Source organism: Apus apus, chromosome 3 (genome assembly GCF_020740795.1).
Source record: "Apus apus isolate bApuApu2 chromosome 3, bApuApu2.pri.cur, whole genome shotgun sequence".
Taxonomy (NCBI): domain Eukaryota; kingdom Metazoa; phylum Chordata; class Aves; order Apodiformes; family Apodidae; genus Apus; species Apus apus.
The window spans coordinates 37,452,807-37,513,754 of NC_067284.1; the positions used below are offsets into that span (position 1 = coordinate 37,452,807).

At 41.2% G+C, this 60,948-nt stretch overlaps 2 protein-coding genes and 1 long non-coding RNA gene across 15 annotated transcripts; 1 reads left to right on the forward strand and 2 right to left on the reverse strand.

Moving 5' to 3' along the window:
- Window positions 1-3,767: 3,767 nt before the first annotated feature.
- On the reverse strand, window positions 3,768-4,758 carry LOC127382014 (uncharacterized). Its single transcript, XR_007888846.1, has 2 exons — window positions 4,499-4,758; window positions 3,768-4,387 (listed from the first exon to the last, which is right to left on the reverse strand). It is a non-coding gene; the product is annotated as an uncharacterized LOC127382014 (long non-coding RNA).
- Window positions 4,759-4,839: 81 nt separating this feature from the next.
- ECHDC1 (ethylmalonyl-CoA decarboxylase 1) lies at window positions 4,840-44,183 on the forward strand. 5 transcript variants are annotated; one of them, XM_051613050.1, is made up of 6 exons: window positions 4,840-4,911; window positions 12,146-12,367; window positions 16,970-17,112; window positions 21,747-21,799; window positions 23,735-23,815; window positions 40,963-44,183. In XM_051613050.1, the coding sequence occupies exons 2-6, from the start codon at window positions 12,148-12,150 to the stop codon at window positions 41,366-41,368; spliced, it is 903 nt and encodes a 300-aa protein (XP_051469010.1). In that variant the 5' UTR covers window positions 4,840-4,911; window positions 12,146-12,147; the 3' UTR covers window positions 41,369-44,183. The 5 variants fall into 5 exon arrangements, with proteins under 5 accessions (XP_051469010.1, XP_051469008.1, XP_051469011.1 ...); XM_051613048.1 differs by lacking the exon at window positions 4,840-4,911 and adding an exon at window positions 7,625-7,835; XM_051613051.1 differs by lacking the exon at window positions 4,840-4,911 and adding an exon at window positions 10,005-10,087.
- Window positions 44,184-46,269: 2,086 nt separating this feature from the next.
- RNF146 (ring finger protein 146) lies at window positions 46,270-60,628 on the reverse strand. Of its 9 annotated transcripts, none has more exons than XM_051613040.1 (5): window positions 60,479-60,628; window positions 59,213-59,319; window positions 56,212-56,276; window positions 54,620-54,776; window positions 46,270-48,032 (listed from the first exon to the last, which is right to left on the reverse strand). In XM_051613040.1, exon 5 carries the CDS (start codon window positions 48,029-48,031, stop codon window positions 46,973-46,975), a length of 1,059 nt encoding a protein of 352 aa, XP_051469000.1. In that variant the 5' UTR covers window position 48,032; window positions 54,620-54,776; window positions 56,212-56,276; window positions 59,213-59,319; window positions 60,479-60,628; the 3' UTR covers window positions 46,270-46,972. The 9 variants fall into 9 exon arrangements, with proteins under 9 accessions (XP_051469000.1, XP_051469006.1, XP_051468998.1 ...); XM_051613046.1 differs by lacking the exon at window positions 60,479-60,628 and adding an exon at window positions 49,322-49,408 and having other exon boundaries at window positions 59,213-59,379; XM_051613038.1 differs by lacking the exon at window positions 59,213-59,319.
- Between the last annotated feature and the right edge of the window lie 320 nt (window positions 60,629-60,948).

Here is a 60,948-nt window from a genome sequence, read left to right on the forward strand (position 1 = left end):
CAATGCCAGTCTAGGGTTTCCCCTATGCAGGACTTGTGGGTTTATCCAGCTTGCTCAGTTGTCCAACTGTGCACACCCACCTGCAATGGATCTATAATTAATGGGACTATTTAGGGGCTTAATTGCTTTGCTGAATCCAGGCCAAAGAAACAAAAAGCAAGCTGGTTAAGCTGCAAGGCCTGGTTATATATATCTTTACTCTGGAACACTTATATCCTTTATCAATATTATGATTTTCCCTGATAACTAATCATTATTTAGAAAAGTTTCCATGGAAGCACATGTCTAAATTTCCAGCCCCAGTTTAGCAAACATCTTGGTGTCTGTGTAACGTTACTCATGCAGATAGTGCCTTTTTCTTAAGAACAGAAAGACATGACTGAAGTGCCACAACAGGCTGTTTTTGCATGACAGAGCCATATTTTAGTATCTAAGTGTTCCTACCAAGGTTATACAACTGCTAGAGACATCTGGACCTAATACTGAAATGTTGCCTTTTGCAATCTGTGTGCGTGTGACTGTTCTTGTGCCAGAATATTTATTTTAAACTCTCTTTAAAAGAAAGAACAATAAGTTCAGGGAGTTATAATCTTTTTCAGCTGTTTTTCTTTAAATAGTAAGCACACCTCAGACAAATAAAAATGAACAATTCCAGTACCAATGTTGAAATACTGGATTTCCTCACTGGTTAGTCAGAAGCCATAAAGAATGGCTGTATTTGCCCTAATTAACGGCCTGTTGTCAGCAGAGACTTTAATTAATAGATGACATTGAAGCAGCACTACAATGTGCTGTGCAATTATCACCTGGCCTACTTCTGTGTGATTCAAACGCTCTTGGAGAAAAGGCACGATGCCTTTTTTTTTCCTGAAAGTTTTATACAACAAAGTGATGAGAGTGAACTGAGGAAGAGGGAGGAAACAGACCAATCTTCAAAGGGATTTAGGATGGAGTTTTCAAGTCTAATTAGCCTGACCCAGTGACTGGCTGCCCCCCTAAAAGAAGAGCACCCCCTCATGTATTTCTCAGCTTTGTTCTGGGCCACATATTTCTTACCCACTCTTTCTCCCCAAACTGGCAATGCCCTGTGTGTCACACTGAGAGTCAGGAACAATAATACAACTGAGCCCCTTTGATAGCTCAGTGCTGCAAAAATTGAATGGTCTTCCTCCTACAGTTTCCTCCACCTTCTTTCCTCTGCTTTCTGTCCCTAAGGCTTAGCGGGTAGCAAGCCAGGCCAGCTCAGTTCCTTAGTCCTGGCTTAAAAAAAAACTAGTGTTGTTGTGCTACAGCAGTTTCCTGCCAGTTTGGTGAGTTTGACAAGCACACTGTGATGTCACTCTTGGTTCTTACACCGGGAAGAAGGAGCAAGAAGTGTGGGACCACTACCCCTCAGAGATGAGCTGGTATTGTAAGCTGTATTGTAAACTGGGTAGTTGTGTGAAATCAGATCTTATATTGTGTAGGAAGGCAAAGCACACAAAAGCATATTTTTGTAGTGTATTTTTTCCTGCCAGAAAATTAATGGCTAATCAAATGAGAGTGCTGATACAGTGGAAGGTGGGAACTGGGGCCTGCAGGGGGCCTGCTAGCCCTGTTGCCTGAACTGAGCCCAGTCCTCCAGTGGTGAGCCGTAACCAGACAGAGGACTTGGCAGAGCAAGAACATGATTTACCCTACCTGTTTAAACTGCTTTATACCACATACAATAACTTAAGAAGCTATTAATGTTTAAATACATCAATATTTGCTGGGCCACCAAGAGACTAAGTGATCACCAGCTGTGGCCATGCTGAATCTCTCTCTTGATCTCTGGCTCGATGGGTATTTCATTATGCTACACCAAGTGAAACAGCTTTCTGCATGGGGGCTTGGGCACCTTTCCCTCAGCTTCCCCACAACATGGCCAAGCCTGCCTTCCTCAGAGAAATGAGCCACTCTGCTTGGGCAGAAGAGGGCATTCAGCCTGGCTGGGTCACATTTCTCATACTATGCTACGAGAGGCGGGTGTTTCTTTGCCTTTTCTTCCAGTCATGTGTTGGTGGAACCTGGAGGCCAGCTACCTAAGAAGAGCTGAACCCTTTGCAGACATGTCCGCTGACTGAATCTTGTGTGGGAAATAACTCCAAACTTGTGTGCTGATGGCTTTGATTCATGAGATGGAAGGGCTGACAAAGGAGTGCCTGTTAAGGTTACAGTCCTGAGGTGTCCCTGGTGACTGCCCTGTCCCCAGCCAGCCCTTGCCTAATGAAATCAAACCAAATTTAACCTGGCATGCAGGGCTGTGTTTAGAAAGCTGCAGCAACTCTGGAGTATTTCAGATATCTGCAGTGGTGACAGGAGAGATAGTTGGGGTGGTAGTCTTGTTAGCTAGTCTGATATAAATTGTCTCTTCCCATGAATCACAACTGCTGGGCACCAAAGGGATTCGGGACCCTCCAGGGTTAGGCTATGAGGAGAAACTGAGTATCCTTATTTGGATCCAGAAATCAAAATTTTAGAAAGATTTCAGAAACTTAGAAATAGAATGCAGCTATCCACATCTTTTCTGTAGATCTAGTCTTTGGAGCATGCATTAGGCCATCCTTTAGCTTGCTGCACTTCCATACAGAATTGATATTATTTGCCTCCTAAAAAATTACAGTCAAGGGACCCTTTATGAACTGACTGCGGGGTTATGTGTTAGTTAGTATCCAATAATTCCTGAGATCTAAGCCTGGAGCTGTCATTGGTTTGTTCTATGGCTCTGAAAGGAGTTTGTAAAAATAGCACCACGGAGCCCTGTATCTATTGGAATTCAATATTTCAGTCTGGCAGCCTTGGATCCGAGAGTGAGGCATTGCCAGCTTCTGGCTCAGTGACCCGGAGGGGAACATACTAAATAATTCAGGTGGTGACCTGACTCTCGTAGGGCAGTTACTGCTTTAGCAATGCAGGGAGAAAGTGTTATTCAGATCAGTGGGATTATTTGCATTACTAAGAGTAAGAAGCTTTGTGGGATTCTGCATTTGTTTCTTTTTCCTTTTTTCTCTTTTGTTTTCCTTCTTATTATACAGTCAAAAATGTGAGGACTATTGTCACCATCCTGCTGGAAGTTGCAATATGTAGGGGGTCTCTAGCGTCTGTTTTTGAAGAGGATTCCGTTTGTCAGTTTATGTCCCTCCAGTCCTTATTCTGCACTCTGAGTATATGCTATTCCAATAATCAACACAACAAAAACAAAAGTTCAAGGCAAACTGTGCTACTTTCCCTAAGTGCTGCTAGGTGGCAATGTGTTACCTAGAAAACCTCGAGCTTCCAACTACCATCCGTCGTGTCTGGGCATTGCTCCACTCACTCCACAAGGGACAAGGTTTGAAGCAGGACCTGATGGATAGCTGCTTCTCTCACAGAGCTTTCTAACTCGGTACTGAGGTTTTCCAGAAACAATTGCAAGACTGAATCCTACTGGAAAAACCTCTGTGAACCTAAGAGGAAAAATAAGGGGCAAACTTGCCTGGTGCAATATTTCTGTTTATCCTGCTAGTGTTGTAATAAGGGAATGAACCCTTCAGTTGTGTAAAGATATTGCCACCTGGAACTAGAATATTTCATATTCTCATAGGATTCTCCTAGCAACACAAAACTATCTGCTCCTGCTGCAAATATTTTGTTTTTCCAAATGTATCATTAATTTAAATCCTCTAGATATTTGATCATAATATTTAATCAAATAGACCAACTTCAGGACATTTGTATTGACAGTTGGGTTGAAAAACAGCTTTAACAAAGGTGGAGAAAATGTATTTCCAGATACATCTTTCAGCCATGCTACAAATACTTAAAACTGAGTCATCTTAGGTTAGTGTGTTAACAAAGATGTAGTAATACAGACTGGCTCACATTTGCATATTGCTTTGAAAACACAAAGTGATCTGCATTGAAACAAGCATTTATTTCCTTTGATCTGGCTCTTGGCATTGCAGCTCATTTCCCAAGGGGGGAAACCAGGGCCCATAGGAAGGGCAGAGAGGGCAGCAGGACTGTGCGTGTTGGTGCCATTTCGTGCCAGCTGTAAATTTACACAAAATGAACAGCTTAAAAATTCCTCTCTTCTGATGCTGCGGGGAGGGTGTGGCGTGCAGCTGGCCCAGCTGCCAGGGCGTGGGTGCAGGTGAGCAGCACCTGGAGCTGGGGAGGCAGCAGCGGGTCTGCTGGGAAGGGACGACACTAGTGCTGGCAGGTGACACAGATGTGTGTGAGTTACGGAGTCCAGGTCTTTCCTTAGGGCGGAATGGACAGGGCGTTCATGCCTCTCTTCCTCCCACCGGTTAGGTCACGCAGGGCTGGAGGCCAGCGAGCAGCCGCCTTGCTCCAGGCAGAGGTGCACGTCCTGAGCTGAGGTGTTCTGGGATGGTGGAGAAAATAGCATCTTTAACTGCACTAGCTTGGACAGAAATCTCGGGCTTTCTCTTTAGCGACGCAAGCTAGCCGCGCAGGAAACATGAATACTTCCGACCTGCTTACGTGGTGCTTGGCAACCCTGGAGGTAACAAGCGCCTTCTGTGGCAAAACTGCTTCCCTTCAGACGCGAGTTTTCAGTGCCGGGGGAGGTGATGTCGCTTCCCCGCCGCGGCTCAGGCCACCCAGATGCCGGCCCCAAGTCAGCCTCGGGCTCGCAGGGCCTCCAAACCGCCTTTCGTCACCCTCGCCTCGCCGCGGGGCTGCCGGGGCACCCGCCGCTCCCCGGGGCAGCCCGGCTGCAGGCCCAGGGGCGCCGGCCGGGCCCTCCCGCCGCGCGGGGCCGGAGCCCTCGGCCCGGCCGCGGTTGCCGGAGGAGCCGCTTTCCCCGCAGCACCGCCCGCCCCTGCCCGGCCGGCGACGGGAAGGGGAGCGCGGCTGGGCCAGGCCGGGGAGCGGCGGAAGGGCCAGGTCAGTGCCCGGCCGTGCTCCGCTGCCCCCCGCGGGCTCGGGGGCTGCCCTTGGCGGGGCGGGGCGGGGGTGGAGCCGCAGAGACGGCCCGGGGTTCCTGCGAGGCCCTGCGGCTGGCGGTGGCGAAGGGGCGCGGGGCCCGCCGGGCCCGGTAGCTGCGGCGGGGGGGAGGGAGGGCGGGAGGGCCGGTGCAGGCCGGTCCCCGCCGGGCGCTGAGTACCTGGAGCAAAGGCGAGGCCGCTTCGCCGGGGTTGGAGCGACCTGTGGTGTTCCTGCCCGGAATTGTTAACGTTGTTTGTCTTCAAGCCCAGAGACCTCGGGTCTTACGCTGGGAGCAGGCGGTTACTGCCCTCTTTGTCCCGTCTGGGCTCGGAGCTCTCCCTTGGCTGTTGACTTACAATACATGCATAAATAAAAATTAGGCCATACCAGAAATGCTTGCCTAGGTCAGACCACATGCTACAGTTCCCTTGTCGGGATTTTGGTATTGTGGAAGGTCAGCAGCAAGAAACCTTGGCTGGGGAAGGAATTTCCCCTCGAATCTTCTCTTCCCTCGCAGGGCCATACCATGCCTTTGCTTCCCAGAGTTGAGTGTGTAGTGCCAGGGAGACAGGAGGCGTGCTGTCCTGGGGTGCTTCAGCTAGTTCCCAGGGCCCTTGCAGGGGAGCAGGAGATACACCCCTGGGAGTCGAGCTGTGTGGCTGGATGTCAGGATGCAGCTTAGCTGGTGGTGCTAAGGAGAGCAATAATAGTGTACTAAGTGGAATTCAGCGCACTTGTTGACTACACAACTTTTTACAGTTTTCAAAGCAAATTAATCCTTGGGAAAGCATCAGTGTTTACAGTTGCAGCTCTATTGGATTCATCCTGATGCTTTTTTTATGGATTTGGTGACTAAAATGTGAGTGGTGAGTTGACTGTGGTCGTTTCAGTTCCTGTGAAGTAGCACATCTGTTTGTTTTAAAGGTGTCCAAAATGTACCTAGCAGGCGGTGAGCTTTATGTGGACTTAGAAAGTGTTTTCTCTCACTTTTATAGAGGGTCCTTTGCTGACAGAGGCAAAGAAAACCTTTTCAGATCAAAGCATTAAAAATAAAGGGCCTCTGTGCTTTTCGCAGAAGATAACGGGTTCTTTCTGTCACCACCTGCTGTGAAATTCAAGATCTTGTACTCCCCACGTGACCAAAATCCAATGTCTTTATGTAGTGTCGTGTGTATTTACGGAAAGACTTTTTTTGTCAGATGTTTTGCATCCTTAAATGTCTTTGCTTTTCACTGGACTTGGGTTTATTTCTGTGTGATTTGTTTACTAGGTCTTCAAAATCATTAAAATGTAATTAAAAGATAATATAATTGGTTAGGAACAGAGAAATATTTAATGTTTGAACTTTAGCCTGCAGGGACCATTAAAAAATACAGAACTAAATGAAGAACAAATAATTTGGAGAACACATAGCTTGCTATACTCAGAATTGAGCTGCTCAGAAGCAATGAAAAACAAGGAAAAAAAAAAAAAAGAAGCAGAAACGAGGTGGAAAGGTTAAGCCAGCTTAAAATTGGAGCCACAGACAAGAGGATTTTATACTTACAATTCTAAAAGGTGGTTTTTTTTCCTACAATTTGTTTTATTTCACACATGTGATCTGAAGCCATTTCACTTAGTTAATTTGGACATCTTTTAACTTCTTGGTCTCTCAGCTTCTGAACTAGTAAACATTATTTCTAATGTAGGCACCTAGAAGCTAGAAGGCCCCGACTTTTTGTTTGCTTCTCAACAGTAATGTAAAAGCTAAAAACCTGTCCTTTGCAATACCAGTTACTTCTAAAGCCTGCTTTTGGAGGAGTCACAAGTGCTTTAAGTATCTTCACACTGAACCAGAGACACTATTGATCTGACCTAATTTGTCTACGATGTGGGCATGAGAGACAATGTACTAAAAATCTGAACAGGGGTCAACAAATTTGAGAGTCACAGCATCTTGAGAATGACATGAGTTTGACATGGCTCCTGTTGTACTTAGTAGGAGTGCCTGCTTTATGTAAAGAAGGTGCAATACCCCATCTTGGGGAGGCAGAATTTTCCAAGCTTTGTTTAGTTTCTGTATTTGCAAGTTGTGTTTTGTCAGTAGGTTTTCTGCTCCCTTAGTGTGCTTAAGATCTGCTCACTGCTTTCTTCCAGCTGAAGGAAGGCCAGCTGGAGAAGTGACTGCCCTCTGCTGCTGCCTCAGCTGGTAATTATTGGAGCAGGAAGAACCTGTCAGGCAAGGTGTTTAAATTAACCTAACCCACATCACTGAAGGAAAGAGAGGAGATGCATAAGCATACCAGGTAGATGGAGGGCTCTGTAACCTTCAGGTGAGGGGTGGTGACAAACAGAACTGGCAACAGTGGCTTGTTCAGCCAGTGCTGGGGAGGAACCCTGCGGGTGAGACCTCCCTCCTACCCCTTTCCTGTGTCTGAAGGCAGGGTTCAGTGACTCCTTTTCACTATGAGACTCATTTGCATCCAGTCAGGGCCTCTTTGGTCTTAGTGTTTCTGAATTCCTTCTCTTTGTCCAACACTCTCTCCAACACTGGAATTTCTTTTCTTATTCTCCTTCCCCTCCCCGCCAACCCCCCCCAAAAAAAAAAAAAATCGCCCACCAGCCTGCTGTTCCAGGTTCCAGTCAGTTTGTGTTAATGATTTTCACTCATTTTGAACCTACCTTTTTTTTTTTCCAGATAGGATATTTTAATGCATTGGTCATATTTCTCTTTCACTCTCTCCTTTTTCATCTGCTTTCATGTTGTAAGGTCAGTTGTGCCAGTCCTCAGCATTGTGTCACCACTTTCTTTTCATTTGTTAGTCACTGCAGCAACCCAGTGAAGCATCCAACAGTCATGATCACTGCTCTCTAGTACAGATAAATGCCTTCTACAGTGACTGGTAAGACACACAGGCAGGGTTGAGCTGTGGATCATCTCATCATCATCTTCGGTTCACATCTTCTATCCCTTTCTCTGTGCCCTGTCTGTGCACGTCTGTGCTTGTCATTTAAACTGCAACTGCTGAAGGTCTTCGTATCAAGTTGTCCTGTGCTTCTTGACCAATCAGCTGCCTTGGATGCCTTTGCCAGTGTCACAAAAGTGCCTTTTTAATTGTTGTTTATTATGTCATTTAAATATTTTCTTCTGCCTGAGATTTCTCTTGTGGATTTTTTTTTCCAGGCTTTATCTCAGGATACCTTTATGCAAACCCAGAAATTCAGCTGTTGAGGGTCACCTGTAAAAAAAACAAGTCTGTTTGCACACTATACCTGTCAAATGTGCCCTTTCATGTGGGGAAGGAAGTATTTCCCTGACATATTGAAAACACATCCCTGCATGTTTGCTCCCCATTTTCTTTTTCCTTGACATGTTTCAATAATTCAGACACTATCTTTGAGTTGGGATTTTCCCTGCTCATACATTTTAACTTGCTGGTTATTTCTGTGCAGCTGTTCTGCAGTGCAGCATTTCTTGCTTGTGCATGCAGCTCAGATGCTTGTTTGGCCTCTCAACAGCCAGTTCTTTGGTTTGTCTTAGTTCTACCCACCCATGAGGTAGCTCCCTGCATCCCTTACCCAGTGCTTTGCCTGGCTTTCTCTAGGCTCCCCAGCAATTGCAACTGGCAACAGTTGCTGGAGATTACTGTTTGATACAGTGTGTTTTAAGAGAAAAAGTGATGTTGCAACAGGGTAGTGGTGAATGGCAAAGACAAATATGCTTGTTCAAGAGTTGGGGTTTATTAGTTTCCCAAAGAACCTGCTCAGCTAGGGAATATTGGTACTGGTGTTATTCCTATTATTATTATTATTTATTTTCTAAAATTAACATTATGAGAACTGAATTTTAACTAAGAAGTTACCAGAAGCTCTCAGAAGACCTCTGATACATATGTATACACAAAATACATACTGGGTGTGTGTGTATGTGTCTGTCTGCATGTACATATATATATTGCTCTTGCATAATATGTATCATGCCTTTGATACTGAACTGGTGGCATTCATTATATGTTCATATTAACCCACAGTCTGCTAGCCCACAGGCAAGGGTGTTACAAAATCACTTGCATGTCAAATGGAATGTAAACTGTTGGTTTATGTAAGAGGTACAATAACTGCAAAATTAACAGCTATTGATATCAATACTGTCAGCTTATCTCTTGGTTGTCGTGAGTGATACATAAAGCTGTAGCACTTCTTAAAGAATTTGAAGGTTGCTAATTGCCCGCAGCGTTCGTTATTCCTGTACTGTCAGATTTTTTTAACTATAAAAACTGTGCATGAACTGTGTGCTGCAGATGTTAATGGGCATCATGTCTGACTTTCTAAAATTAGACTTTCGTTTCTGTAAATGTATCTAAATAGGTGTATTTATGTTAAACGGAAAATTTGATCATTTTTGTGTAATAAATATCTCTTGGCTTGTCCTAGTACACTGTGTGGGTTACTGCAAAGTCTCTCTCTTGCACTGCTTTCACTTACAGTACAGAAAATCAATCTCTGTCATGCATGGATTGCGCGTGCTCCATACTGATTGAAATTTTGCATGTTTGTCAGAGATCAGCAGAAATCCCTTTAGTATGAGAGAGCTTAAAAACCATGCTTTTCCTGAGTGGTTTGCTTTCCCAGACTGATTATTAAAATTATCTTGTTTTTATTAAAAACGTACTAAGAACTGACCAGTACTGTAAGAGATGGTTTTAAAGAAAATAATTCAACGATAATACCTTGCATGAGTCATTAATCGTGAGTCATGATCAGTAGGCAGTGATGTCCAATTTGTTTTCTAATCCTGCACTTGCTGAGGCTCTTTATTACCATAGTAATAATATTAAAGAGCTGCTAATGCATATAACCACGCAGTTGAAAATGACAGACTTTTTTTGGTAGAATAAAATTTCCATATCTTAAGTCTGTTTTGCTCTGTACATTTTTTTGACATGCAAAATCTAGGTAGTATAAAAGTAATAAAGCATGTATAATTTGGCAGGGAGTCAGGTTAACAGAACAGATTTATCTTTTTTTTTTTTTTTTTTTTCCTTTGCTTTCAAGCTGATCATTGTGGCTTCCTAGAGAATTAAATCTAGTCAAGCTTCTTTTGAGGACTGGGGAGGCTTTGTATTCACTAAAAGCTGGGAGCTAATTGTTCAAGGTACACTTTGCCATGATAGCCTGCACTGTCCATGTTTTTAATACTTATTCTCTCCTGACCAAAAACCAGCAGCTGGATGGGAAGTTTTATTGCATGAATGTATGTTGGGGAATGACTACTGAAGTATTAGAGAAAACGGAAGGCTGTTTCTCTTCTGAGAGACTGAATATGAAAAGAATAATTTAGCTGAGAAATGAACTTTGGAAACTTGTTTTCTCTGTTAAATAAATTTTTACCAGGAGAAGCCATCTTGAAGCTCTGAAAGGTGATGGCTGAAATGTCGCAGATGATATTAGAATGTGTATTGATAGTTTTGGGTTGCAGCAGCAGCAGTTGGGTGATATTATTTATGAAGTAATGAATCTGGTATTCAATCAGTTTTTTAACTTGATTGAATTTTAATTAGTTTACACTGAAGTGTGGAAAAGCTGATGGTGGCAGATTTAAAACTTGAATTTATTAAGGAACTCTGAAGACTCTTCAAAATGTCTCACCAGATGTTAAAAAATGATCCCTTTACCATTCCAGTGTATATCACCTTATAATGCATAGGTTCATATAGGTCTTACTAGCTTATTTATGTTGAACATGTGAAATAGTGCTGTATTGGTGGCTGTGATGTGGCAGGACAGGTATGAATCTACTGGGCTAGGCAGCTCTCTTTGAAATTGCTTAGTATGATGCATACTCCTTTGCATCCCATAGTGGCTGCTATGCAAACTCCTCCTCCATTTTGGTGAGGATTATATCTGCCCTGACAGAAACATTTTCCACTTTAGTGTGAGATGGTGCAACTAGAGACAAGCGAACATGTGACAGGATTGTTTGCTTCTTTTATTATGAATTAACTGTGTGTATTTTTTAATGTTTGCTTGTTCATAAATATATAATAAATATTAATTAAAATATATTTGTTCTGTAAACTGTAAGATGCCCTGAACACAGCACAGTATACAGTCATCAAATTCAGTGTCAGTGAATATGTTTGTGTACTGGGTTCACCTTAGAAAAACTTTCCAGGAGCTTCTTGCCAATTTTGAAAGAATCTTGTTTCTGCCAGATACGATCAAGAAACAGTCTTTCTCTGGCTCTCCAAAAAATGAGCATCTACTGTGTCTTCTGAACAGCTGTATCCACTATAAGAAGGTTGGGGCAAAGCTTAGGAGTAGTATAGCAAATTGCAAGATTTGAATATAACAAGCCTTTTTCCATGTCCTGTGGAGGTTCTTTTGTTTCCTACTCTGAGTAGCTTCTAAGATGATTTCTTTTTTCAGATCAGCTGTCTTGATTTCAGGCTTCACTCTGTTTCTTTCACCACTTTCCCCAGTAGGCCCTTTTCCAAAGTAAACAAAATAAAGGAGAGCCACAGATCAAGGATACTATTTGATGATTACTTTCTTGTTATTTCCTGATATACAGTCATGCACTATAGAGTGGAAATAGGCTAAGGAAGGACTAAGCCATGGGTATACTGGTATATAGAAACAGTTCACCAGTGTTATATGCCTGTGTAAAAGGCAAGTGTAATGCTCAATATATAATACAGTTGTACGCTTTTCCTCCTTTGGAGGACTTCACAGATTCTGATGCTCTGTGTCCAAGTGAGATCAATTCAAAGTGCTATTGGAATAACTGGGAAAAGTGTATAGCTACTGGGGGCTGGGCAGACTAACTAGTTTTAAGATAAAGCATGATAAATGTGTTCATGGCATTGGGTGATAGGGAATGGACCTCAATATAGGAATGGTCTTCAGTTCTTAATTTTTGTGTTTAAGTAGCTCTCTCAGGAAGGTCTTGCTGTGATAGTTGTCTGCAGAAAAGCAGGTGATCTGGATCCTGAAAACTAGGGATTTTGATAGGATTTCTCCTAGGACAAGATTCAAACTAAGAATTTTACAGCTACAGTCTGCAGTGATTTCTATAGAGTTCTTTGGTTGTATCACCTTTATACTTGTTTCTGCTCTCCTGCTTCCCTCTCTGTCAGAAGACTGAGGTGGATTTCAAAGGACATTTCCCAACTTTTATTTTTCCACCTCCCCCCACTCTGTTTATTTCCAGAAATGGCCATTTCTCTGTGGAAGAGCTTGCTTCAGACTACAAAGAAGAGGATGCTACAACCGGGAAGAACATTACTGTATAATGGTGCTCATGGCTATGAGGAAGAATTGATAAAGAAGAAACTTGCACAGTTTGCTGGTGGATCCATCAACCTTTCCAAAGATGACAGCGGCATTGGAATACTTACTTTGAACAACCCAAAGCTAATGAATGCATTTACAGGTATTAATTAGTTGATGGGGTTGTTGTTGTGTTGTTTTGCTCCTTCAGTTACCCATTGTAGCATTTTGCCTTAACAAAATTAACAGCTATGCCTTACCATTCCTTGGTTAAAAGAAGAAATTAAGTTTTATTTGGATGTGCAGCAGATGTTTACTGTGCTGTGTAGCAGCTTTGCTATAAATGTCATAATATAAAAAATTTTCAGTGACACAGGGACTGTCTGGCAGAACAGGCCTCTCCCCTTTTTATGTTTTCTTTTCAGTTAGCACAATTCTGCTACTGTGCTCTTTCTTGAATCTCCTTTCATTTTGTCTCTGCTGCTTTGGAAACATGTAGAATATTTTTGTGAGGGGTAGGAAGATACTGTCTTTGTTTTGTAAGCAGTGTAGAAAGGATGAGTTTACTTCTTTGTTCTTTACCTAAAGCCTTCCCTGTAATTTAAACATCTGTAATTCAGTCTTTTCCAGGCACCCAAACTGGCTTCATTTTCTTCTTCATTTGCCTTGTGTCTTAAATACCAATAACTGGTTAATTAAAGATCAGATGAGCTGGATATTCTTTGCTGTTGCAGATCAGGAATCTATTTACTATGCTTTTACACTGGGTAGTACTTAGCTATCAAAACCAAGCACCCTATTTGATTAACCTTTTATTACTCTCCAGGATAGGTTACTGTCTCTCCTTAGATGTCTAGAATATTCCCATTTATACCTTTCTTCAGACGTAAGTGGCACAGGCTCAGGGTCTGCAATTGCCAATGCTTGAGCTGTGCATAAACCTTTAGGGTAAGAATGCCTTTATCTCTTAGTATTTTGAAATGGATACATTTGTGTCATCTGGTTAATTTCTGTTTTGCTGTCCTCTTTTCCTGCCCAGTTCCCACTGTTCCTTTGCTGTCAGCAAGTATGTTTGCAACCTGCTAGCAAAGCTTAGAGCTGTTTATGTGTAGAATGTCCATCTACTCCTTCTGCTAATGATTGTTAGCTGAAAGAAAGGGGACCTAACAGAACAATATAATTAGTGGTAATGCACCTAAAATGTCTCGTTTCACTTTAAAAGCTCGTGTATATGATCATTACCTAACTTGAGAAGTTATAGCTAGCTATAAGATGTTAGCATGGAGATTGTCCTTTTGAATGCCTCCCTGTCAGCATACTTGTTATTACACAATAATAATTTCGTCACTGTTTCCTCTTTTTCAGCACACTGATGTTTATTTTTGACTCAAAATAGAGCTTTACAAGGTACAATTTTTAAGGTACTGTGTTATTAGCTTATTTGTTGTGGAAGCTAAAAAAGGCATGAGAACTGAGAGGTAATAGCAGAAGAACAAAGGACAGATAAGGCCCAGTCTGCTGTAGAGATCAGATGCAATACAAGTAAAATTGGTTAAACTAAACTTTCATAGAAACATACAACGTATGCTCCCTGTTTTCTGTGTGCTTTGCAGAAGGGCCTCAGAACTGGTGTCAAGCAGTCACAGCTGCTATTCAGGCCACTAGTAGCTGTACTTTGGCTATATGTATCTGTTAATGTACTGAAAGAATATCACACATCTCAAGTTGAGCACCCAAAATTAGGATATATTTTTTATCTGACTCAGTTAGTGGTCTGTAAAATGATATATTCTTTCCCTATAGGACTGCTGAGAAAATAAATTATTGGTGTATGTTAATTAGATGCTTTAGTAGCAAAGAGGAGTTACAGAACCTGTGAGGAAATTAATTGTTCTTTGTTGCAAGCCCTTATTAGCATAGAGCAAATTAGCCATGGGATCAGGCAGTTCTGTTTTACAAGAGTGTGTAGAGCCCTGTAGGAAGCTACCATTTTAATAGGTAATAGCCACAAAAATTTGCTCTGGAGAATCTTACTGTAGCAGTTCAAGAGATTACTGCTTCTTTCTACTGTGCACTTCTGCCAGGGGCTTTTGTGGTTACAGGAGGGAGAGTAGAAGCAAAATCATGCTGGCCTCTTGGCTGCTGCAGTGGATGGTATGGCATATTTGTACTGCTCTTCTTTTCATTTTAACATTACTGTCTGTAAACCATAGTTGCTGAAGAACTAACAAGCACTTGATCTTTTTCCTTTTGTTGTGTATCAACTAATGCCCTCAGTAGAAGTATGAAGAAGGATGGCATGCGCAACCCGTGGATTGTCCCGTCAAGACCTCATTGACTTAGTCAGCCAAAGCTTGTAGATATTCCCTCTCAAATAAATTCTGTTTATTCTGTGTCTCAGAGCTTCTGAATAGTGGCAGATGTGAATTTATATGTACATGTACACTTCCTTTAGAAAGTTGCAAAATAACATTAAACTGGTGAGAGAAATAATATTTGCCAGGCATTTACTCAATACAGCAGCTTTTTATCTCAAAAGAATTATGTTTATTCTAAGCTTGAGCAAATCATGGAACCAAATGCAGAACAAAGTTGTTGGCAAATTGCTCATGGGCATTGTGGAGGGTGTTATGCCTTTTTTTTCTCTTCCTGATTGGAATCTGATAACCACCTGTTTGAAATGGTCTGTTTGGAAACAAATGCTAACAATGTCAGTTTAAGCCTCGTAGAGCCAATTTCAGCAGCCCAACCTCTCCCACAACTAAAATTGGACTTAGTTTGAGAAGGAAGCCAGCCTGCAGGAATTGGATAATAATGGTAATAATTTCATTTTCTAGAAGTGACTTCAAAGCATTTATTCTCAGATTCTAATTAAGATGCAAACAAATAATTATTCCAAATAGATTTAATTCTATGAAGAGTACAAACTTACTGATATCAAATACTGAAGGTCCAAACTGGCAGAATGAGGATTTGCTTTAGTACTGTGTTCTCATCACTATATCAAATGTCATGGACTATGTCTGTTGTTAAAATTATAGTTCAGTTTTGTCAGTAATTGAAGGAATCCTTTCCTAAGAGGGAGGTTCTGGTCACTGTCTCTTGTCCCCTGTTGCTGCATGCAACTGGCTCATATGGTTCCTTTTTGTAAACTCAATTTTTTGGTTAAGTAGATTTTTGACTCATGATACTCTGTGGAAAGCCTCTTCAGTACCTTGCTGCTTTGATTATTAAAACCACCACAAACAGTGGTTATGCTGTATCTTGACTCTGGCAAAGCTCAGATGGCAGCCCAAGTACCTTTTTTTTGTTGTTGTTGTAAGAAAACTTGGGAATTTTCATTCATGGCTTTGGTGATGGAATAGAAGGTGAAATGCTGAAGTTGTTATGACTGCAAATTGAGAGAACTTGCAAGATTATTATTTGGAGCAGAGGAGTGGAATTGAAAGTGATCTTGATTAGCTGCTACAAAGAGCTCAAGATCAACAAAGTGAAATTCAATAAAAGCAAATGTAATGTGTGAAACACAAAAAGTATGATAAAATTGTAAGTACAGAAGGGAAAGAAACTGGTGAAGAGTGCTGGGATTTGTTAAAGGATCTTAGTCTGGACCTGTGGAAAAAACCAACCCAGTGTCATTCTGGTATATAATAGGTAATGTCAACTTAATTCTTGCCGTCCTCAGGAACATCATCACTGAAATAGCACATTTTGATAGAGACCAAGCCTTAGGTGAAAGCTCTTGACTGAGAATTTGCTCTTAACCTGGTCCTGGGAAGATTGATTCATAAGGAATTGCAAGGAAAAAAAAGGCAGGAAAGCAAAAAAAAAAGTCTTCATGTGAGGATGGCTGCTAACAGGCAACTTCAGAACAGGATGACTTCTGTGCATGCAGGCGAAGGGTCAAAAAGTCAACACTCATGACAGAAAAGGAGGGAGTCCTTGAGGGTATTTATCTAAAGCACATTTCTGTCTGAAGAAGTAAGGCCTGTCCATCTCAATTCTTGTCAAAGAAGGATAAGGCTGAGAGTGTCATCAGCCTGTATGTAGACTACTTTCTGAAATTAGAAGGCTGCTACTGTGCAATCCATACATTTGGAGCCTAGGATATACCTTATAAGGAGAGCCTTTCCAGAAAGGTACCAGGGAGGGAATCCAAGATGTTTTACAATGTTTTGGTTTTGGTTTTTTTTCATGTCCTTTTAAAAGGTGAGCAGTACTTTGCTCCTATTTTCAAATATATATTTTTGTTTTGGATGAGTACTTCTAAATATCCTTGGCCTCCAACATAGTTTGATCTTTAACCTTTTTTTAGGAATCTTTACTAACATTCACTGGTTGTACCCTGAACCCAGTTTGCACATGATTCTTTTCTGTACTGTTCTTTGGGCAGGGTGAAATGACAGCAGCATCAGAATGACTAGATGGGCAGATCTGGATAGGTACATGTGTACGTTCATGTGTCCAGAATATATGCAAACAAAAATAAGTACTATAGACTTTATACTTGCCTCCTTGCATTTTTAATTTGTGTGTGAGTGTAACACAAATTGCAGAATGTGCATCAGCATTTTAAGGAAGTGCATCTTTGAGGAAAAAGCATGTCAGTTCTTGTGTGTTGAATTTAATGTGCTACTTTCCTTGGTGTTTTTAAGCCCAACACTTACTAATGATAACTTGATTTTGGTGGTGAAAAATGTAATGTAAATCATAGTGATGATGATAAACTGTTGTGAGAAAAATTGCTTCTTCCTTTTTGTTACAGGCACTATGATGCTAGAACTCCAGGAGAGGGTCACTGAGCTGGAAAACTGGAATGATGGCAAAGGCCTTATCATCTATGGTGCAGGAAACACCTTTTGCTCAGGATCTGATCTGAATGCTGTCAGGGCAATATCCAACTCCCAGGCAAGTAGTGATGCAAATTTTTTGAAGAAAAATCTGCCATCTTATAATCTGATATCCCCTTCAGACACAAGTCTTGTGCTATGCTCCTGCTCCAATTTTACATGCAAGTCACAGAACAAAGCTTTTAATGGTTTGAAAAATGCAGTCAGACCCTTTAAGCCATGGCTTAAGTGATACTGTAATTGATTACTAACACTGAATTCTTACATTACATATTCTTTTTAACCTTTTATTTTAAAAATGTAATTTCATTTTTGCAGAGCATTTTATGGTGAATTTACACATCAAATAACCTGTGTTTCAGTAGTGTGACCTTTAAAAGTAGATGCAAGTGACTATCTCTCATATATTATAAAGCCAAATACAAATTTAAGCAGCATGGCTGCTGTTACAGAAAGGATTCAATTGGACCTGCATAACATGGAAGGACAGGTACAGTTCTTGTGCTGTAGTCCGTTGGCATTGATCTTGGAGTGCAATCATGTGGAGTCATGTGTGTAACTATGGGGCTGAAGAGATCAAGATTTGATGGTGTGTTTTCGCTTGTGCCAGCCTGTCTTGGCTTCACATGTGCTGTCATTCTTTTTAGGAGTTAATTTGTGGTTCTTGGAAATGTGTGGAGTAGGTCAGGGAAAGGAGGCTTTCCTGTGCTGCTCATACATCCTGGTTTGCAATAGTGGGTAACTGGCATCCTGGTGCTTTTTTGTTTCAGTATCAAGTTTCAGGATTTGCCTTTGCAAATTTATTTTAATTGAACATTCCAGTAAGAGTATCAACTCAAAACTAATTAGTCTGGTATTTGTCTTCAGTGATAATTTTTATCTGTTGATGAAACTTAAGTATCATGTAAACCACAATGCCTTAAATATTTCTGGCCTGATAAAAAAAATAGGATAGTCCAGTTTTTTAAAAGTAGAGGAGGCTTTGTTTCTTTTGTGTAACACTCTGAAAGGTATGCTTTTCTTAATATGGAGATGCCATGATTTATAGCTATAAATGTTCTTTGGGGAGTTTTCATTTGGGCACTTTATAAGTAGTGGTATAGACGTATCTGTGATTTTTTTAAATACTTTTTTTAAAATCTAATTTTTTCCAGCTTATTTTAGCATTATAGTATCAGAAAGGGAGCTGAAACCAAAGACAGACTGTTTCTTTTCTTATCTGCAGTCTAGGCTTTACTTCAGTTCTACATTCAGTAATTCTCAGTGATTCTGCTTCTGAATTCTCATGAACATTTAGTGTTTGGTCTATTTGTGACTTGGAGTCATTGCAGTGACCTAGAGGACTCTTTTAAGGATTAGGGTCCATAATAGATATATACTGGGCAGAATTAAATGTGTAGGTATTAGTTAAAACTTTTTTGCAAATTCTCTGAAAAGAATCTAGATGTCTTGGTAGTGCTGAAATATGTCTTAAGAGTCACCAGAAATAATCCAGGAATAGTTAAACATAATTGCTTTGTATTTCATTGGGAGAATCAAAATTATTAATCCAGAACTGAGAGTTTCTTGACAATAGCCAACTCCTAAACCATCTGTTTGATGGGATTTAGTAATCTTTATTAAATAAAACTTGACTAGAATAAGGAACAGCTTTAGCTGTTCTCTAGTCTTGTAGAACTCTGCTTTCTATAACTCACTGCAGATGACAAAAGTTTTGTCCGGTTTCAGGTAAAAGAGCATTAGGATAAGCTTTCTGTCCACAGGCATCCCCCAGGGAAAATAAATAAATAAATAAGTAAATAAAGGGAATAGCTTTGTGCCTGAACTGGTATGTTTTTCCTTTAAATTTTTGCAAGGGGGTTTAACCCATAGCTTTTAGTAATTACAGAAAACACTCTAATTCAACCTGTTGGTTGAGGAGAGATTGTGTTTTTCATAATCTACGATTTAGTTTTCCTTTCCCTGTAGTGCAGGAGAGACAGAATATTGGCCAAGAATGCTCAAGGATTTTCGTGCCCCCTAGTGGCTCCTCCTCCTTCTCCCTTCCTCTTTGTCCTATTTCTCCCACGGTCAGTTGTTCCTACCCCTGAAACAAACCCTGCCTGTTAGTCTTTGGTGAGTGCTAACATTAGGCGACCAAACCACAGAAGGCAAATTAATAGTGCAATTTAAAAAAACAAAAGATTACTTTTAAAAAAAATTTTCTGTCCTTGTAAGCCTGGTTCCTAAGAGCAATAACTTAATTCTGGAGGGAGACTTGAAAAGCTGACTAGCTGAAAAGCAAGAGAAGCTCTGGAAAGGACAGCTGAGAGGAACAAGGCATGAAGGAGAATTTCACTTTCCTTGGTCCCTGTCTAGAAGCTCTAGGACAGAGTTTCCCAAACAGTAGGCTGTGGAAGGAGGACTTTCAAGCATTTAGAGATGAATAGTATTTCCAAACTATCTGTGGTGAAAGTGGACTCTAAGCTCTTGCAGCAAAAAGAGCCAGGAGTAGTTTTCTACTTTACAAAGGTTGCTGCCTCCCCTATTCCCACTGCAAATTAATTCTTTTCTTCCACAAATCCATACTGTATTTTACCTGAAATTCTGCTTGTTAGTTTTCTTCTTATTCCAAGGACAGCGCTGAAAATGTGATTATTCCACTAGGCTTCAGTGAACACCTCTCTTATGCAGATAAAATCTTCTTGACTAGTAACCTTATTTTTCTTGTTAGGAAGGTTTGAAGGGTATGTTGGCCAGGACTCAAATAATTGTGATTTTTTTTTTTCAGGGTGCTTTCTGTGCAATAATTTTTTCCATGTGATACACAGTAATCTCTCTACCACCTGAGAATATGAAGACCTTTTTTTTTCGTCTGCTCAGTCATAACTGTGTTTATCAAACTGGTTTCTTCTGGTATTAATCTTTAATTACCATTTTGGCATGGATTCAGGTGGCCGATTTGAATGCAAGGACTTCTGTGATGAAGTGAAAAATTGCTTTTTCTGAAAAGCTTTTTTGCAGCTTCATCCTGATGTTTGTAGTATGGGAATAGTGCAAGTCCATGTCTTGAGAACAAGTACCTTTTAAGTTAGTGTGGGTTTTGAACTTTTCTTCCTGATTAAGTGTGAAGATGGTGATCATGGAGGATTTGTTACTTAATTTGCAATGGAAATGTTTCTAGAAGTCTTAATGGATGTAGGAGGTTGCTACAGTGATAAATAAAAGCCTGTTTGTAAATCAATATGCGCTGAAATTTTCAAGTAGGCCTTTAATGCAATGAAACTGAATTCACTGGTTTCTGTGTGGTGATTGTTGTGGCAACTTCTGTCTACCAGAGGTCTGTCCCTGTACACCATCATGCTGGTTGGCATTCGGCAGAATAGGTCTTAGGAACACAAGAGTAAATGGACAATTAGTCAACTGAAGTTGACCAACTCATTTGTCTCAAGGTGTATTCCAAGCAGTACTGAAGATTTACTTCATATCTTTTCTTTCCCGGAGGTATGAGTCAGAAGCTTTTAACTAAGACATATTATTTAACTTGCCAACCCCTGTAAAACTGTATTTTAGAAATTAGTAAATGTCAATGAAGACTTGTTTTTGTTCTTCTTCTCCCTGCCATTTGCATTTCAGTTTGATTGTTTTTGTTTGTTTTTTTTTTTTTAAGATATGCTGGTCTTTTACTAGATATGGTGTCCAAACATTTATTTTTTTTTTAAAATCTGGATTCAATCTCACATGTATAGTTCAGTGTATCCAGTATTCAGTACATATATGAATGTGTTCATACTGTCTGATTTAGCCCAGTCATTTTTCGAGTTCCTGGTCAATACTGGATGCCTGGCAAGGAATGTAAGGACAAGCAAGGAAAGATAGGTAATGATTTGTGATTTTGCTTCTAAATAGTTCCTAGCAATTTGTGACTAAGACTTCTAAAGCTAGAGGTGTTACCTTGTACTCAAAAACCATTGTCAATTTTTCTGTTGTGAATTTATCTAGTTGTTCTTGAACTCATGTAGTGTTTTAGAGGTTGCTGTGCTCTGCTGCAAAGTGTTCCACAGTTTAACTACATGCTGTAGGAAGAAATCTTTATTTTGAACATAACAGCAACTGATTTTATTTGGAGCCCTTTAGTTCTTGTACTAGAAGAGAATTTGCAAACTGATCTAAAACATAAAGGAGAAGAGAAATAGGAGGAATCTTCTTTCCAGGCTTGGATTCTGGATGGGGTTTTTGTGGTTTTGTCTGAAATGCTTTTTGACCCAAACAAAAAAAATTGTAGGTGGTAAATTGTATCTTGTCTAAAACTTTATGGATTTGGAGCAGTAAAAAATATGCAGTGCTCTGTGGTCCTATACAGACTTTTAAAACTCAGCTTTATGGGTTTTTAACTGGGAGTGAGAAAAGGAAATTAAGAGGAAAGGATGTAAAATTTCACTTAGAAATTTAGTATTGCAATTACTTCAACAGTGGCTTAACTAATAATTTCATATAACTTGATTGAGTTCTGGTTTGGTTTTGTTTTGTTTTAACTTGATCTGTACTAGGTTTTGTGTTTGTGTGTAGTGAGGTTGGGCTGAAATTCAGGCAAGATTAACCAAAGAGAAAAAAACCCAACAGCTAGAGTAAATATAATGAATATTCCTGTCTATTCCATCTGTGTGTTTAATTGCTTCACTTAACATGTTTTTAATTTCCTACTCTTTGTAGGATGGAATGAATATGTGCATGTTTATGCAAAACACCTTAACCAGACTTATGAGGTAAGATATTTTATTTACTCTTCATGATGAAGTAATTATAAGGATTGGGATATGTTTTGGGTGACTCTTTTAACAAGACATGTATGGTTAAATACATAGTTTTAAGTATATAATTTTGGATCCCAGACCTTGTATTCTCACATGTTAATGAGACAGGTATTTATGGATTTAAATTAGACCTTGACATTTTGCAACCATTAGACTTCCCAGAAACTGGAACAGAAAAATAAACAGACCTGTAGGCTTTTATGTGGAGGGCCAGGAGATACCTAGATTTAATGAAATCTAGGCCTTCAAAGTTTCTGAAGCTGCCTTCTGTAACTCAGTGGAAATCAGTAGCTCTTAAAAAAACAAGCAGGGCCAGCTTATGCAGCCTACACAGGTAACATTTTAAAAAATATATTTATTTAATCTTCCCACTTCATAAAGGGAATGTATTCACTTCTACCATCTGGTACTTCTGAAAAACATTTTTTTTTCTTTCCTTCGGATTTAGCTTCCCTTAAAAAAATCACATTTCTATTAAATCCATGTGTGGTAGAGTCTGTCTTTTTATGTGCTCAGAGCACTTTGAAGATAAATATTCTTTGTTTTCAAATAATCTATATGAGAAAGTGTTATGAGTTAACATTATTCTGTAGAACTATCGAAGAGATTGGAGACTTAGTAGTAATGGTACTGTACAGAATCCTCAGGATTGGAATTAGAATTTGTGTAAGTTGGTTTCTGTATAATCAAAATCGATGGGGCAAAGCAAAGAGGAGAAAGGTGTATGAAGATTAAGCCCTGCCCTCCTGTGTCTTGAGTTAGAGTATGTTGAAGCTGTGGTTCAGGGGGAGCACTGAACTGCTCTCTGGGGACATCCATTGTAAATGGGATCAATCTCCCTCTGAAAGAGCTGAGGCTAACTGTGATCTTGAAGGAGGCGCTTCAGATGGATCAGTGTGGCTATAGGGGACTTGGACTCATATATTCTGGTTCTCCATAGACTGTAGGAATAATGAGGTTACCCTCTTCCAGTGGGTTCACTTGTGTATGAAGTGTTCTGCAGCTGGTAAGTGAACTTGGACCATAACAAATCACTGGTGCTTCTGTTTCAGTAGACCTGAAACCAAAAGTGTGGTCACAATTGGGAAGCTGCCTTCTGAATGTGGTTTCAGAAATGCTCAATGAGTTAAATGTTTTTTTGCAGTAAAAGATGAAATGGTTGTATCAGCATGCAGTCTGGGACTAACCAGTTGTCTTCCTTTCATAGGGAGCTTGGCTTGTCCTAAGTCATTGTTCTTCAGTATTCATTTCACAAAGGCAGTGGGGAAAGAGGTTGTCCCTACATACTCTTCCTTCCCTCTGTCCTTTGAATTACCTTGAACAAAATTAAATACTGTGAGTGTGATTAAATACACCACCATCAAAGGTAACAGATTGTTGCTATCCTCAAAGGATAGTTTTGTTCACCATGAAAATAAATTTGTTGGTGACTGAGGTGATAGCACTCTGAAGAAGCTGCTGAAAGTGTCATGCTGAATCTCATTATTTTTGGATAACCCAGCCATGCAGTTCTTGTCCTTTTCTGTAGTGTACTGGCTTAATGTGGGGTCTTGTGTCCCTGTCCTGTCACTCCTTGCACATAATCTTTTAGGTGTAATCTGTAGCATGTATTTTTCCTAGCATTGTACATTATCTTCTTTACTTTGAGTCATTTTTATATACCTGTCTTGGTATATTATTTTGAGATTCCATAATAATTATGGAATAATTATTTTACCATAAGTGGAATTGGTATTGTGCTACTTACCCACAAAGATGTAGTTATTTGAATTAGTTGGAACAGTATATTTTTCTGATCCTTTACTATGGAGATGGTTTGCTTTAATCCTTTTGTAATTTCTGGAAGACTAAAAGCATTAATTTTGTTTGCAAAACTCTCTTATGCAGATTGCCTTTCATCATTGTTGCACTAGTCCAAGGAAGAGCTCTTGGAGGAGGAGCAGAACTTACCACAGCATGTGATTTCAGGTAAGATAATTTAAGTAGCTGTCATGTTGGGTCCATAATTTAATGTACCCATGAAATATGGGAAGCTTGAGGTACCACTTATATCGGGAGTTAGGTCCCTGAGTTACAAGGCATTAGGAACTGGGCTTTGTAAGCAGACGTTACAGGAAAAAGGTTTGGGTTTTCTGATAGCACAGGAGAAACGTTATTTACTATCAGATCATACAGTTTGAATCACTGTATAAAACAAGAGCAGTGAGGAGCTTTAGCAAATTACTGTGTCATAGACCAAGTGGATCCAACTTCTAACCCCTGAGTGAGAGGTAGAACTGCAAAATTGTGTATCTCCTTATGTTTCTTTAAGTGGCTGTCATAAGTAACAATAAATAAATAAAACTCTCCGTTAGTCTGGTATTTTCTGTTCTGGGATTATTATTTGTAACATAATTTTGTCCTGTATGGTTTTTTAAAAGAGGTTTTGAGGGGCAGAGGAAAGCACATGATGTTCTGTCACTGTTATTTTTTCCATGCAGGTGTAGGGATTTGCCAGCATGAAACAACTAGTGAAATACAGAGGGTTTTAATTAAAGAGGCTGAAGGCAGAACAGGAACTGGAAGAAACTAAAATAATAAAATGTCACTTTATTTAAACAGTTGCTAATGTGCAAACAGCCTTCAGATGTAACAGGATAAGCACCGTGTGCAGCCCCTCACAAAATGAGAAGGTTTTAGTGAAGTTTTTGTCCAGGAGAAGAGCATGTGCTCTTTAAGAGGGCCTTGGCACCTGAAGTGGGAGAGGAATTATCCAGAACAAGCAGAAAGTACTTAGATTCAAGCCCAAACTTAGATTCAAACCAAAGCAAATGTGTATTACAGTGCTGTTCCAGGTATCAGGAACAGGCTTTGGGTAGAGATGGCATCTGCATTGTCCAAGCTACTCAGAAGCAATCCTCCTTTGCTTTGAAACCAGATGCAACCAGATCTTCCTTCATCTCCACAAAGCAGCTGGTGAACTGGAACCCCAGCTCCGACTGTGACGTCTGAGTACAGGCTGTATTGTAAATGCCTGGTAAACATGCAGAGAGGTACCGTGTTTGACAGCTGGAGTGCTGACAGGAGAATGCACCTGGGAGACTTAGTAGGCCTTTTTGTATCTGTGAGTCAATTCACAGAAAGTGAATCCTGTTATCCCTAAATAGGAGTTCAGGGAATGGGAACGTAATTAAATGGAAATAATTTGGCTTTCTAAAATATGTACTCTCTACTTTTACTCCAGCTATGTTGTTTGACATGCTGTGTAATTATAGTCATTGTCAAGTAGCTCTTATTTGCATGAATTGAGCAGCTGCAATTCCTCTGATGTGCTGCCATAATTTTCATAGTAACTACAGCTGTTGATCCATCTTCCATTACTTTCTAACACACCCATCCAGTGCAACTAAGTAATAGCAATTCAGGAGCAGCAAATAGTACTTCATTAATAACAACAGCAATATCGGGAAACATAGTTGGTGCTGCTCTTGCTCCTGAACTTGAGACTTTTAATACGAGAGTACAAAATCTGGGGCTTTTTTGAGGACTGTGAATAGGCATTAGTGGAATAGGTATTCTCTCCTTAGTCACTAGATGCCAAAAGATGAACTGGAGTACAGAGGGCTTTGTTTTCTTGCTTGAATAAACTGTTTGGATATTTTATTTTTAAGAACAAAGTGAGTGAGCTGTGGCTGCTTTCAGTTCTAAATTTTCAAATCCACTTCTGTTTTTCACAGTTGCAAACTGCGTGATATTGGCCTGGAATATTTTCTTATTTGTAACTCTGCCAGTTTGTACTACATTAACCATACTTATTCTTGAAGTGATTCACTTGAACCAAAATGGTTTTAAGTACCTTCTCTGAAATATGCTCTGGCAGCATGATGCACACCTCTACGGAAGTAGAAGTGTGGACAAGTCCAATTTTAAAATAGCTGAGGTTTTTTAAGATATTACTGATGCATTCCTGCACTGGCAGTTCTTGTGGCTCATTGTCTCTTACTCTGTTTTAAGCCAGCTCATTTAAAATTGGATTAGGGAAGGCTGCATGAACTCTGAAACATTTATTGCTGACACAAGGGCAGTGATGAAAAGTGAAAGCATCTTAGGTTGCTCCACCTTTGATCTGGAAGAAGAGGTCTTCTCAAAACATCTTCAGTCTTAGCTGCTTTATGAATCATTGCAGTATGACTGCAACATCCTTATAAAGATCATAAACATGGTTGGAAAAAACCCACACCAAAACAGACAAGTGCAAGGTAATTAAAATCCTTTCAGACTTTTTCTGATACGAAAATTGGGAAGATAAGGCTTCTGACACTGTAATTATTTATCTTGACTGTTTCTGTAAAACTGAGTAATGTAAAAACAGGCAGGTATGAAACTTGTTTGGACAGCTGAGGTTTTTAGAACAGTTTCAAGAAACCTAAACTTTTTTTAGTGTGCTAGAACTGAACATTCTCTCTGAGCCTGTGAAGATGGCATGTGGGTTCTGCTGCCAAATGCCAGTGTAGGTTTGTGATGCTGCATGACGCTGCAACCATTCTGTGGTATTGGATTCAGGAATGCAATTTTACAAATAATTGCAATAAAGTACCTGTTCTGAGTTCTCTGTATGCAGAAACTTGTAGTGTATCTTGTACTTGCACAATGAATTAAGTTAAGGAGAACTGTTTTATCAGGGTTGGTTAAGGAATTTTTACAAGAATTGTACTGGGATCTTGGCCAATAAGCTGACAGGTAGATATAGGGCAGAGAAAGTTTGGTAATTTATGTATTTTTGCAATTGTTAGATGACTGAGCACAGGAGCTGCAGTGCACTTCCAGCCAATAGCCAGAATAATTAACTTTGAATTCTGAGCTGTCTTGCCTTCTGTTTCATGTTGATGCCTTTGAGAAATCTCATTGGGGTGATGTCTTTGTAAGTCTTTTAGACACATCTACGGCTTTGCAAATTTGGTCCTGCATCACTTTGCGTATGGACTTCCGTTGTACCTGAGTGTTTCTGAAAAATATAGTCATTTCCTCCCTACCCCCTTTTTCTTAATGCCACTGCATTCAAAATAGAAATGTGTTGCTGTCATGTGAATCCAATTTAAAAGGTGGTGTCTCCATGTGCAAAAACACAAATTGACCTCAAAATGGACTCATAAGTAGAGGGAACAGTATTCTCCTTTCCTTTTTTTTAGAAAACAGAATAATCAACTATAATTTCTTCAGCTGTAGTTGATGTTGCACAGTTAAATTGCAAAGGGCCAGTTTCATTACACTTGTTAGTACTGAGCAGTATCCTACTTCATAAAAAGCACCATTGATTTTAAAGAAGTACCTGCTTTCTGAGCAGACTTCTCCCCTGTATCTGTAGGAAGGGCAGAACCAAGCTTTTAACAAGGGAAGAAGCTTATGCTAATAATACTGCATTTATCAAATTGGCCTTGCTGCCTTTTAATTGGATGTTTTGTTTATTTTTGTGAAATATATAGGCATGCTTAGTATTACATTTTAAGGTGTTAGGTGTGTTCCATAAAATGCCTAAAAAGACATACAATGAAATGCACTGTTATTGAATAGCTTTTGTTGTATGTGTTTTGGTGATGAATTGTCTTATTTACTTTTACAAGCATTTGTTTCTGGCATTAAATGAAATTTATTTGAAATGAAAGGAACAGAAGATAATATAATCTCTACATAGAGGTAGGCCCACTATGACTGACTTCTCAGTTTTTGCTCCTTTAAAAAAAAAAAAAAGTGGGAGGTGGATGGGGGGAAAGCTGTAAAGACATTAGTATTCTACAATAAGCTTTTCCAAGAATAGGTTTCAGAACATCAGAGCACAACCCCCTAGCTTCTTTGGAAATATTTCTCTGTGTGCAAGATTTTGGCATTTAATTTTATCAGGAGGAGCTTTTAGGTACACAATATGCTGCCGTTTGAAATAAGGGTGCCTAAGTGTATAGTAGCTCTTTTCACTGGGCAGAACATTGTGTTAATGTAATGGGATAGAGATCACATATTCATGAGGTCTTACAAAGTCCAGGCTGACAAAGCACTCCATAATGTTGCTGCACACCATCAGGAGAACAATCAGTAGCCAAATCTGAGTATGTGTGTGTATGTAGATATAGATATATGTAAAACCTTCATGCTTTTAGAGCCTTGGGAGGTTTGTTAGTAGGAATTTCTGATAAATTTTCAGAGGGATGGATAATGGTTTTAAAAGCTTAATTTTGCCTGCCTTTAAGAAGACTATTCTTATTTTTGACTTGGCACACTTGACATTTTTGGGCTTGTATTTATGGACTAGTGTTAGTTTTTCACTTTATTTCCAGTTTTCATTTGGGTTTGAATTTCATGTATTTACAATCTTCCAGTCAGAGGGTTTTTTACGTAATCTACAGTTCAAATTTATCACTTCGATTTTATTGGAAATGTAAATAACAGCAACAAAGCATGAATTTGAGTTGACATTTTCTTTCTGAAGTTGTCTTTTTGTGGGGATTTACTTCATCCAAGTTTTTTGTTTGTGGGTTTTTCTTTTTCTTCAGGAGGCCAAATCATCTTTTCCTTGGTGAATGAGATTTTTATCAGTATGTGTCTACATTTTAGACCATTTCTACCATGCAATCTTAACATCCTTTCTGTTAAACAATCCCGTCTGTAGATGATTCTGTGCTGCACAATGATAATAAACAGAGATAGGCCAGGTAATGGAAAACTTAGGTTAGGGAATGCAGAGCTAGACCCATGCTGATATTTGCTGAGGCAGTGGACTGTTGATACACTGTAGGGAAGCATTCAAGGTTCTAGGAGAATTAGTTTAGGAAGAATCTGTTATGCTTGCATCTATAAAGTGACTAATCCCCAGTTTAAATAAACTGCCTGCAGGTATTTTAGTTTGACACCCTATAGCTGATCTTCACTACCAAAATAAGCTTTTTAAAATGCATATGTAATAGCTTCACAAGTTGGTTAATTTGAAGTCTGAGAAGCACTTGGGCATTCCAGTCTGCTGAACCTGTTGTGGGGTTATGTTGAGCTGTGACTTTATGAGAAGGACAGACTGTCTGAACAGCTCACCTTGATGTGGGAGGATGGAGTCTCTGCTGCCCATTCCCAACTCACTAGTCTTCTCCTCACTCCCCCATTTCTTTTTCCTCCCAATCCAAAGAAACCCATTGTCTTTGTAAATGTTTGGAGCCCGTCAGGCTGGACCTCTGTGTTCCTGTTCCTTCCAGACTTATCCGAAATTCTGTGAAACAAGACTGCAGACTGTTTGAAACTGTAAACCTGTGTGATTTCAGCTTCCTACTTCTTCCGGGCTTCTGTAGTCAGTAAGAAATTAATTGCTACTGCTGTAACTCAGCAGTCACAGAAATAATAAATCAATTTATAAGTTCTTCTTCTGTTAAATAAATTCCTATTGTGCCTTAACTGTTGTATCCTTTGGTAGGATCCAAGTAGGTTACTGTATATACTCATGCTGCATCCATGGTCTGTTATTAGGTGTTTTACTCCAGTTCTGTTTTGTGTGCTGATGTTCGTATTCATAAACACAAAGCAAAAATATAGACTGAGGAAAAAGCAGTAATTTCAGGTAGTGTGGATTTGTGTATATGTGTGTGAAAGAGAGAGAAAGCTGTAAATAAAATACTTTTGGTGATAAGAGAATTAATCACACTTTTAGGCATATTTGTGGAGGTTGTTATAGTTGGCTGAAAATACGTCTGTTTCTGGTCCAGCCAGTCTGAACATATCATCAGTTAGCAATCTGAGGCTGGCTTTAGTTCCCCCACATATAACTAATGCACTGTATTAAAAAGTAAAGAGGTGAAGAAACTAAGTTACTGTTTTAATGTAGAATTTTACTGTCATATTCTCTATCCCTTTTATGCCTTTTTTGAGATATGTGATTGTTGTGTGTGTGTCCCCCAAAAAAAACAACCAACAAAAACCAAAACCTCTGAAATGTGAAATCATATCTGGAAATATTAAAACTTAGGTCACAGCCACTGTGCTCACTTGAAAAAAAAAAAAAAAAAAAAAAAAAAGCCTAAACACCACAACCTTTGACATTCTTTGTTTGAGATTATTAACCTGGTATCCTGATGACATGGCAACATTTCATTATAATTTCATCACCAGTGATTCCAAATAAGTGTATGATCTCTCTTTTCTTTAGTCAGAAATTGCTGTGTAGGATGTGCAAATGCAGCCTGAGTAGCATTGCATGCAGATACAAGTGAATTTCAAAGTGTTTCTTGTTACCCTAGATCTTCTGACAGGTTGTTTGTATGATGTTACGATGTCTTTTAAATCCTTTAATGCTTCTGGTTGCAGAAATACAGTATATCAAATCCATCATAAAGCATTGGAGCAACTCGAACCTTACATCTCTTAGGGCTGATGTCGAGAAATGCTGTTCCCTTCCAGTCAGCTGAGCTCAGGCGAGTGAGGTGATCTTTGCCTTTTTGACATTTTAGATGCCAAGCTCTAAACCAAAGTGTTGGGAACCTTCCCCTCCCCTTTTTGTAATAGCAGCAGACATGAGCAGATAATATGACTGAAGTGCTCCTATTTTAAGAGACTCTTGAATTTGGTCTAGGAGAATTTTGTTCTGTTTTCTTTGGTATTGATAAAAATATGATGGAAACAAAGATGTGGGAAACTGAAGTTAGAAACATGGGTGTATATTCTGCATGAAAGTGTGCACATAATTAAAAAAAATACAATCTTTTACATTTGAAAACAAATTCCAATGTGCTTTTTTGCTTTCTAGATGAATATCAGCATTCAGATTTGACTACAAATTTCAATTATCTTAACACTTTTACCTCCAAGTGGTTGTTTTTCAGCAAAGAGTCTGTAATATATCACTGCATCTTTTCCTAATGGAAATTTTTGCTTTAGTGTAAAAGGCATATCTGTTGTTGAAAGTGTTTGCTTGAATGAAATCCAAATAGCTGTAGTTCTCTTTTTTTTTTGGAAGGAAAGACTCATGTAACATTTTAGATTTCCAGCATGAGTAATTTTTATGTAAGCATTATTTTGGCACCGACTTGTCTGTTGAGACTTAGGCAGCCTGCAAAGAATAGCCAAGACCTGTTTCATGGGTGAGACCAGAGTGCTATGTCAAGATGAGAACTACTCTGAAAAGAATTGCAGTGTGCCCATGGCTGGGACCCACTGACACCAAGGGCAATAAAAATGAAGTAATAGCTGGAAAAGCAAAGAGGAGGAGAGTGTTAGTAAGACATCAGTTATTAGCAGGGGAGGGGAAATGGAATGGAGCCCAGTGGATTGCTGTCATACAACTGCAGGGAGAAAGGACACTACATTTAGAACAATGGGGCTGCAGTCCCATGTGATGGCCCTGGTGATTTGTGCTGTTTCAGAGTTTATACTCCACACTTACGGGGAATTATAACTCCCCTGGTGTAACAGTTTTATTCTTTCTGTTCTGTGTGCTCTTAAACTGTGGTATGAGCCTTGTGCGCTTTTTGTAAGCCTTTGTAAAGCCACACTGCTCCTTCCTCATGTGTGTACTGAGGTTGTTGTCAGGCAGATCCAAGACACCACTGACAGACAGAGGAGCTGATATTGCTACCTGTATAATCGTGGAAAGCCTCTACTCTCCCCACTTGGGGAAAAAGTCTTTTAATTTACTTGTTCTGCCATTTTCTGGGTCTCCTCAGCTCATTTGAATGCTCAGGTGTGAGAGTGGTGACAGGGCAGTGGGGTATGGCTCACACAGCTTTTATGACACCATGCAGCTTGTGTGGGTGCAGCATGTGCTGCCTTGCCTGGCAGTGGCAGGGGGGCTGCAGAAGTCCCCTGACCAGCCCCTTCCCCATCTCTGCAGCCCTCCTAGCAGTCACAGCCCCGCATAGGGGGATAGTACCCTGGGCTGCAGGAAACCCCTGTGGGCATTGCATGTGGACCTCAACAAGTATCAGCCTGGGAAATGTGGCAGATTTGCTTTGTGGTTTGGCCAAATAGTTTTATTTCCTGTCCATTTATTGAAAAATGCCTGGAAAAAAAATAAAAAGTTTATCTTCCTTTAATACTGCTTGTGGAGTTTTAATCAGTCATGCTTTTTTGGGCCTCTTATTTCTTGCCCTGTGATCTGACATCTAATTCAATATTTCATTCACGCTGCAGAAAAAGTCTTTCTGTAACTTCTAATATTCAGCTTAATTTATCCCTTTTAGAAACAACATAGCTTTTTATAGCATGCTTTTTTCTCTCTGGCTCCTCTGAGGTGAGAATGTGTCAGCCTGAGGTAAAGAATTGGATTTAAGACCCTTAATCCAGGTCTGCTGGGTGAACCTCCATCTGTAGCTGACTTCTGCGAGATTCTGGTCTGGAATGAGATTGGAAGTGCCACCTGTGTGGATGGCAGCCAGTATGACAGGGAGTCTGCAGGAGACTTGGGGGGGTCCTACCTGCCTGGTTGTGTTTGAGTCTGCCCAGCTCCCTTGCAGGGTATTAACAACAGGTTCTTCCCCTGTGTTTCTTTCCTTCCTTCCATAATCCCTCTCAAATTAACAGTCTTTCTGGCTCTCTTTTAGCCACCTCCTTTTGATTAGGGAAGTGCTTAAGAAATAAGTCACATCTGGACCAGTTTTTAGTCTGGGTCTTGCCAGATCACAGAGAGTGTGCTCTGCTGCTTTACCATCCTCCTTTTTGCTGCTGTTAGGCCTTTTCCTAGCAGTGCTTAACTTTGCTAGTGATGAGATGCTGGTTTGGGGGGAATGCAGATTTCTGTATCTGCCTATTATAATTTAACTCCTGTTATTCACAGGAACTTTTTCTAGTAGTAATACTACTTTTGTGCCTCTTCCCTGGAGTGGCTTCCTTTGTAACTCTGATCTTGCAGCCTCTTTGAGTTGACTGTTTCTTTTGGAGACTCATCTTCCATTCAGTGCCTCAGTGTCTGGGCAATAAATAGTCATCTATGCCTTAAGCTCCTGTTTATTCTGGGAGACAGTATTCCTCTTGAAACACCTCATGTCTATTTATCAGTTTCTGCTCTGATGTTCCTGTGTTCTGTTTCTGCCTCCAACTCTTGTTATTCCATCTTCCTTTCTTTTTTTTTCCCTATCTAAGACTCTACTTTTCAGAATTTTAGCATCTTGTTTTGTGTTTTTAGATGAAAACATGAATTGGTCATCTTATCTTCTGCATTCCATTTGATTCTTGGTGATGTGAGAAAGCATATTATAAATGGTTAATTTGAAGTTTACCTTGAGGAGTGCATCTTACATTGTTTAGGTCTATCTGCTCCCCTCTGAGAAGCTGCTTGGGTTTTCCCAGCCAACCCAGAAGAACATCGACTCTTACTCAAGCAAATACATCAGTAATTAGGGTCTATTTTCAGATTGGATTTTTACCCTGATTCTTAGGGGTCCATAAAATGCATTGGAAACTGGCTGGAAGGCAGCAAAAAAAGGTGGTAAAGGCAACACAAGCTGGGGAGATGCAAGGTATTTTCTCCTAGGCTACTTAATGTAAGCCTTGATTCTTAGCTTTTCTTGCAAGGGGAGGAAAATGGATACATTAATAGTGTTACAGAATGATACAGTAAGTATAAATAAACTTCCATATAATCGGTAAGGCAATTTGAAAAGAGCTGTGAGAGAAATCAGCTCTCGTGTTGGTGAGTTTTCTTAGGCTGGCATCAAGCCTACTCTGAATTTTCGAGTGTGCCTAGAACATTGTGTGCTTGGGAGGCTTAGTAGGGCTTTTTAATTTTTTTTTTCTTGGGTATCATTTTAACCTATTTAAATCTCAAGTATAGAAGGTTTATTGCTTTGCTGTTTGGTTTTCTTTTTTCAATCACTCAAAGCATTTAAGGGGGCTGACTTTCTGATGGGCTTATTAAAGTAGTAGGTGGACCTACTTCTTCCCATTGCATTCCTGTAGTAAAGGTTACAGATGAAAGCTCATAAATAGGATAGATCATTAATGTGCAAAGTCTTCTCTTATCCTGTTGGCATTTTGGATTGCAGAGACACTTTGTGCAGTTGTATCTAAGATGTGGACAAGGGACGTAGTTTTCCCAGACTCTCTTAAAGCATTTAATCTTCACTTTTATATTCTTTAGTGGTTACCATTGAGGCACCTGTCAAGTGAGTATTTGTGACTAAAGGTTTTTCAGAAAGAGGAAAGATTTAGGGGGTTGTTTTTATGGTGTCAGTCTGCACAGGCTATCACCAAAAGCATGTAGGACAAATTATTAGTTTTATAGGTTTTACAGTATTTTCACAGTGGACGTCTCACTTCATGTTGCTATAGCTCTGAAGCAGCAATTGCTGTAATCTAATGGTTTTATTCTTTCTCTGCATAGGACAGAAACATGAGAGGTCCTCCAGAAAAAGGAAGAAATGGGAGAGGAGCAGAGGGAGTTAATACTGGCAAGCTGAGCTGGGAAAAAGCAGAACAGTCATGGCTGGCTGATTTTTACTGCATTGTTAGTTTAAAAATCTAGTAAATTGAATAAATAACTCCTTGCTAGTTATATGCATAATTAAGGCTATTTTAATCCTTTAAAGCCTATCCAATTAATCAAGTGAGATTGAAAGGTAAATGAAATTATGACTAACTCTTCTCAGTATGAATGTACTTGTTAATATTTTCAGAGAATCAGGGGTTTTTTTTCGGTGATAGCGTGTGTGGTACAATAGCTGAATTTCAGAAGAACTGTTTTGTCTAGGTAATCCCCTTACAGAATACCTAGGTAATTATTTGATGGTGCAGTGACAAAGAGACCATCAAGACACTGCACTCGATAGGCAGAGATGGATTAATTAGTCCCAACTTGCTTTTTAGAGGAGACTGTCTTGTTCTTGAGGGTCTAATTCGACTAGCATCTGTCACAAAAATTGAAGTAAAGGCTGGAAACTGCTTATCTGCAGCATTGCTGACTAGCTATATTATTTTAGTGTAGTACTGCATATTTCTTCTGTGAAATATTCTTCCCACAGTACCTTACTGCTTCTAAAATCATTTTTATTGCAAAAATGACTGGTTAGTGCAGTTGTTGACTTAAGGTGAGTTTCTGTAATAACCAGGGAAGGCTTTTTTAATTAAAAATAAAACCCCATACACTCTGCATTTAAATACTAATAAAAGTATTCCTAGCCTTTCCAGTAAGATTTATGGTCCTAAGAATATTTTGAGAGACTAAATACTTACAGAAGACAAGTTGTCACTATTAGAACACAATGTTGTAATGTAATTAACTAAGAATATTTAGGTTTCCAGGTTAGGTCTCTGCAGGCATGAACTGCAGCCTTAACTGCAGTCAGTTTTCTTAATTTCAGGCTTTCTGAAGATGTCAAGGTGGTGGTTTGTATTCTGGTCTTGTTTTCAAGGCTATACTTGAATTATCTTTGTTGTTAAAAGATTCTGGAGAAGGTAGGGATGAGTTTTGCTGCAAATTGCCAGGGATCATTGATGTATGAGGCCTCAAGAATTTGTATCTTAATGCTGAAGGAAGTTTCTTACATGTAGGTTCTGTAGTTTCTTACATGTGCAATAACATCTGCCTGTGCGTGGTGTGGAGGATAGGTTTTAGATGTATTCAGTGGGAAGATACATGGTCTCTGGTGTGTCTTTCTGACTCTAAGATTTGAAATGCAGATATCAGAGGTGGATTGAGCACTAGGTATGTGCTAAAACTTGCAGGGCAACCTGCCATGCTAAAGAAAATGGGGAGAAGGCAGCTAGCCGGAAGGTTTTCAAACTGCAGAATGTGCTACATGAACCCTTCAAGATAGTGTGCAGTTACTGCAGTGCTTGAGTACCTGTGTGATGGTCCTTGTTCAAGCTTCAGGCTAACACCACTTGGAGTCCCAATTAATTGCTCCTTACAGTCCAGCTTGCAGGGTTTCGGCTTCACAGGGCAATACCCCTTGGCATCCTTGCCTGAGCCAAGGAACTGAAGGTCTGTAATTGGCTGGCTGCATTTGCAGCAAAGGGGCTGGAGGCATCAGAGGAGACCACCAGGATTTGGGTTTTGGGGCAGGGCAGGTGGTCCCAGTATGTGCTGCAGACGCTGATCATATTTCCTTGGCCATTTTATGACTGTAGGAAGAGCTTTATCCTGCTGCTGGCTGAAGACCCTTTCACACACTTGCATCTTCTTTATTTTCATGTGCCATGATGCCAGAACATGAGATCCCGGATATTCAGATCCTATAGTTGTACTGAACTCTAGATGTTATGGCAGTGCATTTCAAGGTTTATTCAAAAGATTCAAGGTGACTTATCTATTTTATGGAAATGCTTTTGCATCCAGCTACCCACTTCTACCTCATCTGAAGAACAACAAAACACAGTAACGGTTATTTTTCTTTTTGCAAAGCCAGGGATGTAGTATGCTGCCTTGAAGATACCACTTGATTTATGTGGTGCGCTGGGCCAACCTGAAATAAAGTACTTATGCTAAATCACAAATCAGAGCTTTTGTTGTATACCTAAAGGCACAGGTAGTTTAGTTCTTTTTCTGCTGCTGTAAATTCAACACTTACAGCTCTCCCTTGCTTTGTTTTAACTTACTGTAACACCCTAGTTGACCAAAAACATCCCATCTGTTGCATGTGTTCAGCAGCACTTTCTGTGTTAAGAGCAGCATTTTTATTTTTTGTTGAGTTTTGCATATATCAGCAAGAGGAGAAGGGAGATCAGGTTACAGATACTACCTGTCTCTGCTGCCGGAGTCATACTTGCAAGAACCCGCAAGCAACACTGATATCTTCTGTGCCCCTTGGGATGCTGAAGAAGTATAAATAAGATGGAGCGAGACTCTGAGGTGTAACATGCAGGTCAAGTGATGGGACAGGGACTGTATGAGTTTTGAGAAGGTAAAATAGAACAGTGAAGGAGTGGACAATGGACTCCAGCTTTCTTGCTCGTTTAAGGGCCAGCATGAATTTGAGAGCTGCTGCTGTGGGGGATGGTCCTGGTAGCACTTGCCAAACAAAGTTACAAAATCCTAAACTAGTTACATCCGAGCTTTTGTCACTTGCAAGCAAGGTCATCAAGTTTTCCTGCATACCTGGCAGAAAAAGTTCCATTTGCATGATAAACACCATCCACAGATAATGTCATACCTGACAAATTCTGAAACTTGCACTCCCCAGCTGTGTATATTTGTTTTGGACTATATGGCAGCATAAGGAACTTATGCATGAGGGAACTTACCATGAACCAAAGGCATAAGCTTTGCTTATTTTTTATGTTTATTGGTAGTTTGAGAGCAGGAAGCTGACGTATTTGTGGAGACATCAAAGTAATCTCCTGCAGTTCCTGCTGCCCTGTCTCAGTAGAACCAGAGCTGAGAACCAGGTGCTGCAGGACTGCACAATGCCAGGTGCCTCCCTCCGTGGTGTGTCAGTCTCATGCCAGCTAAAAGGAGAAGACTGGAAGTCAGGAGCTGTGTCCTTATGTGACACTGGGAGTCAAATGGGGATGGGAACAAAATCCAGGTTGCTGACAACATGTTTAATGTTTTAGGCATCCTTTTTTCCATCATGGATTTCAGAAGCATAGTGGTAGGATGCATAAAATAAAATGCATAAAAGAGAGGATGGTAGTTGTTTCTCCCTAGAAGACTTCATTAGTGCCTGTGCCTTGTCAGAATGCTGAATACAGTTCAAACCCCAAAGGGCAGGAAATGGTGAGGGTAAGAGCCAGCATAAATCTTAATATAATGTTAATTCTGCCCAAGGAAATTATTATACCTGTTGGAACAGTTCAGTAACGTGAGTACTATAAAAAGCAGGTATGAAAAACTGAGAAAATACATTATTGTTTGCATTTTCAGTTTCTATTGTATATACTCCAGCTTCAAGCAGCTGGGAAATACTTCAGCAAAGGAAAGCATAGCTGTTCATTCACAGCAAGTGCCACCTTTGAGGAGGCAAGTACCTGTTTAAGGATGGGATTTGTTAGTTTGCTTTGTTAATGGCAGACAAGTTTTTCTGCTAGTGCATTGCTTGTGATGTGATACAAGTTGACAGTTGGTAGCTGGTGGGCACAATGGGATGTCACAGAGTGAAGAAATCCTCTGATCAAAGGTGGAGGGTTTGTAACATTTAACGTGTCTGATAACATTTTAAAATGTACTGCAGGAACATTTGCTGTAGCTCTTGTTTGCTTTAGATGACTAACCAAAAATTGGATGTGGCCCATGGTGGCTGTGCTTTCCTCCTAGGGGTGTTGTAGTGCTTGTAACATGGAAATATAATGTTATTAAAGAAGATTTCAGCTGCACTTTAGTGCTTATATTACCTTAACCTCTTATGTCCAATTTAAGTTGTGAGGATATTGCTACCTGTCACATTTCTGAAGGATGTTTCTTTGCTTGTAAGGTCCTTGGTTACTTTATACATTAATTACATTTAATATTTTTTTCAGTATTGTCATGAAACACATTTTCTTTTTTTTAGGGCAGGGTGGGCATATGTCTAGGAGCCCAGGGGGTATGACCTTTCCCTCGGATACAAGAGACCCAGTTTTTAATTCCCTTGACCTAGAAGTTAGGAACAGGCATACTGAGGCAAATCAGGGTTAATTTTGTATTAATCTACTATTCCTTCTCAGGCAGGGGCAGTACAAGGTGAATAAACAGCTCAGAAACAGAATAATACTTTGGTCTTTTCTGGTTTTTTATGTCTGCCTCTTTATGTTTAGTAATGCTTGTTGCACTTTTCTTAAATTAATCTAATGGGAGATCAGATCTGTCGTGTCTCAGAAGGTAGACTCAAATCCTTTCATAAAATAAAAAGGGAAATATTTCTGCAAGGCTGCAGCTAGTGATGTTCAGAGGCTGATCACAGGCTAGTTTGGCAGCAGCATATGGCTCTTCAGATCTGAGCTCAGGTCTCCTTTTCTTTCTTGGGGACAGGGACTGGAAGTGAATGGTGTACCTAACAGCAACTGTGGTGCTTGGTTTCTGTAAGAAATTGTGTGACTTAAGGAGAGGATTCATAATTGAAAAGTCTGAAAAACCACAGATACCCTTTTTAAGCTTGAAGGCAGCCCAAGACTACCTTTACAGTTTCTGCTGACCACCACTCACCTCAGTATCTTCTCTGGAAGTTGTAACTTCACAGTCTCTATTTAGCTGTCAGTCATTTAGTTTCCTTTCCTCATGTTTGGCTCCATTTTCTCAGAGGGAGGTGAAGACTGTGCAAGGTAACAGAGCCTTTCCCATATGCTAAACCTTTTCAGCTTCTTTTCTTATTAGCACTGATGGATCTTCTGTGCTTTTAATGTAAAATTTTACTTCCCATGCAAACTTCAGAGTGCATTGACCCAGCTTCCTAGATGAGACCCTACACTGCCCTCAAGTTGTCCACTGAAATGCCTGTCCTTAAGGCCTGAACCCAGGTGCCAGGGAGAGTCTCAGATTAAACATACAGACACAACCTTGTTTTAGCGACCTGCAGTGGTTGTCCTTTGAGACTGCCTACAGACTGTCTGGCATCAGGTGCCTAGCTGCCTATGACAACTTCTTTAATGTTTCATATCTCTCTGCATAGCTAGAATTAAACCTTTAATAATGTTTCCATTGTTGCTTTCCCAATGGGACACTGGGTGTCAGCAAGTTGCAAAGTAAGCTGAACTGGTAAAGGAGTTATGAAAATAGTTGCAGAGTCTTCCTTTTGGAAAGACCTGAGCTCCCTGGGATTTGCTGGGTTTGGAAAGCAGTTTCTAATGTTAGCTTAAGAGCCTTTCCTCCCCTGCAATACTCTGCTCTCTTCCTTTTGTCACACAGCCTTCCTCCACTTTCTCTACAAAAAGGCTTTCATGCAATCTGGCATGTCAGCTGTTGCCTTTGTGCATTGTGTTGGGTCTGGAATAAAGCATAAGCTCTTCAGCCCTGGTGCTTTATAGTATGGCATGAATGCTGATGGTGCTCTGGGAAAGGAAAAAAGCAACCAAGCAAACTTACAATTAACAACAAGCGGATTTGGGAACAGCAACTTCCTAGTAGTAGTTGCATTTTTAAAGGTTTTCCTTTTCTTTCCCCTTTTAAAGCTGTTTGCCTTGGTGTTTTAGTATGGAAAACTGCATTGTTAGGACACAGACTTGCGTTTAGAACTCAGAATTACAAGATTTATCTTCAGAAAGCCAATTAGTGTTTGAAGTAGAAGCTAATCTACTTCACAAATACAATTTACATCCCTTGTCTTACAAACAGCAGCGAGCAACCACACTGCAGAACATCATCTTAAGAAAGAGCAAACACTGGTCTGTTTCTGTACATCTTTTCTATATGTTTCTATTTCTAAAGGCTTTTCCCACTAGCCTAGTATGTGTCAGTGTGAACACTATGTGGAAACAGTACAATCCATTGCAGCAAAGCTCCTTCAGGGAGACAGCTTAATCAGCCCTAGGGTGAGCTTTTGAATCAGGGAGGTGACATACTGTAGAAAAGAAGCAAAGATGTAAAATCTTTGAAAAGAGGAATGCGACACTACCTTCTGGAGAGGAGCAATTCTATTACATACTGTGAGAATAAATAAAAAGCAATTCTATTATACATTGTGAGCCCTAAGTCTAGCATCCATCCTGACTTCTCGTGCTGTAGTGAGTCGTTATAAATCAAATTCACGTAAGACCCCATAAAGGAGAGAACAAAAAAAATTGTGCTGTAATCAAGCAGCAGGGTGCTGACAGAACCTCCCCAGTAAAGATCAGTGCTAAGACCACCAAATATTAATAAATATGTTTTGTGTGTTAATTTGCTTGTTTTTTACCAAAACCCCTGTTGGTTTAGAGATGAATTTGCAAGGCAAATTGCCAAGTGTGGGCACTGTGAATACGTGCAACCTGTCCTCTATCTGCAATACTGCTTTCATACACTTTGTAGAACTGACTACAGGTATCAGCAGGGGCACTAAGCATTTTTATGTGTGGCAGCCTATGTATCTCATTTTGAGAAGCGCCAAAAGCTGCAGGTGTGATGTAAAAATTAAGATTCTCCAGCTCTGGCTGTGATCAGCGTGTCGTCAAGTTGTATCAGCCTTTGGAAGGAGAGGGGAGGAGAAAACAGAAAATGGAGTGGCAGCAAGCTGAGAACACAAGTCTATGCATGGATTGACCTCTGTGTGTTTGTTCATTGACAGGTTGATGACGCCTGGGAGTGAAATTCGGTTTGTCCACAAGCACATGGGCCTGGTGCCAGGCTGGGGAGGAGCTGCCCGGCTGGTGCGGATTGTCGGCAGTGGGGCTGCCCTCCAGCTGCTGAGCGGGGCTGTCAAGGTGGACCCTGAGAGAGCTTTGCACCTTGGGCTGTCTGAGGGAACCTTGTCATCTTCAGATGAAACTGGAGCATTAGAAGAAGCCCGAGCCTGGCTGAGTCAGTACACAGAGGGTCCAGCCAGCATCGTTCAGGCAGCAAAAAAGGTGGTGACTGCGGGAAGAGAGCTACCACTGGAAGCTGCCTTAAGAACAGAGAAGGACATTTTTGGAACTGTATGGGGTGGGCCTGCTAATTTGCAGGCATTGGCTAGAAAAGCAAAACATAAATGACGGTCTATGCATAAGAAATGTTCTTGACCTTTTTGCAAACAAAGCCTTCACTAAAGCAGGCATTAAATGGAGTCATTTAAGGACTTGTTCATTTAAACTGGCATTAACATTCCTGTCGTTTGTGTCAGGCAGACATATTTGGTGAGCAACCACAGAAAAATCCCTGGCAGGTTCTTTACTCCCTGAATGGAGATTAGTGAAATTAGTACATAAAGGTAAATACTGTGCTGAGAATAGAACTTTAATTCTTTTGGAATGAGGATGCAGATTATTTTCTTTGGAGTTAATTTGTTTTTTCTAACTGGTAGAGAAATGAATTGCTTGAAAGATGCAAGGTTTATTTGTTAGCAGAACAGCAGCATCTAAAGCTGTAAAATATGAATTCCCCAACATGAGAGCAGTGTCTTTAAGCAGCTTTGAAGGGATGATAAGTGATGAATTTTTTTTTTTTTTTTATCTTCAGTAAGCTCTTTGTATAGTTGCTGAGAAAGTATCCAAAGCTACTTCAATTTTAACGGTGTTTTTTATGGGAGAAGCTCCAATTTACTGGGCAGCTTATAGTCCTCATTCACTGACACTGATTTGGGTCTTTAAATGCATTTAGGTGTGCCTTCTCACTGCTCCAGGAACCAGCTACCTAAACACACATCTGCATGTCCCCATAGCCTGGCCCTGTGCTGCTGAGCACTGCGAAGCTGCTGCCCTGATTCTGTACATAAAACATAGTTCAAATCTTGGAAGGCCATAATCCATCATGCCCCCACATGGGATGTCCTTGACTGACTGGGTGGTCTGAGTACTTCAGCATTATGGAAAGATGTGTGTGTGGATCTGTTTGCATCTTACTTCAGAGTATTTTTACTAGTAGGGCGTATTTCGGCTGACCAGATTTGGAACTTGGTCTCCACAGCAGTAACTCGGTGGGAAGGGTTTTCCCTTAGAAATTAGAAACTGACACCAAGTCCCTGCTTTGGCAGATGATTGTTAAAATGAAACATCCATGACAGCAAAAACATGCGGACATATCCATGACTGGGAGTTTGCTGTACTGTTGGTTAGGATGCTCATCTCTAATTCTAGCAGGGGCTGAGATGTGAGTCCGGGACCCAAGTCCTCCAGGGAAGCATGTGAAGGAGGAAACCTTGGGCTACTTGGCATTGGCATACATTCTCACTCTAATGAGGCTTAACTAACTCTAGATACATGGAATGAGCTACCTTAGAAAAAAGAGGTGATGCTTTGGATGAAAATCCATGTTACAGTCTCTACAGCATGGCAGAATTCCTGAGTTTTAGACAGTGAAGTAACTAAATATGTTTGAGGATCTTGGAGCAGATCTTGGGAATTAGGCCTGGTTTGCCTGTTAAGATTCTGCAGCTTTTGAGCAGATGCTGTGCCCTGCTGGGGATGTTTTACTTTATGGCTTTCACAGCAGGGAGAGTGTATAGCCTGAAGCAACCAAAAGAAATGCTGGAGAGAGGGATGTGTTTTGAGCTGGCACCTCAGGGAGGACATGGAACTTACTCTGCCCTGTTGATCCTACCTATTTGCCTTCACACCTGAAGCTGCTCCTGGAAGATTTCAAATCTCTCTTCCCCAAAAATAAATTTTTACTTTCAGGTTAGAGAATAGACAGGGTTGGGCACACAGGGACAGAGTAGTGACCTGGTTTGTGCCTCTCTCTCCTGCCTGCCCCAATAACTCATTTTTTTGTCCCCTGTGCAGCTGGATTCTTTCCCATGCTCTAAAAAGGATTTCAAACCCATTAATTCTGAAGTACAGATGTTTTAATCTAGTCAGCCAATATTTGACTGTTTAGTAATGAAGCTGTTCTGCTTTTCATGAAGTTCATCAAGACTTACAAGTGATTCCAGGCTGCCAACATGACTGAACCTTCAGAGCATGCTCTAGTCCCTACTCATCCCATTTTTTAAAGTAATAGCACACCACATAGTCATGAATAAAAACCCCGTGTGTTTTAAAGGGTAACTGGTTATGTCTAGTAACAAGAATAAATTTGCCATTAGTAATACTGTGATTGTTTTTAAAATGGCTGAGAAAATTGCTTAGAACCTGAGCAAGACCCTTGAATAATTCTTCATTTGTCAGATGTCAGACTGTAAGGCTCATTAGTGCATTCTGTGTACTGGGTGATACGAACCTGAAAGGGAGGAAATTGTAGCAGAAAAGCAGAATCTGTTTTACTTGCATGTTTTTAACTAGACCTGTGCTGGCAGCTGGTGAAACTCAGTGCTTAAATCTATCAAGGGCCTCTTTCCATTTTGATTTGTAGGCAATGAGCTTATTTCTCGTTTCAGCAAATGCATTTCCCCAGCCATCCCCTCCAATTTCTATCAAAGGCCAACATTTGATGCTAAGAGTAGGACAAATAATTAACTAATACTGAGTAAGACACTTTCAGAAAAGGTTACAGAAACTAATTTTGTCTTCTGGTTAGCTGGAATTACAAATATATCAAATATAGCTACAGAAGATTCTGAAGGCAATTACAGGTGTTTGTTTTGATCATAGATTTTGCGAGTAGCCTAATACCATATTCTTGGATTTCTTTTCTGTTTTAAAAGCAAGTACAGCCCTTTGTATGAAAACCAGCCTAACTAAATTACTGAGTGCTAGCCTAAGAGTTCCAGACTGAGTGAGATTAAATGGAATCCCATTTTACCAATTCCAGACCTCAGTGCTTTATTTCATAGAATACCTACTTATCATCTTAACATGGCAAATACCTGTAACCAGCAACTGACAAGCATTTATATTATCTTTATAATTATTAAAGACTACAAGCTTCATCTCAGTTTTTGTTCCCTTTCAGAAATAGCCTAAAACCAAGCAGCACTAAATGCACAAATAAATTAGAAACATGTGCTCAAAATTGATACTCCCAGTCTCCTAATTAAATGGAGTGCTCGCTTTTGTATTTCCTAGGGGCTAATTTGCCAGCTCCCTTCTCAGAAAACTAGGTTTCCTATTACATTGTGAATTGCCTGTCTTGTTTGTTTGCTTCTCTGTGCTGGGACAGCCTGAGTGCTTAATGGGGGTATGGATTCTGTGCCAAGCATTTTAAGGGTGGAGACTGGAGCTCTCTTACAGCACTACAGATGTTTTTTTCATATTTGCTGGGGGCAGAAATATATTTACCAAATGGGCAATTTAGATAAGCTAGATGCTTGGTTCACTGTGTGATTGTTGTTGTTGTTTTACTGTCACATGGGATTCCTGTATCTATAGTTTTCTGTTCTCCTGGAAATTAAGAAATGCAGTAGAATTTTACTATTTTAATTTCCTTTTTCTTTCCCTTCTGCTCCACTGTCAATTTCTTTGGCTATGCTGTACAAGTTGAAAATTACTTAATGTAAAGAGTTTAAGAAAACCACATAATGCAGTATGGCTGTGGCTTAGCCAGGATTGACAGAGGACATGTCTCCTACTGAAGGTAGTGGTTTAAATATAAAATGGGAATTACTGGGTACTACTTCTTAGCTTGATCTGAGGAGTGCATTTGCCACTCTGATGATTGGCTCCTAAGCTCTCACCAGCCTTACTTTAATTTTAGTAATTTGCAGCTGCAGTCAGCCAGCAGGAGCCAAAGGCATCTCTATTTGGGGGTTTTTGACCAAAGGATAATTGCTGATAAAATTATTTGGCCCGATTGTTTAGATTGTTAGGCCTGAAAGTCCTGAAATTAAGTGTATAGCCAGTCAAATTATTGTTTCTTGCTTCCTGTAACAGTACATACCCTCATATGAAGTAAAATATATACATGTAGCAAAAGGGTTCTTACTGAAGGTTTCTGCAGTCAGACTTTTATTAGAGCCATTGCATGCTAACTCAAAACAGAAATAAGACAGCTGGAAACTAACCAATTGAAGAAAAAAGCATTGTCCTCTTTCCTTCTTAAGTCCATGCTATTGGCTTATTTTCTGATGGTACTAGAAGGTGATAGTAAAAATCTGTGATCAAGAGCTGAGAAAGGATGACATCTTCCTTATTCCATCCTCATCGCTGCACTTTCCTTTGTTCTCTGACCACTGATCTCACCTGTGGGCAGAAAAAACAAACTGGAGGGCTGGCCCAAGATTAGACTTATCAGCTATTATTACTCAGAAGAACATTTTAGAAGTTTAAATGGACAGATTTTTTTAAAAATCAGTCCATTTAATTCCCTTCAAATGGTTGTATGCCTACAGCAACATTTGTCTGAAGATACACAGTGCTTTTGTATCAGCTGCCACTCCTTTCTATTCAGGGATAAGGATATTAAGAATTGGAGTTTAGAATAAAGCTAATTAAAGATTGAGTCAAGAATAAGATGATGCTGTTTCTCAGATTAAAGGAGAAAAAAAAAAAAAGTAAAACAACTGCCATGGACAAAAAATACAAGCTGTGCTTTTCAACATATGGCTTCTAACCTCTAATATGCATAAATCAGTTTGTAGCAACTGGGGCCAATCCAGAAGATGACATTCTAAACCAACCACAAAACTGCCTTTTCTGTGCTGCCTCTAGTTGTGCTAAGAAGATCATCTAAACAGCAATGTAGTCCTTAACAGCAGTGTTCTTTATTGTAAGGTCAAGTTGGATAACATACGCTTTTTTATGTCACCATTTCTGCTGTTAAAACAAGGATGTGTGTCACACTTTTGCCCTTCGTAAGAGTGAGGTGAGTTAACCAGATAAGAAGTGAGTGTTAAGTCTACAACTCATGGTTTTTCAGTAGAAAGGCACACTCCTGCAGTGTTGTTTGAGACACAGCCAGTCAGGGATGTAAGAACTTCAAGATACCACTCAGATACCTCCTTTTTGGCAAACACAGGAAGCTGTTTTATGATAGTTTTCTTTAAAATTCCTCCAGCAAAGTTCAATTAAACTGGAGGCATATCTAAGATTATTACTGATAAAATGTAGTTTTATTAAATTATAAATTCCGTAACAAAAACGAGACAGATCAAGAAAGACCTCAAAAACAAAACTACAAAGACTAGATGGCAAAGCCAGTGAAAATGACATTGAAGAATGTATAGGTAAGAATTTGCAACAAAAGTTAACAGCATTTTTACATTTCCGTTGAAGGATGGCAAATGATAGCTCTTGTCTAGTAAAAACACATTGTAACTCCAAACTCACATCTATTTTCTCACATTAAATTAAGCATCCTCCTCACACCCAACATCTTGCCTGCTTCCCACATTGCTTTAGTATTCTTTTCATACATCAATCCATGCAGAAAGTAGTAAGACACTTAATGCAACAGTCAGATAATGAAGACAATTCAAGTTGTACAGTAGATACACATTGGCCAAAAAGGGGATAGAGTATCTCCAAGGGGAAAATGCTACAAAATAAACACAAGACGTTTTCAAGAAAACTGGGTATTGCTAAGCAGCTTTCAAACCATTAACAGGACAACCCAGTTTCCTACAGTTAGAGTCCTCCAGCGGAGACATGTTAGGAGACTTAAGTTAAACAGGCCAAAGCTGTTTCTCCCCTTCCCCCCACCCTCCCACCAAACACACTGCTAGGTTTGAGTGCAATGCCAATGTGGACAGAAAATTTACAGGTACAGGAATTTTCATGGCTCTCGATTTAAACTTCAGTGACTGTGCACTGTCCATCTGGCCTTCTAGATCTCACACTTGAGTTTACCACCCCGCCCCCAGCCACTGGTCTATCCACTCCTGACTGGCTTGCATTTGCATTCAAGTGTCTCTGCTGGACAGAGGACAGGCGCTGCTGAAGGTGGGCAGACACATCCTCACTGTCGCTGCTAGCATCTGACTCTGTTTCCTCAACAGAGGTGTCAGGGGCTGGCACCCTACCAGAAGATAAAGATTCTTGGTCTTCTTCTCCTTCTCCTCTGTGACTCCTTTCAGCCATACTGTCTCCATTTATTTGTAAGTGGGCAAAAGAGTTCTCGAGAGAATTGCTTGCATCTGGTGATGGTGTTGAAGGACTCACCAGCTGACCATCTAGTGATGGCAGGGGCCTAGGAGAAATGGATGCTAGAGGCTGCATGGCTGCAGCCCCTGGTGTGGGTGTGCTGTCTGCACCATCAGCAGAGCTCTCCCTTGCCAGGTTGGCAGTGTTAGCATCACAGTCCAACCTCAGCCCAGCCACTCCCTTCTTTGGTATATCTATTATGTCCCGTTTTATTTTTCTGCGGCGTCCGTGCTCATTTCTCCTGTACTGAACCATATTTTCAAGATCCGCTACATATAAAAACCCAGCAATTAGCATTTCAGTGCTCTTTTTACCCTTGGAAAAGGCATCTTCCAGCTCTCTACTGGTACGTTCATCATACTGCCACCAACCATTTCTACCTTCATAGTACCAAGCGTATTCTCCATTGCCTCTGCTTGCTGCTTTGAGTTCTTCTGGTGACAATAAGGTTGGCTTGTCAAGAAAATCCTCTGGAATCTCCTGCCGGCACAGTGCACATCGTTTCCCAAGCCAAGAAGCTCCCTTCACACACAGATAACAGAAAACATGTTTACAAGGCAGGCTTACTGGATGGACACATGTTTGCAGACAGATAGCACATTCAGGGACTGTCAGGGAAGGTGCTGTGTTAGCACAGGACTCATTTGTCTTCCTGTTTGTGGGAAGCATGTTGATTGAATGATCGATTTCACCACAGCCAGCCATCCTGCAGAGGATCAAAGACAGATTTTAATCAGTGTTGTGTGTCAACCCGAACTGGCACTTTGCACCACCTTTGACCTCAATATCCACAGAATGAGATGCTTACCTTAAATTAAAGTAAGACATTCTTTCTGAAACTCAACTCAAATAAACTCATGGGTCCTGCATTTCAGTCACAAGCCCAGGCAATGCTAGAGGTTTGGGGCAGAGTGGCTAGAAAGCTGCCAGCACAAAAGGACCTGGGGGTGTTGGTCGACAGCTGGCTGAATCTGAGCCAGCAGTGTGCCCAGGTGGCCAAGAAGGCCAACAGTATCATGGCCTGCATCAAGAATAGCGTGACCAGCAGGGGTAGAGAGGTGATCACACCCCTGTACTCGGCACTGGTGAGGCCACACGTTGAGTTACCGTGTCAAGTTCTGGGCCCCTCACTACAAAACGGACATTTGAGGTGCTGGAGCGAGTTCAGAGAAGGGCAACAAAGCCAGGGAAGGGGCTGGAGAGCAAGTCCTATGAAGAGAGGCTGAGAGAATTATGATTGTTTGGAGAAGAGGAGGCTGAGGGAAGACTTCAGGCATTTCAAGACATGCTTTAGTGGGCATTTTTTTTTCTTTTTTTGGGGGGAGTGAGGGAGTGATGGTTGGACGTGGTGATCTTTGAGGTCTTTTCCAACCATGACAATTCTGTGATTCTGTTAACATTCTGTTTCCTGAGCTGACAGACTAAATTGAGTACTGGGAGAATTTCTTTTGCTAATCATCCATCTTAATCAGTTTCATTTTCAGCACATTATCATTCCAAGTTAGAAAACAAATTTTGGAATTTCCTCTTTTCAAGTAGAGGTGATTAATGAACCTCCAGTCAGCCAGTTACTTTGGAGGCTCCTCAGGAAATTTAAAGAAGCTGTGATTCTTTCCTTGAGAGTTGATCTAGCTGCAAACATTAAACTTCAAATAATCTCTTTTCACAGTACTGGTGATCATCCCTTTGATTAATGGATTGCCTGAACAGTACCTCAGACTAGGCTTCCACAGCAGAAAATATGCCTGGCAGCAGCACCCAGCTGTTTCTTAGTCCCCATGCACCACAGTACACCAGCCCCTCAAACTGAGCTCAGAACAGCCACAGGGCTGCAGGAAGCACTGGATCTGAAAACTGAGGTGACTTTTTCAAAAGATACCCTGGATTTTATTTTTTTTTCCTAAAGATCAACTGAACTCTCTGATACAGCTGAATGCATCCCTAAAGGAACCGCTGCACGCCCACAGAAGGAACAGTGTATCACAGAAGACCCACCACGATTTGATTGGTTTGTGAAGTCACTGCCTCTCCCTTCTCTGGCCATATCTTATTTCTGCCATTAAAGATGATTTTTGTAACCAACTGTAAGAGAGCAGGGAATGACAAACAGTGTCACTTTGGCAATGTGTAGGATTTCAGTAGTTGAAAAATTCTAGCCTAAATATGCAAATGCCTTCTCAACTACATTTTTGCCATGGCAATCTTGCACAGTCTGCTTCGTGGTAATTTTCCTTTTATGTTCTTATTAATTATCAATCAAAACTAAACACCAGATATCAAATCATAGAGAAGAGTTTGCTTTGGGGGATGTGGCCTAAAAAAGGTGCCTTTTTTCATTTAAATAATCAAGAAACTGTAAGGCATGGGGCTGATACATTCAGCAAAACTGCCTTTCAGTGAAGCTAGTCTTTGTACAAACAGCTAGGAACAGTTCATGCAAAATTATCACAGACATGTGGGCCAAAAGGGTCCTTTAGAGGTCCTGTAGTCCAGTGTCTTGCTTGATATAAGATTAGATCAGCCATGGCTTTGCCTAGCTGAGTTCTTTTGAAACCTGTAAGGATGGAGATACCACAACCCCCATGGACAGCCTGTTCTAATGTTATACACATTTCTCGAAAAATGCATCATGTCAAGAGAAAATACCTAGTGTTACTGTAAAAGCCTCAACAGCTTTGAACATCTTATGAAAACATTCTGGGATTAAAAAAAAGATTTATCCTTCACTATGTATTTATATTTACAATAATGTATTAAGTACTACTTACTTAAAAATGTATTTCTATATGCTGTCTGTTCCTTTGTATCATTGTAATTTCCTCTCAAAAGACCAATGCCTCTTTAATCCATTTTTTATCAAACAATTCTTTTAAAAGCCCTACAGCTCAAATATTTTTCCTGAAGCCGAACAGAATTGTATCTACCTGTGTTTCAGTATCATATATGAATTTCTTTCTTTGAGATTAAAGACAAATCCACATCCTAGTTCTTAAACTAGTTCTTAAACTGCCAGATACAGACACAGCATTACCTACCACCTGCCTCTCTACTGTACAGTACACATCTATCTGTGAGATCCATGCCAACAATGTTGTGAACAAGTTTTTCAGGAGCATCACAATTTTTGCAACAGAATTTTACACCAAAACTAGGGTTTTATAACAAGAAACTTATTAGAAAAGGGGGGCAAGAACAGCTATTGAGATTTTAGAATACCCATGAATACAACCCAATCATTACCTGACAAAAGAAGAGCTAAAAGAGAAATCCATGTATGAATTTGCACTAACCATGGCTGAGGTAAAGGATCTGAATTTTCAAGTGCTCCCATAATGATACTACTGTACAAAAAGGCACAGCAGCAGAGATTTTATACTTCCATGCTGCAGCTTTACAAAAGGCTGCTTCTCTATAAGGTTATTATTTTCAGAGTCAGAAAAAAGTTTAAAACAACCTGTAGAGAAGTAACTTTCATACAAGTCACATACCATAATTAAGATTTTGGAGATTGCTGGGATGAAAAATGCAACAGATTTTGACAAATCAAATTCAGATTCCATGGGCTAACTTATTACTAAACTAAAAGCAGACTAAAAGTTCTCCCCTCTTCACCAAGAGCACAAAAATGCTAAAATTTGAACTGTCCTTAACAGGTCACTTACTAATTTGAGGGTTCTTCCATTCCTTTCTAGATCAATGCAGGACAGGAAAAGAAAGGAGTAAATGCCTTATCTTGAAATTCCTGTGTGATTTTTAATGACTTAGAGGAAAATATTATGTGTAAAACTAATACAGCTGGATGAGTAAATCCTTATCTCTAAGGAAGTGCTACACATTCACACAAAACTCTTAAAAGATAAGCACAACTGCAGTTGCATGTGCTCAGAATGCAGGACAATCATGCACTTGAAGATTCCCTTCAGCTGAACTGATGCTGTCTCACTTTTTGTTTTTAAAGGAAGATCCTAGTTAATCCTTTTCTGTTTACCCTTTTAAGTATCAAATCCAGGTTGTAGAGTTTGTTTATAAACTGGTACAAGGATGTACATGAAGATTTTTATTGAAAAGGTAATCCTTCGGAATGGAGGAAAACCACCTAGGACTGCTATTTTGCTTTGTTACAGCTTTGGAAGCACTTTGATCACAACTTCATGGTATTAAGAACTCAATAAACTGATCAGGGAGTATTTTTCCTGAAATTAAGAGTAATATTTTTTTTAACAAAGTATAATCAAAATAGGCTTTGTAATAGAACTGTTATCAAACAGGAAAGCTCTGTTTTTTGGAGAGCTGGGTCCCCATAAGTAATTTCTGGCAACAGCAAAAATTACATTATTGAATTATTGAATTTGGTCCTCATGGGAGATTTTAACTACCCCGATATCTGCTGGAAGACTTATACAGCCAGCCTTTCACAGTCTAGGAGGTTCCTCCAGTGCACTGACGACAACTTCTTAATGCAAATGGTGGATAAGCTGACTAGAAGAGGAGCGCTGCTGGATCTTGTGCTCACCAACAAGGAGGGCCTTGTCGAAGCAGTGGTGGTCAATGGCAGCCTTGGCTGCAGTGACCACGAGATGGTGGAGTTCAGGATCCTGTGTGGGAGGAACAGAATACCCAGCAGGACCAGAACCCTGGACTTCCACAGAGCAAACTTTGGCCTCCTCAATCAATTGTTAAGGGAAGTCCCATGGGACAGAGCACTAGAAGGTAAAGGGGCTCAAGATAGCTGGACAACATTCAAGGATCACTTCTTGCAAGTAGAGGATCAGTGTGTCCCAGTGGGTAGAAAATATAGTAAGGGAGCTAGGAGACCAGCGTGGTTAAAAAAGGAACTGCTGGGCAAACTCAAATGGAAAAGGAAAATCTATAGATCATGGAAGGAGGGGGCTGGTTACTTGGGAGGAGTATAGGACTGTTGTCAGAGAATGTAGGGAGGCGACTAGGAAAGCTAAGGCCTCCTTGGAACTTAACCTTGCAAGTCAGGTTAAGGACAATAGAAAGGGCTTTTTCAAATACATAGCCAACAAAACTAATACCAGAGGCAATATAGGCCCACTGCTGATGAGGCGGGTGCCCTGGTGACAGAGGATTTAAAGAAGGCAGAGGTGCTGAATGCCTTCTTTGCCTCTGTCTTTACTCCTGCAGGCTTTCCCCATGAGCCCCAGTTTCATATAGCCCCAGTAGAAGTCAAGATAAAGGAGGAGTTTGCCCAGGTAGATGAGGATTGGGTTAGGGATCAGTTGCGTAATCTGGACATCCATAAATCGATGGGTCCAGATGAAATGCATCCAAGGGTGCTGAGGGAGCTGGCGGAGGTCATTGCTAGGCCACTCTCCATCATCTTCGGTAAGTCATGGGTAACAGGAGAGGTGCCTGAGGACTGGAGGATAGCAAATGTCACTCCAGTCTACAAGAAGGGCAAGAAGGAGGACCCGGGTAACTATAGACCGGTCAGCCTCACCTCCATCCCTGGAAAGGTGATGGAACAACTTGTCCTTGGCACTATCTCTAGACATATCAAGGAGATGGGGGTCATCAAGAGCAGTCAACATGGTTTTACCAAGGGTAAGTCATGTTTGACCAACCTCATAGCCTTCTATGAGGAAATTACTAGGTGGATAGATGATGGTAGAGCGGTGGATGTGGTCTATCTTGATTTCAGTAAAGCATTTGACACCGTCTCCCACAGCATCCTTGTAGATAAGTTGATCAAGTATGGGTTTGATGATCAGGAAGTGAGGTGGATCAAGAACTGGTTGAAAGGAAGAAGTCAGAGAGTTGTAGTCAATGGGGCAGAATCTAGTTGGAGGCCTGTGACTAGTGGAGTCCCTCAGGGGTCGGTACTGGGACCGCTGTTGTTCAACATCTTCATCAACGACCTGGACGAGGGTACAGAATGTACCCTCAGCAAGTTTGCTGATGACACCAAGCTGGGAGGAGTGGCTGACACACCAGAAGGTGTGCTGCCATTCAGAGAGACTAGACAGGCTGGAGACTTGGGCGGGGAAAAACCTGATGAAATTTAACAAGGGCAAGTGTAGAGTTTTGCATTTGGGGAAGAAAAATGTCATGCACCAGTACAGGTTGGGGGCTGACCTGCTGGAGAGCAGTGTAGGTGAAAGGGATCTGGGGGTCCTGGTGGACAGGAGGATGACCATGAGCCAGCAATGTGCCCTTGTGGCTAAGAAGGCCAATGGCACCCTGGGGTGTATTAGAAAGGGTGTGGTTAGTAGGTCAAGAGAGGTTCTCCTCCCCCTCTATTCTGCATTGGTGAGGCCGCATCTGGAGTATTGTGTCCAGTTCTGGGCCCCTCAGTTCAAGAAGGACAGGGAAGTGCTTGAAAGAGTCCAGCGCAGAGCCACAAAGATGATGAAGGGAGTGGAACATCTCCCTTATGAGGAAAGGCTGAGGGAGCTGGGTCTATTTAGTTTGGAGAAAAGGAGACTGAGGGGTGACCTCATCAGTGTTTACAAATACGTAAAGGGTGAGTGTCAAGAAGATGGAGTTAAGCTTTTTTCAGTGATGACCAGTGATAGGACAAGGAGTAATGGATACAAATTGGAGCATAGGAGGTTTAAGGTGAATATCAGAAAAAATTTTTTTACTGTGAGAGTGACAGAGCACTGGAACAGGCTGCCCAGAGAGGTTGTGGAGTCTCCTTCTCTGGAGACATTCAAAACCCGCCTGGACGCCTTCCTGTGTGATGTACTCTAGGTGACCCTGCTCTGGCAGGGGGGTTGGACTAGATGATCTTTCGAGGTCCCTTCCAGCCCCTATGATTCTATGATTCTATGATTCTATGAATAGTGAGGCTAAAAATGAATCAAACTCATGGATAAGTTTTCAAAATAATTTTAAGTACTTAGATCCTCAATTTGGTATAAATAAGGGAACAATATGCATCTGAACACTGCATTTTTAACATAAACACAGTCTAAAAGCCAACTGAGAATGAACTAGCCTACAATGCTGCTAGGTCCAACCTCTTTATTATCCTTTTGTGGGTAGGGTTTTTTTATATTAAAATGTGTATTTAAGTTGTAAATTTAGGGTGCACAGACTAGAGTGCCTTCATCAACACATAAAATGTGGAAGAGGTGATGTATAAAAACTATATGAAAAGATCCTTAGCCCTCTGGGACTCTGTTGGAGAAAAAAAAAAAAAAGTAAATTCCCCCAAAATTGCCTCAGAATCGAGTAATTTTGAACTCCAGGTCAAATTCTAACTGCAACTAAGCAGCCTGTCAAAGAGCCGAAATGTTTAAGTCCATTAACAAAACAACAGCTTACTTTTTCTGAGTAATTTCTACTGAAGCATGCCACAAGACTAAAATGTCCTCTCTTCAGATGTCTCCAGCTAGGATGGCAGGTCCTCTTTCCCAAGGCTGGCTCATTCCTTACTCGTCCTGCCCAATGGGACACTACAGTGTTTCAGCTTCTCTGCAAACTAATGAAAAGCAAATAGTATCACCATTACAATGTTGTACAGAGGTATGAGTAAGAAAAATACAATGCCATTGTCCTTTAACAGAAAAAAAAAAAATTACTACCCTTTTGTTTACCCGGTGCAAACTATTTTCAACTAAAATACCATCAGACTTCCTTTTTTTTTTTTTCCCCATCAATTTTGGCCCACAGTTTTGATGACAATTATCTTATTGTCTGACTTTAGCAAGTTATCTTTTTCTGAAGCATTACAAAAGGCCATTATCTTTAACTATAATAAGCTAATGGTTCATTTCCATAAAGTGACCTTGTACACAAAAGGAGAAACCTAAGTTAGACCCTAAGTTAGGAGCATGTTATGTTTATGCAAATTTAACCTGTAAAAATGACTGCTTATATTCAGAGTTTAGAAAATCACAATGGCTTCCGAAAGCTGTTTATAAAACTATCCATATGATACCGTTCCAAAGGACTATCTAGGCTTGTATCTTGTCTCTTATCAGGGACTTATCAGATGCTTCAGGAGAAAACAGTGCATGCAAACAGCTGACTTCCCCTAGGTCCTTTCCAAATTTCAAGCAGTCTGTAGCTCAGAGCCTTGCATCCTTATCCTCTTTTTCAGAAACCATATGCATTCATTTAATGAATGAACCTCAGAACCCTTCAGCACTTTTTTCTTTATAAATTTACATATGTATGTTCCTCACACTAGTTTATAAACAAAGTCTATGACCTAGATTTGATACTTAACAAGGTAAAAAAAAAAAAAAAAAAGATTAATTAGTATCTTCCTTTATTTCTTTCTGAAGTGCTGAAGGGCTCCAAGGTTCATTCATGGAATAAACGTAGGAGATCTCTGATTTTAAAAGAGGACAAGGATGCAACTTGGCCTCTCCACCTCTGTGGTAATATACCCTTCTTCATACTAGCACGCAATGCCGGTCATGATACCAACCAGAATGTGAGCTAAGTCATTTCACAATACAGAATAATCACTGGAAACCACTAGGTATCTAACAAATACCTAAATAACTCTACAGCAGGGAAGTGGGAATCTGCAAACTCAGAAAGGGCAGAGGGTCCATCTAAATATTACTGTCACATTGGCACACCCTAAACATTCTTAAGCAATTTGAACTACAATTTCCAGTTGGTGCAAAATGTTATATACAGGAATGATTTGAAGCAGATTCGAGAATGTCACATCTTAAACTTCAATTTGCTCAAGGAAGGAATAATTTCAGTATAAATATAGTGCACACCAGACATGTAGAGAGTAAAGGAAACTCAGGGAGTATAAATCCCTGAAAGAACATGGAGCAGTTAGTATTATAGTATTCTGTGCCATAGTTCTTCATCAAATGATTGAACATTTATCATTAATAACATCAGAGTGAAATGTTCAGATGACTTCAGCATAAGACACATTACTCAACTGTGTTATTTGCTTCATAGCTGAGCTCCACGTAGCATTCCGTGCAGTTATTTTTAGAAAGAGCTCCTAAGGAAAAAATGCAAAAATTAACAAGCCTATCCACACCTTTTCAAAAGGGAGAAGGTTCTGCCCTCATCGTTCTAGCAGCTTCCCCTTTCTTCACTCATCAATCTGAAATAAAGAGCTTCAATTGCATTAACATTTTGGCTCTACTAGTCCACTCAAACAAGATACTCTATTTCCTAAGATCAAAGAAGCAGTTGCAACAAGCTTGATGCTGTGGGTGTGGTGTTCAGTTTTTCATCTTAGGAGCTGGCTTTCTGTTACTTCTGCAGGTATCTCTTGAAGCCTCCTATCTACCACCTCTTGCAATCCACTAGTAGAAGTAACATATTATAAAACTGAATGTTTTGTGGAGATGGAAAAAAAAGGTTGGGTCAGATCTGGCAGAATTCTTACAAAATAAAAATGCATGCACATATTCAAGGTATGAAATTGTACTTAGAAGAATCCAATTAAAGCATAATTATAAGATTATGGTAAGGCAACTTTCTAATTGCTGCATAGCTCTTTTAAAAAGAAGTAGTTCACAAAGTGACTTCAGGTAACCTCTACACTTCATGACATTGTTATGTATTTAATAAGCCAGTCTTGAAAATTTTACTAAATGGGATAAAAGACACTTGTGGTTAAATACACACACACATTCCCTCTTTCCTAGATGACTCCTTTAAATTCAAGTGGGTAAGAGCTGTGTTCCAGACTTGGCAATTAATTTTCTATGCTGAAAAAGCAAGTAGTATGAGGAGTTACGTTATCTGTAGCAACCTGCAAGTACCCGTTCCTTGTGCACACTCACTAAATCCACACATCCCATCACACACTGATTTTGAAACTTTCATTCAGGATGCAATACATGAAGGACAATTCCACTTATCAGGAGCAAAACTTAAACCTGGGCTCAGCCAGCATTTAACTGTTATTCTTTTTGCCTCCTTTAAAGTCTCTCAGGATGCTTGCTGGGAGAAGTCACACCCGCTTCTCCCATGCAACCTTACGATTTTGAAGTGGTGGACTTCCTACCAGACCTATTTCCCAAAAATTATTTCAGGTTGTCCTTAAGAAAAATGTCAAGTTTTTACTAGACCAAGATGGAATAAAAAAATAATTTACCGTCATTTCAGTCAACTGTGCCCATCTGATTCCCAGTAATCTATCTGACAAAATACATTTTTTTCCACTTTTCTATTTCTTTGAAAATGAAAAAAACCACCATCCGAGGAACATACATGTTTAAGAAGCCAGCTCCTCAGAAGACAGAAAGTCTTCTCTGTAAGGAAAAACTTAGCTTTTTAAAACCAAACAAGCACAAACCATTGGTAAATTCAACTAACACCAGCTTCTAAGGAAAGAAGCCAATTACTGGAGTCCTACCTCAAATGACAGATGATCTCACAAATTCTGCAACTTTGTGCAGCTTCCTCTAAAACAGCTATCACAAATTCATCATTTTCTCCCCTTCCTAGGTTGAAAACTCAGCAGCTACAGCACTACTTCAAATGAGCATATGCCCTTCTGTAATTAAACACTTGATTTTTTTCCATCAAGCTTCCTAACTCATAACTCAATTATTAGAGGTGCAGGACAGAAAAAAGAACCCTAGAATTCTGCCCTTCCCTAAAAGTTATCACAGCCAAACCACGTGGGAAGACAGAAGGTGGCTTTTTTTTTTTTTTTAATGGAAAAATCATCCTCCTGTCTGACAGCAACTGTCAATTACAGTATCAGCTCAAGGTACTGAGCCTATCAGGTATTTCTTAAACTGTCCCTGGGCATTGGATAGCACAACAGATAAATAACCTCACAGTTTCCTGTTCTTACTTACTTTTATGTATCTGTTTCTTAAAATATCTTCAGGAATTGCTGATTGTGCCAAGGCTTCAAGTTGTCTGTCATTCCTTATCCTTTGACATTACATGTTAATAAAAAACCAACCCTTATATGTACATTTGGAACTGAATTACAGAAGAATAGACAAGGGCAGAACAGTCAAGCATGTCAGTATTGAACTGCTACATATTTCTTCAAAATGAGGGTTCTCCTATGCTACAGCTGGAGCACTGAATTTCGATTTTGAGCAAATGTCCTATTTCAATTTATTTAGCAGAGCAAAAACGTTAGTCTCTCACGCAAATAAAATGATAGCGTGGAAAAAGCAGCAGAAACTGGTTCATCTGAAATTATCAATGCTTGTGAAACAGAAAATAAGTACAGGAACATCTCCTCATATTTATAGACTTGATTAACATGCACAGAAGAGAGAAAAAAAAAAATCAGTGTCAACAACAGGACTTTTTCCCCCACCAATTCCAGGAATCCACTGTTCAATAGCCTTTAAAAATACTGCAGTTCAAGCTCTCTACATAAACGACCATTCAATTACATCAAATTGATGTAGTATATTTTCAAGGAAAGAAGAACAGAACTGTTTCTTTCTCTCAGTACAGATTCTGAACTGTAGCAATTTTCACAATTTTTACTTTCTGGGGAAGAAACCACAGTATTAACCACAAAAGACTACAAAGCCAAGTTCCTGCAAGCATTCAATATTCAAGACTTACTCCAAATGACCAAATCAATATTCAGATTTCACTGTGTCTTCAATACTATTGCAAACTGCAATTTTTGGTAGTGCGTTTTTAGAGACGGTTCGGGTAACATTTATAGGCAGCCCCCTGTCCAGAGGCAGTACCTAACAAAGTAGCAGGACTGCATTTTCAGCATTACCAATCTGTCAGAATGTTTTAAAGCTCTGTTCCCTACTGCTCCTTTTCATTATTCAATGCATACTCGTGTACTACACCCCCAGTAACAAAACCTACAGCACTTCCTGGTTCGTATCACAGAAAAGTCATTCTAAGAGTTAAACCTCCACGCTTTTATTGGGATTTAACTATTTTGCCCATCTGATGATCTTGTTTGTATGAAAAACTCGTACTCACTAAAGATTTTGTAAGAATTTCTCGGTGGCGGCAACATGCACTGCACCAAAAGCCGGACCTGTTTTCACGTCCCAGTTTAACATTTGGAAAGGGACGCAATCCCACGGCTGGATCCGAGACGGTCAAGCACAAAGAAACAAAAGCACTTTCCATGAAAAAAACCCACCGGTTACTTCTTCTTACATGCTTTGCGCTGCGCTCCTAGCACCGCCCGTACGAGCTCCGCTCTGCGCTCATGCGTCCCACCCCTACGGTGGCCAAGGAAAGCGATGACATTTTGGGAGGCGAGTGACAAACGCGCAGCACAGGATGACCTGAAGAGCTGCACATCGCTCCAAGAATTAGAGCGCGGCTCTCCTCTGGCCAGGGGACTCCGCCACGCGTGACGACGCAACCGCTAATGCTCCTGACCTATTTTACTACCGAACACAACGAAACCTGGAAATCCGGGTCCCGACCCGCCGCGCAGCGCGCACCTCGTCCGACAGAGGCAGGGGAACGCCGCCTGCTCCAGAGGCAAAGCCCGGCACAGCCGCGCCGGCAGCAGGCGGGCCCCGGCCGGGCAGCGGGGAGCCGGCACGGGCCTACAGGACACACCGGCAGCTTCTTCGCCGGCGGGGTGCGGGCTGAGAGGAGCTCCAGCGGCGCGGCAGGGAGCGGAGGCCCCCGCGGCGGGGGCACCGCAGGCGGAGGCAGGAGCGGGGGCAGGAGCGGGGGCAGGAGCGGGGGCAGGAGCGGGGGCAGGAGCGGGGGCAGGAGCGGGGGCAGGAGCGGGGGCAGGAGCGGGGGCAGCTCAGGCAGGGGCAGCGCAGGCAGGAGCGGAGGCAGGAGCGGAGGCAGAGGCAGCGCAGGCAGGAGCGGAGGCAGCGCAGGCAGGGGCAGCGCCCTGCGCCGCCGCGGCCCCGGTGCCCGTCACGTGACCCAGCGGGCGGGGCGGGGTAGCCGACCGCTCCCCCCCCCGCCCCGTCTCCGCCACAACAATAACGGGCACGGCTCCCCCCGGGCCGGCCGCCGCTCCGCGGGCCCTCATCGCGCCGCGCCGCTCGCCGGGCCTTTTGTTCCGGGGGGCCAACCGCGCGTCGCGGCCTCAGCACCCGCCCCGGCCCGCCCGCTCCCCGCCGGCAGGGGAGGAGGGGGCAGCGCCGAGCCCGGCGGCCGCGGAAGAGCGGCGCTGCTGGGGCGGCCGCTGGTGACGGCCTCCCTCCCTCCCTCCCTGCCTGCCTCCCGCCCGCCCCGCGGCGCCGGGGGCTCCCCCGGGGCACTCACCCGCCGGGCCGGCCGGCTCTCGCCGCTCAGCCCGCCGCCGCCCCCGGCCGCCTCCTCCGGCTCCGCCGCCGGGACAGCGGGGCGCGCCGATGTCACGCGCGGGACCGGAGCGCGGGGGGCCCAACGCGCGGCCGTGACGCCGCGGAGGGGGCGGGGCGGGGCGGAGGGGGAGGGCGGACGTGCGCGCCTCTGACGCCAGCGCGTGCGGCCGCTCCGCCCCGCCCCGCCCCGCCGCGCCTGGGGCTGCGGGCGGCGTCTGGCGGCTGCCGCGCTCCGTGCGGTGGCGGGGCCTGCGACGGAGCGCCCCGAGGGCCGCGCCGCACGGTTGAGTGCGACGGGACGGGAGGCGCCCGGCGCGGCCTTCCCCCGGCCTGCCCGGCACGTAGGCGGGCACCCTGGGCAGTGTGTCACCGTTCCAAGTGTCGCGGCATCAGGGCCCCCGGCTGGTGAAAGCGCTGGGGACCAGTGAA

Coding starts and splice junctions, on each gene's coding strand:
- RNF146 (XM_051613037.1), bottom strand. CDS start 48,154: ATGTCTTACTTTAATTTAAG. Junction 48,033..48,134: donor ATGTCTTACTTTAATTTAAG/GTAAGCATCTCA, acceptor GATCCTCTGCAG/GATGGCTGGCTGTGGTGAAA.
- ECHDC1 (XM_051613048.1), top strand. Junction 12,368..16,969: donor GCTAATGAATGCATTTACAG/GTATTAATTAGT, acceptor TTTTTGTTACAG/GCACTATGATGCTAGAACTC. Junction 17,113..21,746: donor GGGCAATATCCAACTCCCAG/GCAAGTAGTGAT, acceptor TACTCTTTGTAG/GATGGAATGAATATGTGCAT.